The following is a 69391-nucleotide window of genomic DNA, read 5'->3' as shown; positions in this document are numbered from 1 at the left end:
CAGTTCGAGGAGAGCCAGTAGGGTGGGCAAGGCCAAGGGGAAGCCGATAGACCTCCCTCCATCAGGAAGACAGCCAGTCGACAGCTATGTGCCTTGCTGGAAGGACTTCGGGGATTTGAAAGACACAGAGGTGGTGATTCCTACCTCATCCCCACCAACTGGCCTATAGGCTTGTGCAGAAAACACAGCTGGGATAATGACGGTGGATTACCGTCAGCCCATCCATGTGGGAACACCCATTGTACCTGTTCACCTGCTATTGTTTCCTTGCTTGAGACAACTGGTTCCTGTCTGGTAACATCTTTAGAACACGCTGGTAGGCAGCTCTTGACTTGGCCAATGCTCTTTTCTTCATCTTTGTTGGGAAACACCAGCCAAAGCAGTTTTCTTCAAGGTGGAAAGGTAGTCGGGACACCTGCCCTGTCATACCTCCTGAGGACACCAACTTTGCACCCCTCTGTCATCACTTAGTCTGCAGGCACCTCGACCACATTTCCCGTCCACAAGAAATCACACTGGCCCAAAACATTGGTGACATTATCTTCATTGAACTGGTGAGCAAGAAGGAGCGATGACTCCAGACATACTGGAGTCATTTGCATGTCAGATAACAGGATTAAAGCCAGCAAACATTCAGGAACCTTCTTCCTCAGTGAAATTTCTAGGGGCCGAGGGTGTGGGGCACGTTGAGCTGTCCTTTCTAAGCTGGAACACACGACACACTGGTCCACCACCACAACAAAAAAGTGTGACCCCTAGCAGGTGTCTTCAGATTTGGGAGGCAGAGTCATCCTCATTTCAAGGTGCTGCTTAGCCCACAGTTCCCCCCACAGCTGTGGGTGTGAGTCACAGAGGGAAAGGAGGCTTTGTCACGGGTACAGGCTGCGGGCATGAGGCTCCCACCGGGTCTCCTGACCCAGCCAATCCGATGGTGCTGACTTGTCGTGGTCGATAAGGCTGATCATTGGAGACTTCCACAGACACCTGTAGGTGAGTCACAATGTAGACCTGAAGGATTTGGGAGCAAAGCCCTGCCATCATCTGTCTGAGGCGCGACCCATGGTGGAGACTGACTGTTTAACAGTGGCCAGGCTTCTGTTTTGTTGACCATGCCAAAATCCAACTGTCACCGCCATTTCCTAGAAAAAGCTGTCCTTCCCTGTGGGGAACTGTTCCAAGTGTGGGAAATGTGGCTTAACCTCAACTCGGAAAAGCCAGTGGCGAACGAGGTTGGTGGACAGGACCCACGTCCATGGATAGGTTCTCCCATGGGAAATCAGGCCTGCATTGTACCCAGACTGCTATGAGACTTGCTCTTGCTAAAAAACTCCCTCACCCTGAATTGAGGCAGCAAATGTTTACTGAGTATCTTTAACTTCCTAAAGTCTGTGCTAAACCACCCAAGTATGGAGTGTGACCAGTTTCCCCCTTGAGCTGTAACATCCTTGTCTTTGAAGTAATTAGCAGTACTCTGTCCTTTGTTGTCCTTAAAAGGTAATCACCTGTGTTGAACCTGTGCATAGTAAATGAGGACCCTCCTCCATGTAATGTGCTCAGAAAAACAATAAAAGCCTGTCCAGGCAGGGGTCAGCTCTCTCTCTCTTGGGCTCTCTCTAGCGCTCTCGCCCTCTCTCACTTAGACAGTGGCCATGCCACCCCTTTTTCTCCACAGGATTTCTGTAGTCCGTGTGTATTTGTATGTTGCAGCCACAGCACTGGATCCTGCGGGCCGGGATCTGCGTCATCTGGTGCCCAGGAACAGGGACCCAGGGCTACGAGCCACAGTTGTGGTCAAACACACCGACTTGATCAGCCCAGGTAAGGGCCAACGACACCAAGTACTTTTCGGTTAGGTCATAGGGTGTGTTGGATTTCAGAGGAAAAGGGTTTTCTTCCTAGGTCGCCCTCTTTCATGACCGCTTTGCAACTGTACCTTCTTTAGTAAGCAGGAGCCATGTTCTCTCTCCCAAGCATCTGCCGCAATCTCGCGGGCATGGGTGGAACAGTTAGAACCCACAAGGGCACTCACTGCTAGAAGACTCCCGTGGCAGGATAAGCTGGACGTGGACCAGGACAGAACACTAGGTTCCCTGCCAGCCACAAGCAAAAGTCCGCGCAACAAGAGGCCCATTGTAAAAACACTCACAAGCCCACCCCTGCAGCACAACCCCCAACTAGGTCTAGGCTTGGGAGAAAGAGCAAAGACTTTCCCTTTAATCAGCTTTAAAAACAGCAACTAGTTACAAGGATATTTTAAAAGCATCTCAGTAAATTCTTTCAAGCCGCCTCTTGCGGTCCTTTCAATTTTGCCTTTTCGCTCCGTCCACCTGCATAAGGAAAAGCAGATAGGGAATGAGTGTTTCAGTTCGACCAGACTCTGAAGATCGCTTTCCAGAAGAATTTAGTGTTAGTCACAGCTTTTGTATGAGAGCTTTTGGCATTCGCCAAGCTCTGAAGACAAAAGGCACTTCCTCCCCTCCGCCCGAGAAATCGGGTGTTTTCCACGTGAGTCGGAACCTTGCGAGAGTGTCTGGGATCGATTCCCGAGACATGCAGGGGCCTTACAGGGACCTCTAACATCACCTCATCTAACTTCTGGCTCATCCGGGGAAGCGCGATGTAAAGGCTGGTCACCTGGCACTTTGAGCCCCATCCTCGCGCTTCTAAACGCATGGGGAGGACCCAAGACCCATAAGTGGGGTTAGGGTACTGGGGAAGTCCGGTGCCCCTCCGCCTGACGGTCTTTCACCAACAGCACATTTCAACCCACTACACTCTCCTCACCAGTGAGAAGTGAGATTTAAAGGAGCGGGCAGAGTAAAAAGCAAAACAGACTGGTTTTATAATCGCCGCGTTTGCGGCAGGAGGAATTTCAGAAAAGGTTCTTTTATTTCTTAAAAATTTTTCTTTAAATGTTTCTATGAATCCTCTACCATGGGGAACAGGCTCTCTAAGGAACAGGAGCAATGTTTTCGGCTAATTCAGTAGCTTTTTAACGCTGCTGAATGTCTCCCAGATAAGGGATCTTTACATTTGGAATATGGGGAAAAGCAGGGCACAGCAGCCTTAATAGTTGGGAAAAGCTTGGACAAAAAGAGGAAAGGGCCCTTGCGCACCATCTAGGCCCTTTCCGCAGTTCGCTCCAGCTGCAGTGGGCAACACGCCCCACCCTGTGAGCTCATCCAGGCGTGGGTGTGTTCAGGCTCACAGCACAGCCTGGTGCCGGAGAGTGCACGCTCCAAGCACAAGGGGGCCAGGTTTTTCCACCAAGTATGGGCGGGGGTCCCCTTAGTCTCGTTTCCCTGCGCCCAGCGCCTGCACGATCTCGACCTGCCGGGCTGCTCCGGGGTGGCGGTTCCCCACAGCACCCAGCCTCCTAAGGCGCCTAGCGGCAGACTGCAGGTCTCCAAGGGGAGGGCACAGCGTGCTTAGTTTTGAAAAAGGGATTTCTATAAGGTTTACATTTCTATAACTGGAATGGTAACTTTCTCAGACCTGGAAAGGTGTGTAGTCTCTTAAATGTTTTGCTCCAAACGGGAAAGTAGGACGAATTCAGCCTTACTTCCTCACCGCACCACTTAATTCGGGGGTAGGAACCTCACTCTGGGGGACGGAGGTGAAAGCGGTCACACTCCCTTCTTAGGTGGGTTAGCACCGACTTTGGAGATTGAAGCCGCTGGGTCCCAGTTTGCCGCCTGGTAGCAAGGTGGGGGGTTTCAGCCAAAGCCAGGCTCTCTGCCGCCCAGGCAGAGCACAGGCATGACTCCTCACGGGAGAAGCCGTCCCTGGGCCTGTGTCCCCCGCGCCCGGTCCAGATCCACCCAGCGTGTAACAGTGGCAGGGCCCCCGTCCCGGCATCAGGCCCCTAGTTCTTCCCTGGGCCCTCTGCCTCTGCGGGGGTGGGAGTCCTGCTGTGCGGTGTGTGCCACGGGAAAACACGCGGTCCTCTGTGTGGCAGGGCGAGCATCCAGTGGCGCAGACACACCCCAGGGACCCTGGGAAGCTGGCCTGATATGGCAAGGGTGGGGCACGTGGCCCGCAGGGAGGCTTCTGCCCTGGGCCTGCACGGCCCCTCCTCTCTGCCCGCAACCGGCCAGCGCGCCTCGGACAAAAGCCATCTCCTGGGCGCCTCCCCCCTGTTCTTTCATCCCTAAGGGGGGACCCCCTTACGGATGGAAGAACAGGGGGATCTTCGCAGTGGGGAGGACGGGACCGAGGGGTCTGCGGGTTTCCCGCAACTTAGGCCAGTTTCTCGCAGCCGGTCCCCAGCGGCACGAGCCCCAGGGAGGCGCAGGGCCGCTTATCGCACGACCCAGGTGTCCTGCGGGGGTCAACGGAAGGCGTGGGCACTCTGCAGACCACACAGAATGCCTGGGCCCTGAAAACCCCTCAGGAAAGCCCGAACGGTGGACGCAGGGCTCCTGGGGCAACCCGGGGCTCCTGCCAAGGGGCCTGGCCCTGCTCGCCCGGGCCCAGCTTCTGTGCAGGTGAATGCCTTCTGCATACCAAGGACAGGAGAAGCCAATTCCCTCACGGAGAAGGGGGCGCCAGCTCTGGGGGCCGAAGGTGGAAGGGGTCACGGTTAGCACAGACTTTGGAGATTGAAGCCGCTGGGTCCCAGTGTGCCGCCTCGTGGCAAGCTGGGGAGTTTCAGCCAGAGCCAGGCTCTCTGCCTCCCAGGCGGAGCACAGGCCTGACTCCCCACGGGAGAAGCCGTCCCTGGGCCTGTGTCCCCCGCGCCCGGTCCAGATCCACCAGGCGTGGAACAGTGGCCGGGCCCCCGTCCTGGCATCAGGCCCTGAGTTCTTCCCTGGGCCCTCTGCCCCTTTGGGTGTGGGAGATCTGCTTGGAATCGTGGGCCAGGGGAAAATGCACGGTCCTCTGTGTGGCAAGGCCATCGTCCAGTTGAACGGACACAACCCCAGGGACTCTGTGAAGGTGGCCTGATATCTCAAGGGTCGGGCTCGTGGCCCCGACTGAGGCTTGTGTTGTCGGGGCCTTCCCCTAGCCTGCCCGGCCCCTCCTCTTTGCCCGCAGCCAGCCAGTCAACCGGGCCTCCAACAAAAGCCATCTCCTGGGGGCCTCCCCCCTGTTCTTCCATCCGTAAGGGGAGATCCCCTTACGGATGGAAGTACAGGGGGATCTTCGCAGTGGGGAGGACATGACGGAGGGGTCTGAGGGTTTTCCCCAACTTAGGCCAGTGACTCGCACCCCGGCCCCAGGGGTCCGAGCCCCTTGTAGGGAAGGGTCGCTTTTCGCCGGATGCAGGTGTCCTGCGGGGGTCAACGGACGGCGTGGGCACTCTCTATTCGAGGGAAGGCGCCTGGGCCCTTAGAGAGCCCCTGGGAAAGCCCAAGTCCTTGCCGCACCGTCTTCTGTGGCCTGTCCGGGCTCCTGCCTTGGGGCCTGGTCCTGCTCTCCAGGGCCCTGGTTCACCTCAGGTGAATGCCTTTTATGGACACCAAGGACAGGAGGCCACTGACTCCTTCACAGGGAAGTGTGTTCGAGCTCTGGGGAACTGAGTTTGAAGTGGTCACACTGCCTTCTTGGGCGGTTTTGCACAGACTTCAGAGAGTTGAATCCGCCCGGTCAAAGTTTGCCACCTCTTGGCAGCGTGGGGGAGTTTGAGCCAAAGGGAGACTCTTAGCCCCCGAGGCGGAGCACAAGCCTGGCTCCCCACGAGAGAACCCATGTGTGGGTGTGGGCCCCACCTAGTGGAACCTGCTGCACCTGATGCAGAACAGGGTATGCAAATCTCTCTGCCCCATTTTCCCTAGTAGCCACTGGTCTCATAACTTCCCTACCCCTTACCTGGCTCTCCACAAGCTGGTATGGCTTGATGAATGGCCCCTTAAAGGAAAGTGATTTGAGCAGACCTGTCTTTTAGTTAAACAACAATTACTAGCAGGTCATATTGACCCCTCTAACGGCCCTTGGATACACCTATTTTTGTTGTACCAAAGAGATCTGGCAAATGGACGCTTATTCATGATCTAAGAGAAATCAGTGAAACCCTCCAGCCTGTGGGCCCTCTACAGCCTGGAGTCCCCAATCCAGCTTGCATTCCAAAGGATTGGCCACTTTTAGTTTTTGACCTAAAGGATTGTTTCTTTACAATCCCTTTAGCAGAAAAGGATCTGGAGCATTTTCCCTCCCAGTCATTAACAATTCTCAGCCTTTGCAGCGGTTTCAATGGAGAGTTCTGCCCCAGGGAATGCTTAACAGCCCAACTATCTGCCAGCATTTCCTTCATACAACCATTCAGCCAATAGATCAATTCCCTGACTCAATTATCCATCATTATATGGATGACATCCTGATCGCAGCTCCTTCACAAAATATTTTAGCAAAAACTGCTTCCTTTCTTAGAAGTTCTGTAGCCTCTGCTGGGCTAGTAATTGCTCCAGAAAAAAATCCAGCATTCAGAACCTTGGAAATATTTAGGCTATATCCTTTTTAATAGGACAATTCGGCCTCAAGTCCTTCAAATTGATCCACCCAAGGATTTAACTCTTAATCGCCTCCAACAACTCCTGGGAGCAATCAACTGGGTGCGACCCAGCTTTGGAATACCTACCCAATAGTTAACTCATTTATTTAATGCCCTTAAAGGGGACCCAGATCTTAATTCCCCCAGAAAATTGTCCTCTGAGTCCCTATAAGAATTAGATACAATAAATAAGCATATTGAACACAGACAACTGACCAGAATTAACTCACAGTTTCCTGTCTGGCTTTTGTGATTCTCAACCTTAGGCACCCCAATGGGTCTTATTGGACAGCTGTCGCCCCACTTAGCTATGATAGAGTGGATTTTTCTGTCTCATCAACCACAACACATTATTACCACCTGTGTAACTGCGTTGTGCCATCTTATTATAAAGGGGCGTGAGCGAACACAGCAGCTATTTGGATATGATCCTGCCTTTATTCACGTCCCCTTAACTCAAGTCTATTTACAACATTTGGCAACTCAATCTTTAGAGTTTCAGTGTGCCATAGCTGACTCTGTAGGGGGACTAGAAATTAACCTGCCCTCAGATAGATTGCTTCAAAACATTCCATTCCTTCAAATAAGGCTAGCAGAAAAGGTCAGCCCAACACCAATAACTGGGGCGAGAACTGTGTTTCTCCACGGGTCCGGAAAACCCGGACGGGCTGCTATTGCCTGGCAAGAAGGCAAAAACTGGAAAAATTTTGTATCCTCAGGACATTCCTCTACCCAAAGGGTCGAGCTTTTTGCTGCAATCATGGCCTTGTGGCAATGGCCCCAGGAACCTTTGAATATAGTCAGTGACTCGGGATATACTCTTTATACTATTCTACATCTAGATCAGCCATTAATTAAGACTTCTATTGACCCCAAGCCACTTATTTTTGACCCTACAGTCCCTCCTTGACAAGTGAGAACACCCCCTCTTCATTACTCATATTCGATCCCATTCAGGTATGCCTGGCCCCCTGGTGGATAGTAACAATAGGGCAGATGCTTTAGTTAAGTGTCCTTCCTGCCTTCCAGCAAGCAGCAGCCTCTCATCAGTTTCTTCATCAGAACAGCCAGGCACTTTGACATTCCTCGCTCCCAAGCCAAGCAAATTACTAAAGAATGTCCTGATTGCCGAGCCCTTAGCAAGACACCCCCATCTACAGGAGTCAGTCCTTGAGGACTAGGCTCTCAGATGATTTGGCAAATGGATGTACCTCATTATGCTCCCTTTGGGAAATTCAACTATGTTCATATTTCTATCGATACTTATTCTGGTGCCCTACATGCATCTGCTTTAACAGCAGAATCTGCTAAAAATATACCAGCCCATTGGCTTGAGGCCTTTAGTCATTTAGGACGGTCTCAGCAAATTAAAAACTGATAATGGCCCTGGATGCCTTGCCCATTCCACTCAGGTCTTTCTTCAGCGTTGGAATATCCAACATAGAACAGGAACACCTTACAATCCAACCGGTCAGGCAGTCGTACAACAGGCTCATCATACTTTTAAATATCTTCTTAAAAAACAAAAAAGGGGGAGTCATTTGACTATGTTAGCCATGTTTAACTATAATTTTCTAAATTGTGATGATAATTTAAAGTCACCCATAGACAAACACCTTGGGCAGAACAGGCCTGCAGTCCCACACCCCTTGGTCTTATAGAAAGACCTGTTAGGGGACGGAAAATGGGAAGGCCCAGTTGCACTATTAACTTGGGGAAGAGGGTATGCTTGTTTTTTCTCTCCAGAAGGACCTTGGAGCTGCATCGAAGAGGATGAAGCCATATGAGAAAAGGCTTCCCTGGCAGCGACCCACCTCCACCCCATTGGACTCCTCCGATCCAGGATTCTCCAAGCTGTACATCACCCACCCTGGAATGATAGTCAACCTCACCAAGAGGGACTTTTTCTACCAATTTAAACTGCGGCTAGAATTGCATCAGCAGCTGCAGGACATTCAGTGCTTGACTAAGCAAGAGATTTTCCAAACCCTCCATGACAATCTTGACTGGCTAAACCCAAAAAACTTGTTTGATGGGCTTAATCTGAGAATGTGGGTCTTTGGAGCCACTGGTTGCTTACTGATTATAATAATGCTCTGTGTACTTCGCTGCATTTACAAATTATTTTCCCAGGGCTCTGTGGGATCTATAGCGGTCCTAACTAAAAACAAGGGGGGAGATGTGGGGAACTGTTCCAAGCGTGGGAAATGTGGCCCAGACCCCACTCAGAAAAGCCAGTGGGGAGCGAGGTTGGCAGGCAGGACCCACGTCCATGGATAGGTTCTCCAGTGGGGAAATCAGGTCTGCATTGTACTTTGACTGCTATGAGACTTGCTCTTGCTAAAACTCCCTCACCCTGAATTGAGGCAGCAAATTTTACTGAGTATCTTTAACTTCCTAAAGTCTGTGCTAAACCACCCAAGTATGGAGTGTGACCAGTTTCCCCCTTGAGCTGTAACATCCTTGTCTTTGAAGTAATTAGCAGTATTCTGTCCTTTGTTGTCCTTAAAAGGTAATCACCTGTGTTGAACCTGTGCATAGTAAATGAGGACCATCCTCCATGTAATGTGCCCAGAAAAACAATAAAAGCCTGTCCAGGCAGGGGTCAGCTCTCTCTCTTGGGCTCTCTCTAGCCCTCTCGCCCTCTCTTACTTAGAGAGTGGCCATGCCATCCTTTTTTCTCCACAGGATTTCTGTAGTCCGTGTGTATTTGTATATTGCAGCCACAACACCGGATCCTGCGGGCCGGGATCTGTGTCACTTCCCCCACTCAGCTCTGTGGGGGCGGGACCAGTGACCTGTGTTTGGGTGCATATTTCTGGCCCCCCTCTTTCCCACAGGTCCAGGCATTTGATGCTATGACACTTCCACACGGTGACAGACAGGCAATCTGTATTATCAATCGAGATCCTGAGGATTAAAAACCCTCCATTTTGTTCTCTTTCAAGACTGTTCTGGCCATTTCTATGTGAAGTTTTGATTCACGTTGACAATTATTTTTGGTCAAATAAGAGAACTTTACTTGGGTCATATTTAAAGCATAAATGAATTAGGGAAACTCGACATAACAATAGTAAGGGTTCCAATCTGTAAATATCATGGACTGTTTAATCTTCAAAAATTTTTCAGTAGTATTTTACAATTTCCAGTGTAGAGATCTTATGAATATTTTGTCAAATTTATTTCTTAATATTTTAAGATTTTTTAAAATTTTTATTGTTATTCAGCAAATGAGTGGATCAAAAAACTATGGTATATTTACACAATGGAATTCTATGCAGCAGAGAGAAAGAAGGAGCTTATACCCTTTGCAACAGCTTGGATGGAACTGGAGAGCATTATGCTAAGTGAAATAAGCCAGATGATGAGGGACAAATACCATATGATCTTACCTTTAACTGGAATATTTTAAGATTTAAAAAAAAATCCTTATAAAGGATAGTGTTCTTTTTCATTTTTAATTTTCTAAATATTTTTCTCTAATATAAAAGAACTGTTTTTATGTATTAGTTCTAGAAGCTCTATTTTTGTGGAAATCTTAAATTTTCCTAAATTATAAAATTGTATTTTACTCTTTTCTTAAAATTGTCATTCCTTATTTTCTGGTAACTCTCTTAAATTTTATTGGATCTGATATTATCATAACCACTCAATTTTCACACATATCTTCATATAGGAGACCGTTCTGCATAGCATGGGCCCAGCCCCCACTCAGAAAGGCCAGTGGGGAGCGAGGTCCAACACACAGGACCCATGCCCACAGATAGGTTCTCCCGTGGGGAATCAGGCCAGCATTGTACCTAGGCCACTATAAGGCTTGCTTTTGCTAAAACTCCCCCACCCTGAACTGAGTCAGCAAACGTTTACTTCATATTTTTAGAGTAACTTCCTAAAATCTATGCTAAACCTCCCAAAGATGGGTGTAACCAGTTCAACCATTTTTCCCCTTGCATTGGCAAATATCCTTCCTCTTTTATGTAATTAGCAACACCCTCTCCTTTGTTTTCTGTAACCACCTAAAGCGAACCTGTGCATAGTAAATGAGGACCATCCTCAATGTAATGGGCCCAGAAAAACAATAAAAGCTTGTCCAGGCAGAGGTTGGAGCACTCTTCTCTTGAGAGAGTGGCCAAGGCACTCCGAGGTGCTCTCCCCTTGAGAGAGTGGCCGTGCCGTCCCTTTTCCTCCACAGGACTTGATAGTCCATGTGAATTTGTCTCATCTCAGCCACAACACACAGATCCCATGGGCCGGTATCCTCATCAAGTTCATACAACGTTTATATTTTTCTACGTTTTGTTTTCAACATGCGTTTTCACACTTAAATTATTCGTTTGGAAAACATGCTTATCCAACACTACTTTACCTTGTTTTTCATTGACCTAGTTAATTTTAATTTAATATCAATAACTAATATTGATGATTTATACCATTTACCAATCACTTCTAATCTGTCCCAGCTATTTGTTTGTATTCCTTAGAATCCTTCCCTGAATTATTCTACATTAGTCTCATGCTTTTAGCATTTCATTTTATATAATTTTTTGGTTATTATTTATCAATTTTCAGTAGATTATCTAGATCTTATATATATATCCTTCACCTATCACAGACCCAACAGATAATGTATTTTTTGCTACATCATGTAAAATGTCAGAACCTTGCCAACATATATTTTCTCCTATATTTTTTCCTATATTGTTTTTCTTACACATTGGTTTTAAACTCTACATTGTGTTTTAACATATTTAAAGATAGAAATATATATAGTCTTCATTCACTTTTTGTTCTTTCTTAGAAACGCATACCTCTATTCTTAAACTCTGTAAGTCTTTACAAATTATATGGGTTTTTTTCCAGTAGATTCTTTAACTTATATTTCACAGTCATTTAAAAGTGACATTTTTCTTACTTATTTTAGCATATTGTTTGTCTTTAGGTTTGTATTTTTGATAGCCTTTTTCCTGAATACAGTTCATATTTTCTACTTCTTTGCATGTCTGCTCATGTGTTATTCGATACTGAGCATCATCAGTAACACATTGTAGAGATCATAGATTCTGATATTTGCCTCTGAAGGACAGATTTTTCATTCAGTAGAAAGTTCCATGGTAACTATTTTCCATTTTCTGTATAATATGATGGTTTGCTATCTGAGAAAAACTTTCTGGCTGGGACAATCTGTCAAAATCAAAGACAGTCAAGGTACCAGCCAGGATCATGTCTTTCATTTGAAAACTAACCAGTCGTGAGTCACATCTCTTCTATCTGGTCCCTGCATTCTAGGAGGCCATAATGTAACAGGGTGCAGCCAAGGGGACCCCAACAGGGATTTGTAATGGGGTCCAGAACTCAGGGTGTCCAGGAAATATTTTTAAAATATGGGGTGTCCTCACCCCGGCAGGTCTGAACTGGGGGATGGGACACATGGAGCAGGGTCATTGAGAGGTGTTTTGCATAGCAACAGTTTTGCAAATAACTTCAGGCGTAGTCATTTAACATACTATAAGCTTTAACTGGTTTCATGGATATGTTAAATAGCTGTAGCCATGCTTTGAACCAGGGGGATGGGAGTGACTTCCATCCAGGATGTAACTGGGAGGCAACTCCCCCTGGTTACAGTGCCTGTGTGAGAGCTTGGAGATGATTGGTTCCACGCCATGGGGCCATGCCTGCCCAGACTCACTATGGCAGCCCAGAAAAGCTTGGAAAATACAGGAATGCTGGCAGGTGTAACTGATTGTGGGCAGAGTCGGAGATGGGGCTGCACGGGAAGATTGGTGCTGGGATTTAAACCCAGGAATGGCAGCTGTGCTGGAGGGTTGGGACCAAGCAGCATTGGGGTGCTCCCTTTTGCCATGTGGCTTAGGAAGCAGGAAAGACCTTGCAGGGAAGGAGAGGGGTGGAAAGGACTCTTGCTGGTGGGCCGTGAGAAGGTGCCACATGGGTTTGGATTGAGAACTGGAGATCGCAGCGGTGACACAGCTGATGGTGCCGGGAACTGAAGGGCCGCCTGAGGCACAGACTTCTATTTCTTTTCCTGCAGTACCCCAGACTGGGCAGAGGGAGAAGGAAGGACTGTGTGCATTTGTGGGTATTCTAAGGGACTTTAGTATTTTAATGAAGACATTAAGGGATTACTCTATGTCTGTATAACTTTTTAAGTAAATAATTCCTTTCCTTTTCACCAATCTCTGGCATTGAAAGACACTTTTCCCTGGCAGAGGGCAAGGCAAACCTAGTACGAGGGAGACCCCTGGAACACAAAGGGGGGGTCCATTCGGTAATAGTATATCATTCGCCCCCCCCAGGTCTGTTCTGTATCAATAATCCTATAACTTATTCATCCCGGTGCCAAGTGCCAGGAACCAGAGGCCACCTTACGGCCCAAAGCCAGCCAGCGTTATTCACACTGGCCTATCCAAATCTGTGCTCTCCGCCCACCTTGCTCTCCAGAGCAAATCCCGGTAAAATCAGTAGCCTAACCCTTCCCTTCATCCCTACCTTCTCCTCTCAGTCTCTAGGACTTGTGGGTGTAATAAACTTTGTTTTCTCCTTACTGGAGCTCTGTCCTCTCTTACACAAAATACAAGTTACATTCTTAGTGGAACACTATTATCCTGTGAAGTCTTGGTTTTAAGTTTTTTTCAAGCTTGGTCTATTTTAATGTTGACTTAAGTCAAGTATATAATTCTTAGTCAACTTCTAGGGCATAGTATTTTTTTTTACCCTCACCCAAGAACATGCTTATAGATTTTAGAGAGGGGGGAAGAGAGGGAGAAAAACACTGATGTGAGAGACAAAGATTGATCAGTTGCTTCCCATACACCTGACTAGGGATCAAACCTGCAACCTAGGGATGTGCCCTGACCAGGGATCAAACCCACAATCTTTTGGTGGTGTTCCCATTAACGGAGCCACCCGGCTAGGGCGAACGTTGTAAATCTTAAAATATCTGGTCATAGAACAATTTACCTGATGCTAAGTGAACATAGCAACTGAATTTTTTTTCTCGTAAGTTATTTTGAAAACATACAAAAGCAAATTAAAGTCCCCATCATATTGAACTTCTGTCTGATAACTAGTCTCCAAATTATAAGTAAGCCAACATATATTAGCCAAACTATTTCTCAATTTGGGTTAGACCTGACACTTCCCATTTTCTCCATTTTTTTTTTCTCCAAAGGAATCACGCTGACTTGCCATGAATTCAGGTTCAGTGCATAATGTTCTCCAGTGTTTTGATCTTTCTGTGTCCTGAACAGAGAGATATCGATGAATTCTTAACTTCTTTTGAAAAATTAAAGCATCTCAGCGCAGAACCTGAGCAGCACCGTTCTAAGCTTTGGAGCACCCGGGGCGACCACCGCATTAGCCATTCTTTGATCTTTGACCTCATGTCCCTGTGCTACAAAGATGCCAAGTCACTTAAGCAAGCTTTGCTTCATATTCACTAATGATTAAGAAATTATTTCATCACAAAGTTCTCTGAAAAGCAGAGTGGTCACTCTTGTACCATTATCCTCAGCACCTCACACAGCTTATGGAGGTGATAATTTGGGGTAACAGCCAGCCAGTCTGTTGGCCGGATGCGCTTCTTTGCCCAGCGACCCCTCCACCTGCTCTCGCCTCGCTCCCTCTCCAGGTGACTTTTTCAGACCTTTTCTGGTTTCTTCAGTCCCTTAACTTCTCTCCCCACATATCCTTCCTCATTCTCAACAGATGGCTTCTCCCTTCACAGAGGAAACAGAAGCTGTAAGTCATGAATCACTGTGTTCTGGCCCCAATCCCAGTCCCTCCTCTCAACCACAAACGAGTCTTTCTCTCCTTGGGCCTTAAGTCCCATCTCTTTCCACTCGACCCATTTGCAATCCATCTGCGATCCATTTGCAAACACCCTCTGTATCTTCCACCTGTCCTTCTTGACCCCTTCCCATTTCATTTGAAGATGCTCAGTTTATTTTCCTGCTTTATGCAAAAAGACCTCCTTTATTCCTGTCTCCCGTGCCAGGCTACCTACCTCTGTCCCTTCACCCTGATACTCTCATGACAAACTCAAGACACCCATGTCTCTGTTTCTTTGTGCCTTATAATTTTATTCCTCAACCCGCTCCAGTCTCAATGGCCAGGTGATGATGCTGTTGTTTAAAGGCGATGGGGAATGTGGGCAGTCTCACCTGGACCAGCTCCTCCTGCCTTATCAGGTCCCTCGTTATATTGACAGCTTCCCTACCACCAGGCACTAAACCTCAGAGCCTCTCAGAGCCCCAACCTGGGCCTACTTCTAACCTCTGTGCTGCCTTGTTCTAACAGACGTCTTCTAACCGATGACTCCGCATTATTTTCATCAACTTCCTAATTTAAAAGGAAATTTAAATTTCAGTTCCCATTCAATATTATTTTGTGCTAGCTACAGATGTACAGCATAGTGGTTAGACGATCACGCATTTTACAAAGCGTCCCCCGATATTTCCAGTACCCGCCTGGCAGTGTCCGTGTGGTCATCCCAATATCACTGACTATGTTTCCTACTCTGCACTTTACTTCCCCACGACCATTTTGTAACTTCCAATCTGTACTTCTGAATCGCTTCACCTTTTTCACCCAGGCCCCAAACAGAGTTCTTCTCTGATTGCCCAGCTTATATGGCTCCCATGGCTTGGATTCTCCGGGAAGCAGGCTGTGAAATGGAAATCAGCAGCCAAGAGGGTGTTTAGGGACTACTTTTGGAATCCACCCCTGTGGAAGGGAAATCAGGCTGGACAAGCTGAACTGCAAACAAGTTTCTGATGGTGGCATCTGCTAACTTTATGGAGAGCCCCAAAGCTGGGATGACCCTTTAGAGTTAGTCTAAGTTGGGGTGAGGGGCCTTTTCCTTAAAACTGCTGCTGACCACTCACCAATTCAGGCCCCCCTGAAGGAGTTAGGACCCCCTCGGGAGCTGATCAGTTTGAACTCCCAGACACTGCGGGAGGAAGTCGTTTCTGAAAGGAATCTTAGTGATGCATCACAGCATCAACCATGAGAATCAACTGCTCCTGCAATCTTGTTGCTTGGCAACTACATTTTTGACACAAACATCTGCATCTGCTTGCCATTCGGTCACAGTGCTTCCTCCTCCAATGCATCCTGTCCCACTGAGACAGCCCCCTGTCCACTTGGTCAAGCCAGAGACCTAGCGGGCCTTCTGAAGGCCTTTCTCTGGCTCCCTCGCTCCTACTCCATGTCTAATCCATTAGCTTCCCAAAGACTTCACGTCCTAAATCTCTCTTCCTTCCACCTCCCGTGTGAGTGACCATGGGAGCTGGCTCAGATGAAGACATCACTGTCCCAAGTTCTTTTCCATGGCCTCTGTCAGATCAGTCTCCTGTCATTACTGTCACCCGTGTCTCTACAAAAACCACTCTAGCCTCTCATTCAATCAGTGACTGTCAAAAGTCTCTTCTTCTTCATCGAAGAAAATATTCTCATACAAGGTAGCGTGCCTTATCATTAGGGTATTTGTTATTTTTTGACTTGAAGATTGAATTAAAAATAATGGGAGTAAATGGACAGTAGAAGACAAATATTTTGATGCGTCAACACTATAACAGAAGACAAACTAGAAATCAAAAGACTTGTTCTGGTTTTTATTTCCAGGTGAAGAAAATGTTCATCATAAATGATTTAGATTCAAACCTGCAGATAAGTAAAAACTTAGAGGTTTCTAGTCCAATATTTTTCTCCTAAAAATTATGTTTCTCAAATGATTTTATAATGTGTTGAAATATGATTCTTCTTGCTGCCGTTCAATTTATGTCTTTAAGGGTTCTTGATGATAAAACAGTGAACTGGATGGGGGACAGAGGGAAGAGAGAGAGAGAGATTTTTGAAATAAAGCATCATTGCTGTTTAAATATTTATTACAGTCTTAGCCCTTTGATATTTCATATAATTAGTTGTTATTTTTGACTAGGTCCTTCTAAAGCATAAAACCACACTTGAAACAATTAGGCCACCAATTCCTTTTTATAAACTTAATATCATTTACTATATCAGTACTGTTTCTTTATTCCATTTTTCTAAGTTATTTACTTATTTTTCTCTTAAAAATTAGAAATCCAAGATGCACTAAAACATTTAAATAACATATAACATTTTTCTATTTTGAGTTTTACCACAATTAAAAATAAAAAAGTTTACACACATTATTTTATTGTATTATTTTAATATTTTTAAAAGAAAACAGGTTATTTTACATTTATGAAGAAGTTGAAAATACATTTTTTAAATTTTCATATGAGGAAACTCCGGTAAGTGATGTTAAATTTGCATGTAGAAATTTGTTCCTGATAATAAATACCATAATTTTAATCATTGTTATTAACACGCTCATCAATCAGTAGAAAGGTTTGTATAACTGTGTTTCTAATCTTTATTAATTATTCATTAACTTATGCTGGGAAGTGAGAGAAAATGTGATTTTCTAGCTCAGAACACATAGGTTAATTCTTCCACGTTCAAATATTGCACGCACAAATTGATTTATTTACCAAATTGCCAAAGTGCCGTGTGTATCACATAGCACACAATGCTTTGAGTTCAGACAGCTCAGAAAGCTTGTTGCATTAATTAACGCTTCTAGGAGCTTGCTTGGTTTAAAAAAAAAATTATTATTTTTCTTCATAATGACCATAAAGTGCAAGTGTCGTACAACCTCATATTTCTGAAATTTACAACACGATGACTCTGTCAATGAACGGCATGACCAAAACCAGATACCGTTACCTTTCCCTTTGAACACATCTGGGATATCTCAGCTGCCCTCTGTCACAAAGCACTCTCAGTTCGGACCCCGTAGCAGATAACTCGGGCAGAAAACTGTCTCCTTGGCAAACAAACTCCACATACTCGCCATGGATAATAAATGGCCTGTTATCAAAAGCCCATTTCAGGAGTAAGTTGTTATGTTCCATTTCAACGAATGATAACCTGCAGGGCTCTGAAAAAGAAAAGGAAAGAATGGATCTCGTTACATGTTGGCACTACCAGGGAGTACTGTGTTCCCTCCTCGTGAGAACCTTAAAATCTCAGGACATGAGCAGGACAGGTAAGTTAGACAGTTAATGTTCATGTCAGGAAACCTATTCAGAGCTCTCGGAAAACCCGCCGCCACTTTTCTCTCTGCTCCTCCAGGATGGGCCTTGCTGATAAGACAGTGACATGCCTCATCTTTCTAGATGGAGGTGGCCGCTCCTACCTGTGTTTCTACATCGCAGTCATCTTTATATTACACAGAACCAATCACACCGAGTACTAAGCACTCACATATTTATCCTGACCACTACGGCTCATTGATCTCACCAGCCCACACCCCACCACTACCGACCTGATGGATGGTGTGTACCTAACAAGAATTGGTCTGAGCAAGCCGGGCTATAATTATTTATGATCTAGAGCAGCGGTTTTCAGCCTTTTTTTTTAATCTCATGGCACGCATGAACTGATTACTAAAATTCTGTAGCCCAGCAAAATATGTGTTATATATTTTGCTAATCTGATTAAAAAAGTAAGTGTAATTTTGATTCATTCACACGGATGGCCGTTGTCGATTTGGCTGTTGTCATTTTTTTATTGGACAACTTAAGGGAAAAGAGGGGAGCAGCCCGGACTAAACAGTCAGGTATTGCGCGTTCTAGAAACTCACGTGGTGCACTGGTTGAAAATCGCCAAGGCAAGAATAGGCGTCAGTGACTAAGTGAGCTCTCTAACAAAACAATACAAATGTAGGACGTTAAGCATTCTACTAGTGCTGGAGCAACTCAAAGAGAATCGAAAGTGAAAGAAGGTCATTTTATTTTATTACATAGAGACGTAAACAGTAGCACATACCTAAACACGAGGGTGGCGCGGTCCACACCCCTTCCAAACAATAGGACTCTTTAGACCCTTGTAGGAAATAGTGCTGGAAACACCTGTATTCCACCGAGGAGCCGTTTTCGTAGGGTTCGAATTTTAAACGAACAATGACTCCATTTGCAATAAATGGAGGAGGTGCACACATTCCTTTAGATTCTGCAAAAATACGTGCAAGGAGATGCCACAATCAGTGTCCAGCGCTCTTGTGATTGCTACAGAAAGACAATGAAATATTTCATGGAAAATCACGTAGAAGCCGGCTCTCAAATAAGTTTTAAATATCAGGAGCATTTCTGCACTGACTTCATAGTATAAAGTTTACTGTTGCCGTCAGAATCTCGCATTATACTATTTAAATACACATGTAAAGTTAGCCAAGACTTGGCCATTGTGACTTTATTTTTCGCTCTCTACCTGGCTGAAAGTGAAATGTAGGCAATTCCTCCTGAAGCCACCCTTTATGTATTCTCTCCCATTTTTTCTTCTGACAAGTCAGAGTTTTAGGTCCAAGGAGCGCACGGAATCTGTCACTCCACACCAAGCCCTCTTCTGAGAGAACGCTCCCCAGCAAGCCCCGGGGTGAGCGATGTTTCAGAGTTCTTGGTCGCTCTAGTGAGCGCGATGGATCCCCCTTTAGTCTGGTGGCATTTATCCAACTTCTTGACTTCTCCCTTTGTAATCCTGACTGACTGAAACTAAATGAGGTCAGCATAGTCTCCCTAATTAAGTGTATGGGTACACTGGAAGTCGATCAGACCATTCCCCATTTTATGGATTCAAAGGTGATGGTGGCAAATTGCTTTGGGTCTTATACTTGGAACCCAAGGGGCGACAGTGACCCCTTGAAAAACCATAGACGGCACTGCTGTTTTACCTTTTCTCACACATAAAGGGTACTCCACCTGCCCCCTGTTGCACTGCACGGACAGTGCAGAAAGCGGGGTGAGTGGAGACAGATCGAATCCCTCTTTGCACACAAAATCTATGAAGTCTCCATGTAAGACCTTCCCGGCGTACTTCCACTTCACCTCTACGTTGTTTCTCTCCATGTCCCCCTCGCTCACGGTGCACGGCTCTGCAAGACACAGTGCTCTTTTCAGTCCTGCACCCCTCTGGCAACTGTGAAAGTCATACCATCCCAAAAGAGAGGCGAGGACTGGCACCAACGGCGACATTGGATATTCAGCATTGATCACGATTCGACCTCCGCCAACATGCACAAAATGAAGCGTTTACTTTTTCTTACTGTCAGTTGGGTTTATGCACTTCCTATTGTCTTCATGATCCCCTAAACGGTAATGACTGACTTTGTTTTTTGTAATTTAAAAAAATGTTTGCAGGACAGTTGCCTCCAATATTACATTAGTTTCAGGAGTACAGCATAGTGATTAGACATTGAGGTACCTTATGAAGTGGCCACCTGCTAAGTCTAGTAACCATCTGACACCCTACGTGGTTATTGCAATATCATATTCCCTTGCTTTTGTAGTCTACAGAGCTGATGTTGTGAATTGAGTGACAACTTTAACTTAGAGGAAATTTATAGTTACTATAAGCAAAAGTACAAGGCACCAATTGCAACCGTAGAGACCAGTCACGTTACTTTGAAACGTCACCCTGACTAGCAAGTTATAAAATGAGGCAAAACTCTTAAGCTGAAAGTCACAGGTGAATGTTATTTCCTTGAAGTTATCTCAAAAGTCAGGTACTTATTTAGATGGCTGCCCCAGTTTTCCACTGGAAACATTTCCCTGAGCTATACCACGTCCCAGTGCCAAATGTATTGGGAGTAACTACAAAAACGTTTTTAATTCCTCAACAAAGTATAAAAAGGGTGACCGACCATTCAAGCAAAGGAGTGGTAGCAAAGAAACTAATACCAATATGCTGTACTGAAGAATGCATTAGAGCCCTGGCTGGTGTGGCTCAGTGGATTAAGTGCTGTCTGCAAACCAAAGGATTGCAGGTTCAATTCCAGGTCAGGGCACATGCCTGGGTCTCTGGCCAGGTCCCCGACTGGGGGCATGTGAAAAGCAACACATTGTCATTTCTCTCTTTCTCCCTCCCTAGATTGATTACGGTCTCTCCAAGTGACATCCTGAGTACCATACAAGCAGAGACCTTGAGTTCTATACGAATAGGACATTTCAATTAGGAGAAAGGTAACCTAAAAAGTGCAAGTCACCAAAATGTAAATACACTTAATGCTGCTGAAATGCACCCTCAAAAGTGGTTAAAATAATAAAGTTTCTTGTTTATATTTTACCACAATTTTTAAAAGTAGCTGGGTAAGAAATAATATAGTCCTAGACACTAAGCAATTGGAGATTTTCTGCTTAAGGAAATGATAAGGGAAAACATGTGAAAAAAATTTACACAAAATTATGTCCATGCTACAAAACATTGTATGAAAATCACATAAAAATGCGAACATAATGGTAAAAGAAAATCAACATGTTCTAAGAGAAATACGTTCTAGGGCTGTGATGGACAGCATGGTGACTATAGTTCACAGTATCGCTCGCATACAGGACAGTTACCACGTGAGTAGATATTAAATGCTCTCATCCAAAATAACAACAGCCCTGGCCAGTGTGGCTCAGTGGACTGAGTACCAGCCTGCAAATGAAAGGGTCGCTGGTTTGATTCCCAGTCAGGGCACCTGCCGGGGTTGCAGGCCAGGTGTCGGGGCGGGGGGGCGGGCACACGAGAGGCAACCACACACTGATTTTTCTCTCCCTCTTTTTCTTCTTCCCTTCCCCTTTCTCTAAAAATAAATAAATAAAATCTTTTTTAAAATAACGACAAAAAATGGTAATTAGCTGGGGTGAGGACTACGTAAAGTCACCTGGCTGTGGTCCTTTCACAAGGCTCTGTAAGTGTATCAAATCTTCACACCTGTACACCTTCCTCTGATGCAAGGTTATACGTCAGTTGTCTCCGTAAAGCTGGGGAAAGCTTTTGAAGAACATTCAATGCGTTCTCGGTCTTACCTAAGCAAACAGGCGGGGCTGACCATTGGCCGTGCTGACAGTGAGACCTTTCTTCCCCCTTCAGTAGGTAGTACTGGTGGCATTTGTACTCCACCGAGGAGCCCGCCGCGTAGTTCACCAGTAACCCATCGACAACAGCCCCGTTCACGATGTCCGGTGGAGGCTTACACGTCTCACTGTTTGCTGATACAAAAGGTTATTTGAAAATTCCCGTGAATGCGATGATATAATACAGTTCCCCATACAACAGTGCTCCAATGTGTGAACCATCTAATTCAGACAACTGATTTCTAAGTTCACCAGAAACCAGAGATGTTATTCTGCTCCACTAGTTTTCAAATGTACTAAGCAAGACCAAGCAGCAAATGTTTTGCCCTAGGTTGAAGATGAATATTTTTCACTTTTCTGGCTTGTGAAAGAATCGCGATGTAGATATTCTTACAATGTGTGGAAGGATAAGCAGCGCTCTTCAACCTGAGGATCAGGGGCGAGTCTCAATATGTCCCTGGTCATCGTCCATGTTCATTTTCTCCTCATTTCCCTTCGTCTCAGGTGGCAGTCAACCCAGGGATCAAAATTTCCATTTCTCTTTGTCTTTCGGGTCTTCCACTAACTCTGCTAATTTCTCTACCGTCTCTAGTAGCTTTTCTTGTATGCAATAGACGCCCTTGGTGCGTGTGTTTGTAGAGGCCTCTCCAGGACCCAATGGAGAAACAAGAGGAAGAGTGGAAGGGGAGCACCCAGCAATGGTGGCGCACCCAGGTTGTGCCCTTCGGTAAAACAGAAGACCAGGGACCCGTCTCAGAGGGCAGAGGCTTGGAAGCGCCAGATGCGGAAGTACTATCAGCAGGACTGGCCCAGGGTCAGGAGCAGAGCCCTCTGCCCTGGCAGGGGTGTCCCATCCGAGCCCGCAGGCCACATGCAGCCCAGGATGGCTATGAATGTCGCCCAACACAAAATCATGAATTTACTTAAAATCTTTTTTTTGCTCATCAGTTTTCGTTAGTGTTTATATATTTAATGTGTGGCCCAAGACAACTCTTCTTCTTCCAGTGTGGCCCAGAGATGCCCGAAGGTTGGATACCCAACATCAGACACAGAGGGAGAGGAAGTAGATGGAGGTCATGGCCAGTCCCTCAATCCTTCATGTCCTTGCTGATTTCCCTAACGAAGCACATCAGCACTAATGTGCTGTCATTTAAATCTCCTAGGTGGCAGATAGGAGCGTCTAGCCATAATGTACATTCAAAATTGTTGTTTTTTTTTTAAGTTTCCCAATCCCTTACGCTGGCTTCCATTCTACCCATAGACACACACAAAATCCCAGCAGTTTCTAACTCTTCTCTGTCGGGGTCTCTGCCATTCGGCTGTGGATGAAATAAAGAGAATGGGGATTCTTACAAAATCAGCTATGGATGCTCGGGAGCACACGTACCAACACACTCAGGGGGGCGCGTCCAGGTCCCGTGTTTACAGATTATTTCCTTTGGCCCGTGGAGGTCATAACCACTTTGACAGCCGTATGTCACTCTGTCCCCATTGTAATAAATCCCAGACTGGAGGATTGCTGCGCCATTCTCAACCACGGGTGGCTCCTCACAAGCTGCCTTCTCCTTCACTTCTGAAAAGGCACAATGTCGAGAGAAGAGGCCCCTTAGCGCCGCAGGCCGGTGTCACTTTGGGGAGAGCTTAGGGGAGGTGTTGCTAACCAACGCATTTTGGAGGCTCCGTCCAGGTCCCGTTGTCACAGCGAATCTCTTCGGGTCCCTGAATCTCAAAGTTCAGTTCACATTCTACCCGAACTGCTTCTCCGTGGCGATACGTTGTTGAGTAGGTGGGAATCTTGGAGTTCAGAGGCAGCGGTGGAGGAGGGCATCGGTTTCTTCTTCCTGAGGGAAAAATGCCCACATTTTTAGCCATCTAATTACCAAAAACAGCAATGCTCAAGATTTGCTAGGCATGCTGTTGTGCCAAGTGCCATAGGAGCGAGGGCAGAGAGACTCCAGCCTCACGCCGTGATCTCCAGTGTTGAGTTCCCTGTGGCACACCCGTCCCCGTGAGCAGGAGGGGAGACTGGCTTCGAACCCGCAGAATACAGCGTAGATGATGGGATGAGTGGATGTGTTATGGATACAAGATGTGCGGCGTAACAGTATAAAGTCCTTCTTGCTGAGCAAAGCAAGCTGCCTCACCACCATGAGGTTCTGGGAGGCCAGGGCGGAGGGAGCGCTGCCTGCACGCGCAGCCAGAAGAGACGGGACACCCTGCGTTCAGCAGCCCGCAAAGCCCTGGGTGCCCCCCCCCCTCCCCGCAACCCCGTGAGCGTGGAGGTCTGTTTTTCTCCAATGAAGCCTCAAATGAGATGCCGCACCCCCCACCCCCTACACCTGACTGCCGCTCTGTTAGACACGGAGACGGAGAAGCCAGCTGAGCTGTGGCCAGAATCCTGACCCCCCGCAATTGTCCGAGGACCCAAGGGTGCGGTGTAAGCTGCTAAGGTTGTGACGATGTGGCTTTGCGCCAATAGAAACCTGTAAAACTGCAAGCATTTTACATCCACAGTCTTGTCTAGCCCTGAAATAACCTTACTAAGGGGGGACTATAGCCCCTCCCATATTCCAAAATGATTAAAACTTATAAAGCAAGCAAATTATTAGTAAATGAAGGATCTATTCTTGAACCTGTGTCTCTCTGAATTAAAACCTATCCTTAAATTTATAAAATACTGACTCTATTAATTCCCTACGGCTGTTGCGGCAAATTACCACAACACAGTGGCTTACAATAACACATTTATTTTTTAATAGTTTTAGAAGCCAAAGTCCAGACTCAGTTTCAAGGGGCTAAAACTGAGTGTCAGGAGAGATTCGTTCTTCCTGGAGGCTTTAGGAGAGGCTGGGCGTCTTGGCCCTTTGGAGCTTCTGGAGGTCACCTGCATGCCTGGCTCATGACCCCTCTCTCCTGTGACTCCAGCCTCTGGCTCCGTTGTTCCTCTGCTCCCTCCGTTTGAATGTCTTTTGGGGATGGGGCTGGTAGGGCAGGGAGGCACTAGCCAGGCTATGACTGTGCCCTCTCCCTCTACCCACCAGTGGCCAGAGACACTGCAAGCACACCTTGGCACGCTGACTGATTTGGGTGGCAGTGTGCCTTCACATCAGGAAATGCGTGGCCAACCAAGACAGCTCCCCGCAAGGCTGCCAGCTTGGGTAATCAGATCTAGTACTTCCCAGTTAGGAAAACGTATTCATTATAATCAGAGGTTTAAAATTTACAAAAGGGGCTTCTTTAAAAAATGAGTTTAAACTTCATATCCGTTCTACAATCTAATACGAAACTTAGATATCTTTAGATTAACTGGATTAAAGTTTTCTGGAAATAGCACTGTTGTAAAAGACAGTATTTTTTTTTTAAAATAGCACTACGGACAAGAATTGGATACCATCAAAGGCATTTTTTTCATAGAAGTAGAGCCGGTTAGGTTATGTGTGGTGACAGGTGGGTACTAGAAATATCGGGGAACCCACTCTATAAAGTGTATGATTGTCTTACCACTATGCTGTACCCTAGAAATGAATGCAGAGTAATATTAAATGCAAACATTAATTGAAAATATAATTTGAAGTTAGGGGAGAAAAGGCATACAACTGTAATTGAATAACAATAAAAATTTTTTTAAAAAAGAAAATATAATTTGACCTTAACAAATGAAGTATAGAAGTATTTTTTTAAAAAGAGGAAAAATACAGGATATTTTATTTGTATGTGTGAAATTTTAAAAGTTACCTTCACATACAGGAGATTCTGGGTACCAGCCAAAGTTATAGCACTGAATTAAATCAGGGCCACTGAGGTAATAATTTTCATTACAGAAAAACTGGACTACATCTCCTTCTTCATAGGCTTGCTTGACAGGATGAAAATAACCATTTTCTATTGATCTTAAAGAAGAGCAGTTTAATTCTAAAAATAAAAAAGACAAGTGAAAACACAAAGGCGTGTTATTTTTCTTGCTAGAACACAATTCACACACCACTTACATGTCATATCCAGAATAGAAATTACTAAATTCACCATATATTATTATATAAAATAAACGCTTGTCAATTTATATATTTATTAAAATATCATTAGGCTGATTTAAATTTAATTATTTGAGCTAAAACTTTGTTTTCCTATGAGACAGGTTTTGAGGATCAAAACCTACTGTCAACGTAATTAAAAGCAGAAGCAAAAAAAAAAGAAGAAGAAAATTGAACATAATTAGTACCACAACTTATACACACATCTGCCTGAAAGGACATTTTCAGAGCAAGAGGGAGTGTTCCGACAAGAACCTACTGGTACATCTTGGTGGGAGGGACCACCCATACGGGCGACACTCCGCCTCCTCCGTGGCCCCTCCCCCGGCGGTGAAGTAGCCGGGGTCACACTGGTACCGCACTGTGTCCTTGAGTCGGAACGTTTTCTGCGTCGTGGAGTAATTCCCATGGTGCAAGTCGGGAGCCAGGCACGTCTCTAACAGAAAGTACAGGTGTTTATGTTTTGGACTTCGTCACTGAACTTGGAATAGCCAAAACAAATCCCCCAATGAATTGTCACTGAATCTGAGGACAACGTGGCGGAATCAACCCTTGCAGAAAATGGAATGGAGTCCAAGTTCGCGTTGCCTCTCTGTTCCCTTTTTTTCTCACTCACCTTGGGTGGTAGCCCCACCGTCTTCTATTCTTGTAATTCGAGCCTAGTGTGTTTGACCAAAAGCCAAGTTCAACAGAAGGCTCAACAATTTTTGATCACACGCCATTTGTGGATTCGTATAATTTAAACAACTAACAGCACGCTGTCAAAGTGTGCACATTCAAGTTATTGCACTATTTTAAGTATATCTGAGATTAGTCTACAGTATAAAATAATGTACGTGGTCTCGGTGTCTTCTCTAGAAGAGGAAATAGTAATTTATATATGTTGCAAGACACGGGTTTGCGAAGGTGTTTTCCTTTTATTCCACTTCAATTTTTTTTTTGAGATTTTATTTACTTATTTTTTAGAGAGAGGGGAAAGGAGGATAGAGGGAGAGAAACATCAATGTGTGGTTGATTCTCATCATTTATTTTTTTTAACTTTTTAAGATTTTATTTATTTATTTTTAGAGAGATAGGAAGGGAGGGAAAAAGAGAGGGAGAGAAACAAGAAAGCAGGAGATCCGTGGATCGACTGCCTCTCAAGCTCCCCCAAATGGGGACTTGGCCCACAACCCAGGAACATTCCCTCACTGGGAATCGTACCAGCGACCTTTTGGCTCGCAGGCTGAAACTCTATCCACTGAGCCACACCAGCCAGGGCTCCACTTGAGCTTTTTTTTACTATTAGTATAAAGTGAGGACAGCTGGATTAGGTGCGTTGTGGGAGTTGAGAACCTTGCATAAAGGAAACACCTGGCATTTGAGAAAAACAATAGGATAACCTCCTACAGTGGCAGACATAATGAAAATCCGATTATGTTCGATGAAAACCATCCACCAATATGCGAAAGTAGTAGCCACATAAGCTCTTCTTGTCAGGATGGAGGTGATGGTTAAGCACTTACCCTGTTCCTTCCTACAGGCCGGCGGAGAAGACCATCCCTCCGCAACACATCGCACAACTTCTTCGTCCTGGCCCCCCGGGGTTTTGTATCCCGAGCTACAGCGGTAACGCATGGTCTCTTGAACTGTGTACAACAGTTTTGCCTCAGAGATGTGACCATTTATCAGGTCAGGCTTCGTGCATTTTTCTATGGGAAAAATAGTTCTTTGCTTAACTTCGTGAAATTAATTTTGTCTTCTACTCAGTCACAAAATGGAGGCAAAAGTTTAAAATTACCCTTGGAATTTTTTTTATTTTTATTTTTTTATCAGGTTAGGGTTTTATTTCAATTTTTTTATATTTTTTTATTTTTATTCAGTTACAATTGTCTGCATTTTCTCCCCATCCCTCCACCCCACCCCAGCCAGTCCCACCTCCCTCCCCCACCTCTACCCTCCCCCTTGATTTTGTCCTCGTGTCCTTTATAGTAGCTCCTACAGACCCCTCTCCCCACTATCCCCTCCCCACTCCCCTCTGGCTATTGTTACATTGTTCTTAATTTCAATGTCTCTGGTTATTCTATGCAGCAGAGAGAAAGAAGGAGCTTATACCCTTTGCAATGGCATGGATGGAACTGGAGAGCATTATGCTAAGCAAAATAAGCCAGGCGGTGAGGGACAAATACCATATGATCTCACCCTTAACTGGAACATAATCAACAAAAGAAAAAAGCAAACAAAATATACCCTTGGAATTTTAAGGAGAAAAATGTTCACTCTACAATCCTTGATTCCATTTAACTTTGGAAATAACGTGCATGTTCTGCATCGAATTTATTTAAAAACTGATTCAGTGTGACAGTATCATTCTTTAGTTCTTACGGTCATTCCCCCCCTCCCCCGTCTACTTTTAGAAACTATATCCAGAGCGAAGGGCTGGATATATTAATGGCAAACGAAAAGGAATTTTTTTGGATTTACTTCCCACTCTTTTAAGCCCACTGTGTTTGAGGATTTTTAACACCATTAACAAGAGCACGTTCCTACTTCATGGAGCCTTGACAAATTCCTCACAGGTCAGCACTTGTCTGGCTTCGCATCAGTACTTCAAGTAACTCAATTGCATCTCCGCTCCTTGCAATGTGATCAATACCAATTTCAGTAATTACTTGCATTTTCTTCACAGGGAATTATTAGCAAATTAAAAAGTAACATTTTAAGGACAAACATTATTTCAGAGTATGCCTTCATTTGGGGGGGGGAGGGGGAAAGACAGTGGGCCAGTCCTTTCGCTCTCACCTACCAAAAGGACTCACCCTCGGACTGGCCCCCTATATGCACGACCGAATGGACTACAGCCAGGCAGGTGGACACGGGGCGGGGACTTACTGAAGCACCAGGGCTCCGGGGACCAGCCCTGGGCTGTGCACACCGTTTTCTCCTCTTGCTTCCCCGAGAGCGTTGTGTGACCCGCCAAGCAGGAAAATGACAATTTTTGGTTTACACTCATTGGAAAGTAGTAACTTTCAAAAGTATAGTAATATAAGGCAATCCTCCCATTTTTCACACGAGGAAGACCACAGGGCTTCTCTGAAATGAGAAAAGAATCAAGCTGGAAAATGAAGAACGGATCTAGGACCATGAACTTGGTGGCCAAGCAACAAGACATGCACTTCAAAGCGTTTGCAGACACGGTGGCTAGTACTTATTTTTATGACCTCAATTTTGAAGCAGTCCTGTGACAACCCTTTCCAGTCGGACTTACCCTGCAAGCAGCTCCAACCCCCCGACAAACAGTCAGATGGAAACTGGGCAGGCCGCTTCCTGGGGAGGCGAGCCCTAGCTTCATAAAGCAGTGCTTTCCTAGAAATATCACCCAAGCCACATGTCATTTGAGGGTTGCTAGTAGCCACATTAACAAAAGGGACAGTCGGAGTTAATTTTAATAATAGGTTTTATTTGCTCCCATGTGTTAAAAATAGTTTTCATTGCTTTTTTCCTGACTAAGTCTGTGTGGCCGTGAGTCTTGACAGAGAGAGCGCGCCCCAGTCTGGACCAGCCACACCTCAACAGCCATGAGTGGCCCTGGCCAGCATACCGGGCAGCAGAGGTTAGGACAGGTGAAGTTCCACTTCAGATACATAAACCTGGGATCGGAGAGGGAACATGAGCTCATGGTCTCTGTCTTCGGGCGGCTTAGTTTTTTTGTTTGTGCAAAAGGACACTTTAACCGTATAATAATTAGAACATGCTGGAATATTGCAATGTTTTCATGATACATCTAACAGAAGATTATATCAGCTGGCTTTTCTATCCTGATTTAGACAAAAAATAAAACCAAAGGAAAACATTCATGCCAATGTGATCTTATTGTGCAATTAAACGTATAAAAATAGGATGTGTTCTGTTTATTTTGCTTACATATAAAATTAAAATATTGCAGACCTTCTTTTTGATAGAAAATGTGTAGTAAACTCTTCAACTGAAAGCAACTATAATCTGTTCGGATAGTTTATTTCAACAAATTCCCTCCAGGGTTTACTTTAGAAAAGTCCAATCGCTGGGCTTACCCTCTTTGCCTTCTCAGACTGTCTGACGTGGAATTACCTGCCGGGTTTCTTGTCTCTGCAGCCTACTAACACTGTCAGCTTGTCACTGCACCAACCCCACACTAGGCCGTTGGGCAATAAAGATTTCCTACTGATATGGAGTCGACAGCAACTGGTTAGTCTAAACCGTCCGCGTTCACCACTGCTGTCCCACGGAATTGTTAATAGAGTCCCTTCCCCTTTCAAGCGTGTCCTTGTTTGCAACACCAGGAAAGGGTCCCCCTGCTAATCACTACTTACTGACTTCAGTGAGAGAATAAGTTAGGATGAAAATCAGCTTCAAGAGCCAAAAATCCTTCTGCTGCTTTATGGTTCTTCCTTTTCCAAATCCCACATGAAGCTCTCACTTCCTGGACAGAGAATTAGGTTTGTCCAAGCTTTGCAGTACTAGGAATGGGTCATAATATGGCATGCTAATGGAGGGTGGCATGCTACTCCAAATGGCCGCACTGTGAGACCGAATCCCCTTTAAAATATTTAGATCTTGTTCTCCTGTGCCCTAAGTCCTAGAGACACCAAGGGTGTTGGGTCTTCTTCCACTTTTCTAAGTTATGTTGCTATAAGAATAGTTCACTAGTTTTTTTCCCCAAAGGAACACAATCTATCTAAATATTATAACAAATTATATTTATAAGAAGTATGTTTTTTATAAAATTGATACAGAAAAATGAAAGTCTATAATAAAAGCTCAATTTAAATGAATATTAGAATTTCCTTGGATAATTTTGAGAGGATAAAGAGTATGAAAAATTAATTTTACCTTCTGCATAGAGTTCTCCTGAGATGGTTAATATGATAATAAAAGCGAAGTCTTTCGACCTCATCTTCAGTGGTGCGCTTAACAAAGATTTTTAACAATTTGAAAGCCCTGGGGACTCCTTATTAAGTACATAATACTTCTCTGCAAGAAAAAGTTAATTATTTACAACATCCGTCTAAGTCTTTGGGAAGCAAGCCTAATCGTTCAGCTAAAATATTTTCGAATAATACTAAAACAACGGAACTAAGTTCATTGACGATACTTTTCATGCCAGAATTCACCGAGACCGTGATAACCAATAAAGGCGACAAGAGCAGCAGCACAAATAATTAACTCAGGCTAACAAACTGGGTAAATTTTCACCTGGATTCCCTACGAGAAGTCCAGAGTAAAGTTCACTGCTGATTTCTCTACCGCCTTTGATCAAATGGAAAGGAGAACTTAGGGACAGGAGAGAGTGAACAGCTGTTAAAATATGGCGTTGTCTCGGCCACACTGATTTCAGAGAAAAATGACCTCAATCATCTTAAGCAATGAGAGAACAATGTTATTGACCGTAACCGCGAATTCCAGAGAGTTTGCGTTTCACAGCGGCAGGTGCGCTGCGTTATCAGTGTCCTGGGTGCCCACCAGGCACCAAAGTCACGTTCATTCACCTCTTGTGTAGAGAGAAGTGAACAGCTGGATGAAAATGGCTGCCCCTGGCAGCCTGATGCCTTCTGATGGGTTTTAATTTAAGCCACAAAATAATAATGCTGTCGGGGGGAGAGCTAGCATGATTTCCATTCTGTAACTTTTTGCAAAGCACAGCCCATTCGGAGAAAAGTGCTCATACCATAAGGTCACAGGTCAGTGGGTTCTCACACCGAACCTTCAGTGAAACCAGCACCCAGAACAGGAGACAGAAGGAAGACAGCCCAGCGTTTTCCCGCAGGCCCCCTCCAGTGGCCACCCTGGAACACCGTCCTGCCTTCTGACGGCATAGATGGGTTTCACTGGTTTATCTACACAAACAGAACTGTACCGCATTTTCTTTCTGTCTGGCACCTTTTGTTGAACCTTTTGTCTGTGAGATCCATCCATTTCTTGGGCTGTGGTAGACTGTTCCCTCTCTGCGTGGTGTTTCGTTCTGTTCCTACACCACAAGTTACCTATTTATGTGACTCTTCACGGACACTCAGGTGACTTCCTGTGTAGGGAAATAGTATGGCCTCTGCCCATTTTCAATGATTTTTTTTAAATTTAAAAATTGTCGATCACCTCCACCAGAGAGACAGGGCAGGCGGCAAGATCGCCGCAGTGCGTAAGGGCTACAAGGACCATGAGAGAGGGGAAGAGCAGCCCCCAGTGGATTTAAGGCTTAGAACCAGCAGACACCAGCTGGAGCCAACAGGTGGCTAACCTCACCCTGCAGGAACCCCTAGCCCAGCGATGGCCAACCCTGTCCATCTCGTGGGGCCCGTAAACTGGTGACCGAATTCTACAGCACACCAAAAAACTATATTTTTGCTGATTTGACAGAAAATAGGTGTAATTTTGATTAATTCACCAAAAAATAATAATAATAGTAATTATCTACCCTTTGTGCTCCGAAGTGACTTTTAAAAAGCAGGTGCCTGTCCTTGTATATAAGGATTCATGGTGCCAAGAATTAACGAATCAGACACAACCTTACTAGGCAACAACACAACGGATAAGATGCAGCTCTGTTCTATGACCTATTTATTTATGGTTCGAGGCAGGGCATTCACACCAGACGGCGGCTGTTGTGCTGGCTGTTGTCATTTTTTAATTTGACAGTCTAAGGGAAAAGAGATCAGTGCCCCTGACTGAATAGTCAGGTGTTGCACCTTTTACAAATTCTTGCAGCGCACTGGTTGAAAATCACTGCCCATGCCTCATCTCACACTCATCGTACTACATAAGCATCCTAAACAACATCCCTTCCCCACGCCCCTGTGATAGGAAACAGAAGCCCATGTAAGGACTTCTGTTTCTGTTGCCCTTATAAGGACACAGCAGGGCCAATGGGGCTCTTCTGAGAAGTCTCCACCCCTTTCCTGGAAAACTCCTGAGCACTCTTCCCCTTAGTGAATGACTGAATGCCCCGCCCCTCAGTTAAATGAGCCTCAAAAAGAAGGGAATCCCTCTAAGGAGGGGCTGCCTGCCCGTGGAGGAGCCCCCTCTCTGTCCTACTGCTTCATGGATGAACTCTCTTTTTCTTTAAACTCTCTGCTGGTTAGTTTTTGAATTCTTTCCTGTCCGAAGCCAAGAACCCACAGTGGACTATGGACCTTCAGGTCCCACGACCCAGAATGCTTGTATCACCTGGAATCTACTATGAACACCTCACACTTTGAAATCACGTATTGAGCCACCTCTCCATCCACCTGTTTGGATGCTTTTTAAAGTAAATTGCAGTTATCTGCACATGCCCCTCTAAATGATTAAGCAAACCTATCACTTGAATTCACTGTTTTTTACAGATTATTCTTTGGATATCAAATGCACAAAGAAATGCACAGCTTCTTTTAAGTTTTTTTTTTAATTTACTTATTTTTACAGAGAGGGGAAGGGAAGGAGAAAGAGGAGGAGAGAAACATCAATGCGTGGTTGCCTCTTGCACGCCCCCTACTGGGGACCTGGCCCTCAAGCCAGGCATGTGCCCTGCCTGGGACTCGAACCCTCAACCCTTTGGTTCGTAGGCCCATGCACAATCCACTGAGCCACCAGCCAGGGCAGAAATGCACAGCTTTTTCAGCATACCTTCTATGAGTCTTGAACAACGCACGCAGCCGTAGACCTCAACCCCTACTAATTACTGTCGACGCAGAAAATTCCGTGTGCTCCCTCCCAGGCATAACCCTTCTCTTCACTCCCCTCCGGGCACCCAGGGTTCCAGTTTCTGCACGAATCACATCACCTGTCCATTCTAGGACCTCATAAACGAGGAAATACACAAACGCTCGCTTGTCTGAGTCTTCTTTCATTCAGCTCAACGTTTGGGACTTATCCATGTTGTGAGCACAAGTACTTCACCCATCTTATTGCTCCAGTATTTTCAAAACCATGCAGTGACCTTGGAGAGTGCTGAGGCTGAAGAGGCTTGTCAGAGGTCACAAAACTGGTAAATATTAGAGCCAGGGTTCAAAGAAAGTCGTTTTTTAAAAAGTGAAACATATAAAGAGGCATCAAAATTAAATATCTACCTTTTTCATCAATTCAAGGTTACCACCATTCACTAATTTTAGTAAATATAGAATGTATATTGCATCTAGAAATCTAATGAAATGAGCAAGTATATTTAACTTTTCAAAAATTACGTCTGGAAAAACATTTTCTTTCAGGTAAGAACAAGGATAAGCAACACAATTTTTAAGTGTTGATTTTTTTTTTTTAAATCAACCTGCTTACCTGGTACAAAGGTCAAAGGGCATAAAGTAAAAAGTTGCTGTCACTCACTTGTCTCCCGGCCACCCCGTCCCACTCCCTAGAAGGCAAATAATGCCCTCAGCACCTTTGCACTTTCTCAGAGCCGTCCCAGACACACACAAGCAAATTCTAAACGATTGCCTTTCTAAGTAACAGAACATACTGCAGATGGCTCCACAGCGGTAGGAAAACGGTTCCTCCTTTCCCGATCAGCAACGTCTTCCAGTATATGGACATATGATTTAAGTCAAGTTCATGACCGCTGGATAGTAAAGACGCTAAAATGGCTGCAACGTCTAGCCCTGCGCCTGTCTTCTTGCATGCGTGGATATCAAGTAGAATAAGCCCCAGAGTTTAATGTGCATTTATAGTACAGATAAATCCTGCTAAGCTTTTGCAGTGGGACTGATACCAATTAGCTTTCTTAGTAACACAAGGGGATGTTCCCCCACAGTCCTAACATTTCATGGTTGCAATGTGATGAGTACGAATGTCATCTCTGCATAATTTAGATTTCTCATACAAGTGAGATTGAAGAGTTCCACGCGGATTTGAAAGGCATTTTAACTTTATTTTTGTGCATGTTCTAGGTTAATTTTTCTGTTAAACTGTTGGCTTTCTCTTACAGACTTGTAGGAATTTTTTTATATATTCAGGAAAATGTAATGGGTGCGTGATTGTGAGTTGCGTTATTTTTTTCTTGGTGTTCTGCTTACCTTGTAAGTTGGTTACGGTAGATTTTGCAAGTTAATTAATCTTCAAGATTTTTGGATGTGTGCCAGTGAAAATCACTCCACAGTTGTATTTTAACATATCACCTCGTTTCTTATAGTGCTTCTTTGGTTGAATTGTATAATCAATGAATATAAAATAAACCTTTGCGAATGGTGTCACTGAAGTCCACAGCTCCTTTGTCCCCAGAGGTGCCGTGCTGCTCCAATTATTTATGAAATCATTCATTTTTTATCGCCACTGATCTGAACTTCCGCTTTTCTCCTACGCCAGACTCCAGTGTATCTTTCAGGTCTAACGCATAGATTCTGTGTTCAGTACGTACCCTCGTCACGACCTCAGCCCGCCACAGGACATACTCCAGCGTCTAGAAAGTCCCGTCCCCCCTTTTCAATCTTCCTTTTCGGAGATGTCCTGTCTGGTTTTGCCTGCCTATTTCCTGGAATTCTCCTTCTCTACCTACCCCTTTTTCATGGTGCCAAGAATCAATGACTAGTTGAGCCATATAAAATTAAAAGCAGGCTTATCAGGACCCTTAGCTAATAGCAACAAGCAATCCAAAAGATAGTATTTTTTTTAATGAGTGTCTTTAAAATACTATGCTCTCTTTGCTAAGAACAAATATTATAAGTTCTAGAGATAATAAATCTTGAAAAAAAAACCACCCACCCATTGAGAAAAAAATTGACAATTTATAATACAGATGGCACAGTGTGAATTTTTTCCTCTCGAGATGAAGCCAAAATATGGCATAAATATATAACAAGCTGAATTAGGGATATATAGGTAAAAATTTCCAAGAATGGAAAAGCATGGGTTTTATTTGCAAAAATCATAGCTCTGCAATATTATTCATTTGTAGATTTAAACTAAATTTAAGATGACACAGTGAGCAGAAGGACATCTAGTGGAAATTTGGGTTATTACAGTTAAGAAGACAGATAAGTTGAAACTCACCTAACTTCACTATCAAAAAACTCACCTAAAATAAAACTAGCTTCCAGTTAACTTGGAATTCTTCTTTAATATCATGTGATCACTGCAGCCAATGGCTTCTTCTACAGTAAAGGGCTTAACTTCCCACCCAGCCGTGCCAGCCACCAGCACACACACAGACGCACAGCCTTTTAGCTTTTAGGGAGGCTTAGAATCCTGATGTGGGTTTAGCACATAAAATTAGGAGAAATATTCTCCACACCAAAATAGGCTATTATGGCCCTGGCTGGTGTGGCTCAGTGGATTTGTAACAGGGTACAGCCAGCGGTCCCCCAAAAAGGGATTTGTAATGGGGTCCAGAACTCAGGGTGTCCAAAATTATTAAAAATATGGGATGTCCTCACCCTTGCAGGTCTGAACTGGGGGATGGGACACATGGAGCAGGGCCATTGAGAGTTGTTTTGCATAGCAAGTTTTGCAGCTAACCTCTGGCATGGTCACTTAACATATCTATAAGTTGTAACTGGTTTCACGGGTATGTTAAATAGCCAGTCATGCTTTGAGCCAGCGGGATGGGAGTGACTTCCACCCAGGAGGTAACTGGGAGGCAACTCCCCCTGGTTACAGTGCCTGTGTGAGAGCTTGGAGATGATTGGCTCCATGCCTCGGGGCCACGCCCGCCCAGACTCACTATGGCAGCCCAGAAAAGCTGGGAAAATACTGGAACGCTGGCAGGTGTAGCCGATTGTGGGAGGAGTCGGAGATGGGGCTGCAGAGGAAGATTGGCGCTGGGATTTAAACCCAGGCTTGGCAGCCATGCTAGAAGGAACCACACAGCTTTTGGCGGGAAAGGGAGAGCAGCTTGGCTTTGGGGCTCCCTTTGCCACGCAGCTTAGGAAGCCAGAAAGCAAGATGTAGCAGCAATGCAGAGCTCTCTCTCTCAGCAGTTTAGAAGAATGCAGGAGAGACGCTGCGGGAAGGAAAGGGGTGAAAGGACTCTTACTGGTGGGCCATGAGGAGGTGCCACGCGGGTCTGGATTAAGAACTGGAGGTCCTGGCGACACAGCTGACGGTGCCGGGAACCGCGGGAGGCCTGCTAGCTGAGCACGGATTACTGGGAAGAACTGGGGGCTACCTGAGCCACGGACTTCCATTTCTTTTCTTGAGATACAGTACCCCGGACTGGGCAAAGGTGGGAAGGTAGGATTGTGTGCATTTATGGGTGTTTTAAGGGACTTTTTAGGATTTTAATGAAGACATGAAGTCATTACTCTTAAGTCTGTTTAACTTTTGAATAAATAATTCTTTTTCACCAATCTCCGACGTTGAGAGCTATAATTCCCCAGCGGCAGACAAGGCGAACCCAGTACAGGGGGACCCCGGGAGAAGGGGTGTCCATTCAGTAATAGTATTTTGTCCCCCACCCCCGGGGTCTGCTCTGTAAGACTGAGTGCCAGCCTACAAACCAAAGGGTTGCCGGTTTGATTCCAACAGGGCACAGGCCTGGGTTGCGAGCTAGGTTCCCAGCAGAGGGCGCACGAGAGCCAACCACACCTTGATGTTTCTCTCCCCGCCCTTCCCCTCTCGAAAAACAAATGAAATCTTTAAAAAATAAATAAAAATGGGCTATTATGTAAAGTTTTGAGACTTTTAAGGCTGAATTTCAACAGCAAAACTTCGAGCAGCTGGAAGTCATCTTCTCGCACGTGCAGCTTCGTAGGAACACGTCCTGTGCAAATGTTAACTGGTGACATCCACCTGGAGGAAACTAATGCGAACAAGAATTTACGCTGGTTGTTGACATCTTAGCAGCATAACTACAGTAAACAGACTGTGCTAAAATTGTGTTAAATGAAAGAGGAAAACAAAGCCCTTCGGAGAATCAATTTTTTTAAAGTGTTTGGAAAATATTATCAAATCAACAGAAGAAAAAAGCAAATAAAATATAACCAGAGGCATTGAAGTTAAGAACAATCTAACAATAGCCAGTGGGGAGTGGGGAGGGGACAGTGAGGAGAGGGGATTACAGGAACTACTATAAAGGACACATGACAAAATCAAGGGGGAGGGTGGGGGGGGGAGGTGGGTTCAGCTGGGGTGTGGTGGAGGGATGGGGAGAAAAGGCACACAACTGTAATTGAATAACAATAAAAATTTAAAAAAAAGAGTTCCTAAAACACTTTATTGGAAGGAAAAAAAAGACAGCAATACCAAAATTTATCCAGTTTAATTTCAATACACTTTTTAATACACCAATATGACTTTTCAATCTTTTCTAACCAAACTGCAGCAATTTCAGACTAGGTAGGTATAATCCTTATCCTAAAAAATTATTAAATGAAGCAGTTACATGATCTATTTTTAGCTACTCCTGATTTTATGCTACAAATTGTTACGGCTTCCGTTCATTTATGGACAGACTTTAGGATCCCACCAGATTTCAAACAGCCACCGGAATCAGGCTTCCGTGCTGGAAGCACCCAGTTCCAGTGCTGATAACCATGACCCAGAAGTACAGAAAATCAGTTCGTTTCTACACGGCATCATCTCAGGGCCACAGGCACATGACCAGACAACAAGTTTCCATTGTACTGGATGCCGTGAGCTTCCCCAGTCACCAGGAAACCCCGATGGGTTCGAAGGGAGGGTCTGCAGTGCTCGGTCTCCCTGGGGGCTCGCTGCCTGTCGGACGGTCCAGTCGGTCACAGAAACAGATGGCGATGTTGTCGGTCAGCCTTTCTGGGAGTATTTTATCCTCTTAGTGCTTGTGAGTTGGCAGAATCTTAATTTCCAACCTTCGTGTCAGAAAAACACCTCAATTTATCTACAAGACAGAGCTAACAAATGATTCCATTGCCTTTAGGAATAGGACGGTGTTCAAACTAACATGTTTTAAGATAACGGACATAAATGTTTTAATCATTTTAGGAACATTTGTTTTTTGCAGGCATAAAGCTACTAATAAAAGAAACAATGACCTATGTAAACAGTTTATTTGGTACATATATTTTTAAATTTTAACACGAAAACCGGTTTTAGAAATTCTACAAAAAAAAGCCAGAACACTTCACACTCGGGCCCAGCTCTCGCGGGTCTTCCGCTGCACACAGGAAAGGTCTGCGTCTACCGATTCACTCGCACGGAATGCCGAGCGTGTCCATCACCATCCGAATGGCTTGCAGGGGGTTTGTGATTTCTCCCACGTTGTCCCGTCTCAAAACCCAGTCCGGTTTAAGCCTGCGAAAAGAATAAAGGCCTTGCACTATTGAAGCTCTTCTCTCGGAAGAGCCTTCACCCTTGGGCCTAAACTAAGACCTGGCTGCTCCTGAGCCCTGACATCAGGCTCAGACATTACTAAGGCCATCCTCCCAACAGGTCACCGTGGCCCCTGTGACCGACCAACCGTAGGCCACTTAGCTCCCCCGCTGCTGCTGCTGCTGGCCATTCACCAAGCCCGGTGCTCTGTTCTTTGTGAACACGGTTCTTGGTCTTCTCGGGCTCCTGTCACCATTCTCAGCAGTTTAACAACCTCACTTGTCACTGTGCTCCTTCCCTTCTGTCCCACCTCAAGCAGCCCCTGCTCACACCATCAAGGACATGCGGTCATCAGAAGGGGTGCAACCCCAACATCTGCACGGAGCCTCCCGCCCCCCACCACCGCTGAGCCTCACCTCTACCACACCAAGTCCTCCACCCACGTGCGTCCCTGCGCCATCAACCTTTAGACAGCTCCCTGGTCCCCTCCTGGTTCAGCTCGGGCCCAGCAACCCACCCCTTTTGCTAACACCACTGACTAACCCCTCTCTCCTACCGGGCCAACTGGAAAGTCCCCTTCGGGCTTCGGGTTGAACCGACACCTGCCTCCTCCATTCCTGTGTGGCTGCACGCTGCGGAGGGAAACCGCAGAGCCCTGCTGACCAAGCGTGCGCCCATCACTGCGAGAGCAGAGGGGTCTTGAAACCGCCCGGCCGCTCCACACCCTGCCTGGCCTGCTTCTGCGCTGACGTTCAGAGTTCAGAGTCCTGTCCTCCCCTGAGAAAACGGCAGGCCCAAGGGGAGCGCCCACGCACTGCGCACAAACCCCACCACTACCATCTTCTGGTCCTGCCTGTTGCAAACACAGAGGCCTATCAGCTGGGGAGGGGTCAAGGCCAGTGTGGAATGTCCACACCAGGGCAGACTCTGAGGACACGGGGTGGCGCTCTCACCCAGCAGCATGAAGCCAAATAAAAGACCCAGCCACAAAGGTGACATACTGTCTCATTCCCTTTATGTGACGACGTAGAAAAGGCAAAACTAAAGGCCCTGAAATCACTCGAGTGGCTGCTGCAAGGACACAGGGGACCCTGGTGTGAAAGAAATAGTTCACCTCGGTGGCAGAGGCCTCGCCACTCGATACGGTTGCAGAAACTCATCTGCGTTGCACACCCACGTAAAGGGCGTATTTACACTGTGGTGAGTTACACCTACGGGACCTGACTGCCAAAAGAAAGAAACCCAGTCACATGCTAATAACGGTTTTTAAAACGTGATCACTCTTCCATTTCACCAAGTCCTTCAAAGGCAACCCTACGTAGAAACGGCCTCCACGGATCAACCTTCGACCCAGCAGATGCGTCACCAGGCTGCAAGGCCTGCGTCCAGGCCCCTAGTGGCCGCTGTACCATTATGAGGACGAGTGACGGAAGCTGACCGCATGCCACCCGGTGAGGAGGAAAGGGCCCAGAGCGGCTTCCCTGGCACTGGGCAACCAACGACATATCCCTTCGGTGCCACTGAAAACTCAGGACTCTCCGTACTGCGTTGGCCACACCCACCTGCACCTGTCCCACATCAGCGGCAAGCCCACCCTGCCAGTCCCTGGCATCTCCCGCTCCACCTAACCGACCCCTCGGCAGCATCCACCCCCTGATGGGGAGTCCTCGGAATGTCTTCCTGCCGATTAGCCAGTCCCCGCAGCTGGTGGCTGGCTCTGCCCCCATCTGACCTCTGGGGGAAATGGGGTCACCTTGAGATTCTGCTGGGGACTTTCATTTCTATGAATTCTCTTCCCCCGAGGTGACTTCTGAACATGCTGACCCCCTAAAGCACATCCTAGGCTGATTCTTCCGCCCAGAGCCACAGATCCGACTCTCCACACGGACAGTCCTTGCTTCGTTATCCATGGAGATTCTCTCCCTTAGATTCAGCAGCTTCTCTTCCTGTTCATCTGCTGTTTCTCCATCGTCAAACGCCACACGTGGTTTGTGGCTGTTTCTCAACAGATGTCTGCTGCACGCAGGAATGAACAGCAACACAAACCCACAGAGCACGTCTCCCGCTTACCTTGAAACTATTCTGGTTCTTACAGGTGTTTCGGGAATGAAGGGCATGCTTAGAGAAGCATTCTTATTTTGTTTGTGAGGTATTCTTTCAGTGTTTACCCTATGTTTACGAGCTGTGAGTTTGTAGATGCTATAAACACAGTCAACAACTTTGGACCTATTCCGGACATCCTGAAAAAGAAGACACATTGATTGAAACTAGTAAGAGGTAAACTTTACATTCCGTCTATGCTACCAAAATCAATCCTAATAAATAAGCGCTGTGCAGTAAACCTGTGAGCTTTTAACAATCAAAAACCAAGCTCCCAAAGTTCAGAAGTTAGACTGGTTCGAATTATAAACTCATCTGTAAGACAATTATAAGGAAGGCACATATTCAAAAATTGTACACTTAATACCGAATAGAAAGGCGAGTATTAGAGCCAACGCCCATTATGCTCAGTTGCCAAGCTAGTGAATCTACCTCCTCAGAGTTGCCAGGGATGCGGCCCTCGGCCAGGCACAGCCTGTTGCCTGGACCACTGCATCCCGACGCGTGCCTCTCCGCTCCACAGCCCCCCACATCCAGTGTGTTCCCCCCGAATGCATCCCACAGTCGGTAGCCACATTGACGTGAAAACACAAACCAATAAACCAAAGGAGTAGGACTTACGGAGGCTCGGCTTGTTGCCTTCAGTAAGACGGCTAACAAACAGCAAGTTTTGGTGAAAATGGTTCTGCTCTTGTCCGCAACTTTGTCGCCAGGCTTTTCTCGGTACATCTGCAAAAGCTCCAGCAGCGTGTCCACACAAGCCTCCACGTCGTAGACTGCTGGCGTCGTCTTCTCGTACTTGAAGGGAACACAATGACATTGGAGGTTACGGTAATCATATGTATTCTTAGGAACAACCTGGCCAAAAAACCCAAAATTCTTAGAGCCAAATTTTTTGGATCGTCCGCAGCAAGTGCAAAAAAGACCCAATGAAAGGACTTTTTGGCGTTACTACCAATTCTGAATCCATCTCACAGGCATATCTGCATTGTAACTTGTCTCTTCCCTACTTTAAACGTCCACACAATGTGAGTCAAACCCCAAACCTCTGAGAGTGAAACCCTGAGGCCAGCAGAGACAAGCCTGCAGTGAGCACCTCCCGGGATACAGACCCCTGTCTGCGCTGGGTCGCCGCAGGGCGAGGCGGTGACAGAGGCCCGTCTGGGGGCTTGCCCGCCGCAGCTGCTGCGAGGAAGTGCACTGCACGGTGGTCAGTCTGGAACACGTTTCGTGCCTCAGCTGCTAATGGCGCCACTGCACTCATTTTGCAACATGCACGGTAAGAAACAATGCTGGTGACAGGGAGACAGAAGTGACAGCAAAGCCAGAGGGACACTTAACGCTTGTTTGGCACCTGTCACGTCCTGACTCCTTTAATCCTCCCCATGGCCCTGAGGCAGGGACGTCACCACACCCACCGCACAGATACAGCAGGCCGTGTGCAGAGAGCTGGGGTTCACACTCGGGCGGTTGGTACCAGGGTTTGGGGTCCTAACCCCCCTCCTCCCTAACAGAGTACACAGAGTACAGGGCGAAGAGCTCGGAGTTGTGGCTGAGGGGCTGGGTGGGGACGGCGAGCCTGTCTCCTCGCTGCCGTCGGCTGCGTGCACTAGAGTTTAGTGCTGCGACACTGTCCAGACCCCAGACGTCAGTGCCGGCAGGCAGAGCACCCCAGGGTGACAGCGGCACAGCCACACCTCTGTCGCGTTTTGCGGGACGTGCACGCAGGGAGTTCCCCTACGTTGACGCAGTGCAGTGGGGAAGAGCCCCAGTCCAGCGACAGACAGACAGGGGTCCAAGAGCAGCTCCACGGCTCGACACACTTGAGCCCCCAGCTAAGGGACTTATGTAAAAATTGTTCCTTCTCATTAAAATGGGAATGATGCTATGAAGTGCCTTAATGGTAGTTCTCAATAATAAGTCTTCAATCAATGCTACTAATCACTGTTAATAATACTATAAGACAGAAGAAATAAAACCATATAATGTTAGTGTTTCCTCAGTGTCATGCTAAACAGATTAAACACCTTTCCCCCGAGACTCCTGCACATAAAGGAATTTTAACTTGGGACCTGAGTCCTAGGGATGAGCAAACAGAAACCTGGTTTGCTGAGCCAGACTTCCAGACCCGTGAAGGCTCCACGGCCAGAGCAGAAACCTACCTTGGCCACATTTAGCAGGACCTGCACGGCGTAGCTGATGACGTCCATGCAAGGGACGCTGCGGTTACAGCTCCGGATGAGGACGAACACCTTCGAGACGGCCCCGCTCTGGGCCATGCTCTCACAGCAGAGCGGGGACAGCCGGGTGACCACCTCTGAAAGGGAAGACAGAGCCGTAAGCTCGCGGAGACAACACGAGCCTGCGCGAGCACGCTGGCGCCGAGCACGCTTCATGCAGTCTGCTGAACGCGCATCAGCCACGTCCCACAGGCATGGTGGGGACACGGCGACTAACCCAGGTGCTTCAGAGCCTCGAGAACAGCCGACAGGTGCCTGTATGTCAGCAGGTAGTGAAGGGCAAAGGCGGCTCTCCGGTACAGTTTGTTTTCTTCTCGAATCTCCCCGCTAATCATCTGGAGACTTCTGCGCACAGCTTTAATTGTGGCGCAGTCGTTCTTCTTCCTCCAGGAGTAGCCCCTCCACAGTGCCTGCAAGACCAAACGCCGCGCGTGAGAGACCGCAGCCCGCGAAGCTTGGGACTTCTGTCCACGTTTGTGTCCACAAAGTAACTGAGTTCACTGACCGCGTGTCATGTGAGCAGGCACTTTGCAACTGAAACCTCATTTCAGCTTCTAAGAACCAGCTACACCAATTTTTCTAAGAAGAAATACACCCATATTCCTGTATACAAAGTGAAGTTCACTTCTTGACCAAAGACATTTAACCTCTATTCAAACTGCTGATATACTTTTCACCTCTCAAACATAAATTTCCTCCAGGAAATCTGAAAAAATTAAAAAGGGGTGTAGCAATGAAGTTGTGGTAGCTTGGTATTTGTGACGTAATCTACTGGCCACTCTCAGGTTTTTAAAATGCGTGTGACTGTTCTCAAATGTCAGGTTTCCTATAAATGAACTGCCAACCCAAGTCCGGAACTAAGCGCACAACAGTGTCAGTCACCTGCATCTTAACGACCCCGGTCCTGAGCCTCTCCTGCTCTCTGCGGAGGAGGAAGCGGCGCACGGCTTTCTGGATCACCGACGCGGCCCGGTGCTGCCGCCTCTGGTGCTCTTGAACCTCACGGTTTATGTTTATGACGCTGTGACATATCTGCATCAGCCTCCTCAGCTGTAGTCTGGTTCGAAACCACCTCTGTTTGAACACATGAAGATTTTACTTTAGTTTTTAAAAAGCTAATACACATTCACACACATACCTCATGAAACAGACAGCTCATTTCTGAAAAAACACCAAAACCGCCTGTCAGCCCTCCTCAGGGCATCACTCCCCGGCCCCCACCACGAAGCATCCGGGCCGGGCTGGGCCGGTCTGATTTAACCCCCGACAGCCCTTTATCCCACAAGCTCTCATGCTGCACACATCATTCTGCAATATATGTCTTCATTTGATATTTTATATGTAAATATGTTAACTTATACAAACGGGGTTCATATCCAGAACATCTAAAGAACTCTAATAAATATGGAAAGTAAGGACACCCAACATAAAATGGGCAAAGTATACATTAAAAAAACACATTTAAAAAAGCACACCACACATACATAGGAATGTACACCCAGAACAAGACTGAGATGTAATTTGCCATTCATGAAACGGGAAACATCGGAAAACCTCCTCCTGCCAGGGGGTGGCTGGGTGTAGAGAAGCCGGTTCCGCAGGCTCCGCTAGCAGGCGCGTCAATGAGCACGGCTGCTCCAGAGAGTGAGTCGCGGCTTTACCCCTGCGTCGTAGAACAGCACCCTCTTCCCAGCCCATCCAATCACCTGAACAGCCTGGCGGCAAAAGGCTGCATGTTATGCGACCTTAGCAGGATGTACTTGGAAATTACTTACTAAATATCCAAAATTCGTAACAAAGTTGTACCCCACAGTTTCCCTGCAAAGGAGCAGCTAACCTGAATGCAGATGACCGAATTAAGGTGACTTTTGGCATTCTTCAGGGCCAGGTGACGTCTATACGCTCTCTGGATTCTGAGAGCGCACAGGTGGTGATACGCAGCCGCTGTGAAGTGAAGCAGCCTACTGTTGGCTCTCTGTTCTGATATCTAAAGGAGGAAAAACAGTAAGAAACAGACATTTGACTCAAGACAACCAATCGACGTTTATTTCTGTATAAGCTCAATATCAAATAACAAATTAATAATTAAATTCTAAATATTAAGACGGTCTACATTGAAGTAGTTAAATACCTGCATTTTTAAGGCGCTCTCTTTAATTTTCTGAAACCTCCGTTTCTGTAGAAATCCTCTTGCTCTAGCTTGAATAATGGTAACACAGCTCCTGATGTGCAAATACGCTTGTCTCTGATGTTTTGCACACACACAGGCTCGCAGGCGAGTCTGCAAGACCACCGCTGCCCTCCTCAACAGCAAGAACTGTCTTCTGGCCCGCAGTGCCCGGAAGGACCGCTGCAGAGTGACCACAGCCCTTCTCTGCTGGACAAACCTTCTTCGACATGCAGCCATTCGCAGGAAGGACTGAATTCGCAGGGCAGCCCACAATTCCAAGTCCAAGGTTCCTGTGGTCATCGTCCGAAAAGCATCGGGAACGGTCATCACAGCCCTGCTTTGAGAGTGACCTGCTGTGGCCCAAGAACCGGCAACCAGAGGAGCTTCAGAGCATGTGGGAGGCCCAGCCACCAAGCTCCGGGCAGCTTCCTGTCCAGTCTCAGCCGCGCCACAGCGGGAGGCAGGTCGGTCAGCGGTGGCTGCCATCTCTTCCTTACAGGTGTTTTCCAGGTCAAGCCTAGCCTCTGTGCTCATAAATGCAGCCTGAGCAGCCAGTGCAGATGTCTGGACTGCTGAAGACTGCCTCCTGTCTGCTGCCACTCTGACAGGCGGCCTGCAGTGACTCTGCTCGGTAGCAGCTGTGCCTCCCTGTGCTGGGCGAGCAGCATGGGCCCTGTGCATGCTGCAGGAGGACTGAATGGGTGGGGCTGCCAGGTGCCCACCCCAGCTGCGCCCCTTCTCCCGAACACCTCCGTGAGAAGCCTGGAGGCGGAGGGCTGCCTGGATATGCACCGCAGAGATCGCTCTGTATCTCCTCTGGACAAAAACCACAGCCGCTCTCAAGCGGAGATAATGCTTCCTCACTCGGAAGGCTCTGAAGTGCTTCTGAACAGTGGTGGCAGCCAGATATTGCTCCTGACCCTGCTTCCCCACGGCCGAGTCTGGGGAACCCGCCCGGACACCAGCTCCTGCTTCCGCCAGTGCGCTGGGTTCAAGAGCCTTCTTTTTATTTGCCCTGTATTTCTCTTGCATCACTTTTGTAGCCCACTGCACCTTGCAGTAGAAAACATACTGTCTGTGCATCCGGTATGTGCTTTGTATTAGGACAGCAGCTCTGTGCATTTCCTGTAAAAGCTGTCTTGCTCTCCACCCCCGGTAGGCGGCCTGAATGACCACAGCAGAGTGCCTCTGGCGGACGAGCCTTTCTCTCTGCAGCTTTGCGGCTCTGCACGCCTGGTAACGCCGCTGCATCCGGACCGCAGCTTGTCTTAAGGCCTGGTAGCTCATCCGCGCTCTGTGCATTCGGAACGTGGCCTGGATGACAGTGGCGGCCCCGTGCATCTCTTGCAGCTCTTTCCTTACTACCCAGCCTCTGAACGATGACTGGATTGTGGTCACTGCCTCCTGTAACCGTAGAAACTCTAAGTGATGCTTTGCGCGAACTTTGGCACGGTATTTTCTCTGGACCCAAACAGCAGCTTTCCGGAGAGAGAGGAACCTCCTTCTTGTCCTTAGAGCCCTAAATCTCCTCTGAATGAGAGCGGCAGCTGAGTGCATAGCTTTGACATGCCTCCTGGCTCTCGTCCCCCTGAAAACAGCCTGAATGCGGATCGTGGCAAGCCTTAACTGGTTATACCTTTGAAATTGCTCGTTCCCTGCCTTCAGAGCCCGGTACTTGCGCTGCACTGTTTTCGTGGCCACCTTTACCCTCCTGAAGCGCGCCTGCTCCCTGTGCCTTCTGTAGCTCGACTGGATGACCACCGCGGCAGTGTGCATCTTTCTGAGAGTCCGCCGAACTCTCGCTCCCCGAAAACCTGCCTGGAGAATGTCAATAGCTTTCAATATTGCCAAGTACTGTGCACGCTGAGTTTTACCTAGACAATAGGCCCTGTATTGGACTTGAATGACCACAGCTGCTGCTCTCACTTTATCATATCTCATTTTCGACAGGTGCATTCGAAACATGGCTTTAATGAAGGTGGCTGCCATGTGCATACGTCGAATATGTCTCCTGACTCTCATACCCCTATAAATGGCTTGGATTCTGGTTGCTGCCTTCTTTAAATGAAGATATTCCTTGCGTTGGCAGTTTGCAATTTTGATGTTGCGGTACCACCTCTGAATGGCGACAGCTGCAGCCCTGCAGACAGCCTGGCGCTTCCTGGCTCTGTAGGCTCTGTATCCGGCCTGTATGGTGGCCGCAGCTTTGCTGTGCTCCTCTGCTCTTTTCCTTCTCTCCCGCATCCTGCGGTAAGCCGACTGCAACACCAGGACGGCTGCCTTGGTCTTCAAATAGGAAAGCCGCTGCCTCCTGCCCCAGCAGCAGGCCCGGTACCACGTCTGAATCAGACGGGCAGCCTTTCTCAGGGCGACCCACCTCCTGCGCTGCACATGCATCCTGTAGCAGGACTGGATGAGCACTGTGCACTCGTGTCGCCTCTGGATCTGCCTCCGCGCTGCTCGGCCCCTCCACGCCGCCTGCAGCGTCAACGCGGCCTGCCGCAGCCGCACGTGCTCCCTGCGCTGCGCCCGGCCGGCGGCCTGTGCTCTGCGATGCCGCTGGAGGACCAGCGCTGCGGCTTTTAGCTGTCGAAACCACCGCTGGGCCCGGGCCCTTCTAAAGGCAGCCTGAACAGCCAGGGCTGCCCGGCGTTCCCTGCTGATCTGCTCCCGAACTTGCCAGCCCCGGTAAGCGGCCTGCAGGGTGAGTACCGCGGCCCGCGTCTTTAGAAACTGAGTCCGGAGATCACGGGCAGCGCGGATGGCCCTGTACCACCTCTGAATTTGGACGATGAACAGAAGCACACGCCGGTACTTCGTTCGCTCCCTGTGGCCCCGGAGGGCACTCTGGATCGTCAGCGCAGCCAGGGTCCACCGGCGCAGGAGCTGGCGCACACGGTGGCCTCTGAAAGCCGCCTGCAGGCAGGTGGCGGCTCTCTGCTCGCGCAGCGCCTCCTGCTTCTGGAGCCAGGCTCGGTGCGCATGGTAACACCTCTGGATGACAAGCGCCGCCTGGCGCATCCTCAGGTAGCTCCGCCGCACCATCCTCATCCTGAAGTGGGCCTGCAGTGAAGTGGCCGCTGCCCTCTGCAGCCTCACCTGCCGCCGCACCAGGTGCCCGCGAGCCCAGGCCTGCAGCCTGATACAGCCCTCCAGCACCTGCCTGAGCTCCTTTCTCCGGCGTGTGGCCTTTTGCAGGAACCGGTACCTCTGCTGGACAAACAGCGCGGCCGCCCTTAACTGCAGATACTGTTTACGAGCCTGTTGCATCCTGACAATTGACTGTAACTTCACTGTGGCGTGTTTCAGGCTCAGGAAATGTTTTCTGCAGACGTGAGCTCGATAACACGTCTGAATCCTCACGACACAGGTGAGGGCGTGATGAACCATCTTCCTGGCTCGCCTCGCCCTGCATGCAGCCTGCAGGACAATCACAGCGGAGCGCGTCCTCTGGTAGGACGCAAGGACTGTCCGGGCTGCAACGTTCGCTCGGAAACGAGTCTGAATGACGAGGGCAGCTTTCTGCATGTTCTTGTACTTCTGTAACTGCTGATGCTTTCTTACATGTGCCTGCAACGTGACGACCATTTTCCTAAGGGCCAGGAACCGCAGCCTCTCCCGTCTCATTTTCCAGTAAGACTGGAGCACACAAGCAGCCCAGTTCTGTCTGCGCAGGCGCTGGCCAAGCGCCACCCTGAACGCAGCCTGGATGCGGACGGCTGCGGCCCGTTTCTGCAGGTAGCGGGCGCGCACCGCCTTTGCCTCCAGGTGTGCGCGCCAGCGGGTCTGGATAGTCTGGGTGGCCTCCCTTTTCCTTTTATATAACTTCTGGGCTTGAAAGCGCCGAAATCCGGTCTGAATGGTAAGAACACAAGATCTAGTATGAGAGTATCTCCGTCGGTCTCTGTGCATTCTATACCACGACTGTATGACGGTTGCAGATTCTTCTTCTTTAGCTCGCTTCCTGGCCTGCCGCTCTCTAAAGGCCCTCTGCAGTGTGATCGTGGCTTTCACCTGCGATCGCATCTTGCTGCGCTGCCACCTTCGGAACACAGCCTGGATCACACGGCAGGACGACCTGAGCTTCTGGTACCTCTGCTGGTCCTGTCTTCTTCTCACACAAGCACGCCACTGCCTCTGAATTGTGACGGCCGCCCAAACACACCGTTTATAAGAAGCAACAGTCATTTTCGTTCTTATCCTAGATTGCAGGATGATCGAATAATTTTTCAATTTCAGGAACTTCTTTCTAGTGCAATACCTTCTCCAATATTTCTGCAAGAAATAAGAAAGAACACAAAGTAAAAGACATACCTTTGTATACTTAACACATTTGAATGTATAATTTTTAAACATGCTGCTTAAAAATACATTAAGTTAAAAAACAATATATTTTTGAAAAACATATTTGCCTCTTTTGTTTGTAGTTTAGTTTCTACATCGCTACAGCTGCCGCCAATTCAGAAACCCTTGTCTCAGTCCTAATGTTTATATTGCATTTGGATCCCACAGACTTAAGGAATATAAGCACGTTTACATTAGAATAATGTATTAGAAGAGTCGAAATAAAGCTATCATAACATTCTGCTATTAGTTGATTCTGAGTGATCTCCTGGGAGTACATCTCTGTGTCCTATGACCTGTCTGCAGTGACTGCAGACTGCTTGTGGGCAGGACCCTTCCTGTGCTACCACAACACAGGCCTGAGCATGTAAACACAGGACCCTGAGAACTAAGGGAGCCAGGCCACTCCCAGTCATTATTTTCACTAGGGTTAAAATTGCTCCCTTTCTCCACATCCAGAAAGTACAGATACGTGGTTAAAAAGCAGAATTCTGAAGAGACTTGAGAAGAGATAAACGTGTGTCTCTTGAAAATGGCACAGCCTCTTGGGAAGGAAGTTTGGCAGTTTGTCACCAACCGAAGCTCCGTTCACCATGGGATCACTGGCATTTACACTGGGCCAATTTAAACAGCACACGCCTCTCTGATGTGATCAAAACAGAATCTATGGTAACGTCAAAATCTAACAGAGATGCAAGTCACGTCTACCATGTGAAGTAAACATGCTCAATATTTTTTACTAGAAAAATAGCACAGGCCTGCGACGGTCTGAGTATCGGTGGTATTTCCCTTATGTGCCATCAGGTGGGCTAGGCGGGAAATACGCACGTGAACCCCAGAAGAAAAGCTCCCAGGATCCGCAGTGCAGACCCGGAGCGGCACTGGTGGCGTGGGGGGCACCGCGCAGAATGGCAGGCACAGCACACGGCACTGAGGGGAAGCCTGAAGCCCTCTTACAGGGCAGACGGCAGGGGGACCGGGTGCACTGTTTGCGCCCTGAGCGGAGAGCGGGCACTGCGGTCTGTCCAAGCCTTGTGCCGAACACGGCAGTCCCATGGGTAGGAGGGAGGTACTGAATATTCGCTTTTTTTTAATTTTTATGAGAGTTTGAGTCAAACTGATGACATATGCTGGAAGCAAGAACTCAAATGCTCCCTAAATATTTGCTAGAGCTAAGTACCAGATAAAATGTAGCAACCTAAACTACAATAATTTAAAACTTTACCATATCTCACTTTCTTCCTTCCAATGTCATTACAACTTTTTAAATTCAAAATTCCAGCATACTGTACCTGAATAACAAGTGCTGATTTATTCTGAATTTTTTCTAGTTCTGCCTTTCTTAACATCAGCAATTTTCTCTGTTGTAAGAATCTTCGCCAGCATTTTTGAATGACCAGTGCGGCGCTGACCTCCTTTTTCAATTGTCGTTTAGCTAGAAAACGGGTCATAGCTGACTGGATTATTCTGGCAGCTTTGTCTCGCTCCTAAAAAAAAGTTAAACACGCACTTGAGACCCTAAATTACTATTAGTAAGAAAATCACCTGTGAAGTATTAATCGAATTGACCCTGGAAATAAAACACCCCCCAGAACTTACCGCATGTCTGACAGCCCTTCCTGTTCACGTCCCGGAAGGCTCGCCTTGCGAGGGTGGTGGGCTCGGCACAGGGATTAGTACGGAGCCTGACTATTACTTAACCAGGACCAGCTGTCGGAATCCCACAGTCTGGGAACACAGTCAAGCCCGGAAGGAATCAAACTGCCCCTCTTACAAAGGCAAATGGTAGTTCATGGACTGGAACACATACCAGTAGTGACGGCCACACACTGGCTCACTCGCTAGTGAGAAAAAGGCCAGATGAGTCTACACCTAGGCCGAGGAAGTCTGTCCGACAAGATGATGGAGCCCGAACAGCAGGGTCAGCGCCCCGCGCAGCCACTCGACAGTGCACGTCTAGACAGTTAAGACGGCCGATTTCCTATGTGTTCCTTACCGTAACTACACAGAAAATTCAGGTGGAATAACAGTGCCCGCCCAGTGGCTCAGAAAGAATAGGATGCAGTTCAAAAGCAGCACTTGAGTCAAACACTAGGGGCAGGGCTTTCCCGGTCCCCCAGGTGAAGGAAACCAGAAGGGCCCTCCGTGTGAACACCACCTCAGCCTCAAGCACACCAGCAGCAAGCAGCTGTCTGAGACAGGAAGGACCCTCCAGGTGCAAAGCAGATGAATCTGTTACAAACGCCAGCGGTTCATCCCACGCCCGCAGTCACTGCCTCCCTCTCGAGCGACCACACGGCACCATTATTAATCCTACGTGGCTGCTGAGCCACAGGTTACCAACTTATATTTCTTTGGCCCGAATGCAGGTCAAATACAAGAATTTGCCTTGCTTTGGAGTCGGCACTGTCCACTAACAGGCAGAACTAAGAGCTGGAATGTGTCAGGGGACCCTCGGGAAATCCTGCGTCACCCATCAGGTAGCTCTGGCCCCACGGGCTCCTTATCCCTGAGCGCCATTCTGTCTCAACGGAGAGTTCACAGAAATGACTGCCAGGACACAAAGCAAAACGCCGAGCCCAGGCAACGGCAGTCTCGGGGTAACGCCTGTGCTCACTAGCTTGTCATATTCCTCCTAGAACATACAGGACACCTCCAAATCACAAACGGACATGTGCGACCACGTCACAGTGCGATTACCTGACAAAGGAGCGTGGTCCCCTGGAGGAAGGGGAGAGGCTGTGGTCTTTGTGAAATGGGAGCCTCCACTGCTCGGGGAACAGACACAGACCAAGCAAAGAAAGTGCACCAGCAAAGCGGCTAAAAACCTCTGCAGTTAATATCCGACTAACTGGGGGGAAAAAACAATGTGCAGAAAAGAAAGCAGATTCCATCCTTCAAGAAAAAAACCCAAAACATCTGACTGCTGTTGCCTAGAACTCCTGACGCAGGAGGAAGGAACGGAGTGCTGAGTCAGGCACCCCCAGTTGCTGTCACAGATTCACACAGAGGAGAGGTCCTTCCACTTACCCACAGCGGACTGGGCGAAAGGCGGGAGAGGGCGGCAAGACACATCGGATACAGGAAACAGCGGGGATTAGGCAGAGACGGCTGCCCCAACTTAAAGCCACACAATTATCAAGATTTCCAGTGTCAGTACAATGCAAAACCACATCAAGAACCAGTCAGGCGGCAGGCCAAGAACTACGGTCTCAACCCCGCTTTCCTTTCTCAGGCGTACCTGATGGCGTCTCAGGTCTGACTTCAGTCTGTACTTTCTCCACGCCGTCTGGATGAGCCGAGCCGCTCTGGTTTCTCTGCGGAGATCCAAGAGCCTCGCACAGAGAAATGACAGGAAGGTGATAACCACCTACGGGAAACAAAACACGGCTCAGAAGAGCCACACAGAGCAGCCCCGGCCGTCGTCTAAGACACCAGCGCGCCGGCTGCCCCCGCACCTTCTCGTCCGGAATGGTGTTGGACATGTCTGCGTGGTGAAGCATGGCGGGCACGCCGCCGAGGTCTCTGACTGCAGACCTGACCAGCTGGAAGTTCTTCTTCTCGTTCTCCAGGAGTTCTCTGTACACTTCTGGAGTGTTTTCTGTCACGCAAGGAAGAGAGAGGTCAGACGGCTGCGGGCAGACCTCAGACATGGCGAAGCTGAAGCCTGAAACGCTGACCCACAGAGAGGGACCGACCATGACCAAGCGCTCTGAGAGACACATCCAGACAGCTCTCCTCGGACTCAGATGACGAGTTCAAGACCACCGAGCCCGTCTGCGTGCACTCCACAGTCTGAGTGGTCCGCTGACAGATGGCGTCAAAAGGCACGTAGCAAGGATGGTAGTGGTGGATCAGGTAGCACAGCACTCGGCCGTCTGAGAAAGACACCGTGAAATTCTCCACCTGGGGGGAAAGGCCAGGCGAGGGGTCAGCTGCATGTAGAGTGACAGAGACACGAACGGCTCTGCAGTCCACACTCCCTTTTAGTGGCCACGAGCATCACAGTGACCGCTCTCACCACCTCGCAAAACGCCACAGCCACAGCCCAGCTCTCAACTGGCACTCATCAGCGCTCCCAAACACAGAGGCGGGTCACACCCTGCGCCGGCTTGGACCGCGTTCGTCAGAAATTCACGTCCTTCCCAGAGCCCCAGGACGTGACCCATTCAGACAGAGCTCACTGCAGACCCAGTTAATTAGGGGGAGCTCATACTGGAGCAGGGTGGATTTTGAACACAGGTGGCCTCCTTACAAGCAAAGGGGGGAGACACAGAGATGGGCCCACAGAGAGGACGGAGGCCGAGGTGGGGACGCTCATCTGCCAGCCAAGGACAGCCAGCAGTCCCGGGGGTTCAGAGAAAGGCTGGGAACAGAGTCTCCCCAGGGCCTTTGGTGGCCTCTGGCCCTTAAATCAAGCCCAGAAGGCCACCCATATATTTCCCCATTTTTCTAACATCGCTCGGAAGGCGTAACTGCTCACCGCGTGTAGTCATACTCACTCCACATCAGTTTCCACGTTTTATTTCCTTCCAGACACCTTACTCACGTGTGTCAGTGCGACCCGTCCCCACGTGCTCACACTCACAGGAGCATGTCAGGACTCAGCTCAGACTCCGCCCCGCTTGCCCCCCGGCCAGTGGAGAGGCTCTCTACTGCCCCGCTCCGCTGGCAGGTTTACAGGCATTCGCCTTCACCACAAGGTGCCACCCCTCGGTGCCCGGTTCTGTGCACGGGTGTCCTGCTAAGACCCCCGATGAGGGCACTTTTCTTTCTTAGTGACACCTGAAATGACCACAACTCACACAGCGGGTGACACCGGTCTAGGACGACGCCTTCGCTCACTGGAGGAAAAGTGTGCTCACACAGGAATACACCATTATTTAAGAAATGCCAAAAGGGAATTGATGGGGAATTGACTTTCATTGACTTCAACCAAGATTTACTGAAAATCCTGGGCTGAAACGGAGGTGACGGCACTTACTTTCTTGCTGTAGAACGCGCAGACGGCGTTCGCCCACTCCATCAACAGCCCGATGCTCTCGCTGTGCTGGGCGGAGGGTCCCCGCGGCCTGGGGCCCGCCTGTTCACTGCGGGCGGCGTCCCAGCAGCGTGAGAGTGGGGGCACTGTTTTCTTCAGACTCCACGTGTGTCTTAGAAAGTCGATTTCTTCTTTTAACTGATCTAAATTAAGAGAAATATCCACCTGAAACACAAAACAAGAATAAATATCTCCATCATGTAAGAAGTCATATGCCTTTTGATATGCTGTTTTTAAGCCACAGAAGTTACAGTCGTCTACTTTTTAAGGCCAACAAGTCTACATGGAAGTGACAGGCCAGGCAGCGGTTAAGCCCCGGGACCCCAGGCCACACGAGCCTGGGTTCCAATCTCGCCTCCATTTCCTGCCCATGATGTGACCTGTCACTTCAGTCTCCTCACCTGTGTGGTAGTGAAAACACACAGGAGTAGGGGTGGGGGTGGGGGTACTGAAGTTTGAACCAAAATAAATGTAAAGCAATTATCACAGTTCCTGGGACAAAGTAACTTCTAGTAAGTAAAAGTTATTATTGCTGGTCTTTATTCAACAAATGGATAAAAAGTGCCAAATGCACTGAATGCACAATACCTGGAAAGCCAGTGCGATTTTCCAAAGCAGTGCGAGGGTTTTTTCTCTGTGCCTGTCCACGATATCCTTAGACAGGATTGCATTCCCTGCAACGAAAAGACTGCCCGTCAGCACAGGACAGGCGCGCAGGCACTTCGGGGAGCAACAGGTCTGGCGCCGCACGCACCGAGCTCGTCCTGCAGCTGAAGCCCTCGGGCGCGGAGGGCCTGCAGGGCGAGGTCCACATTGTGCATCTTCTGAAGGCGACTTATGGCAGGAACTCGGAGTCTCTTCGAGAGGTCCCAGTTCTGTGTGAGCAGTTCCACGGCTCGCCTGACAGACAGGGGAGGAATTTTCAAACGAAATTGTTAGGTAAAAACGTACATGGAGAGTAAGCTTCATGTAAATATAGTTGTTGCCCACACGAATTCCCCCAGCTCAGAGCCCCAGGTCAGAAAGTCTCTGCAGCCCGACCAACTCTGCCCCTGCGTGGTCAGCAGACACAGCTGTTGCTCACGGTGGGCCCCGGGGGCTGAGGTCCACGAGCAGAGGTGAGAAAGCACAACGGGACACACACACGCACACGGGAACACACCCTAGGCCCACGCAGGCAGGGACGACACTGTGCACAGGCCACAGGGTGTCTGGGCCCAAAACTGACACCGTTTTTCCAACAGTGCTGCAGATATGAGTTCCAGTTTTTCAACCTGAAACTCATTCCATTACATGAAATAGCAAGAGAGGTTGCGTAAACACAGAAAGAGAAGTTTTGCACAAAATTTTAGTCTATTCCTAAGTAAAACAATTCTATTTCTTATACTTACACAAGACGCACCCCGCATTGCAAATCTACAGCCAGATTAGTAACAGCAAAGTCAAACTCATCAAACGGCGTCTGAACGTGGCTGACAGGTAATCCCAATAAGCTGAGGTGGCGGGAAAGGTCACCTTCACCACTCAGAAAGTCTCGTGAAAACGCCAGAAGAAGGTCTTTACTAGTCTACGGAGAAACAAGTCGCAGGTATTATGTTCCAAGAGTATCATGTCGCTTACAAAAAAGGATCCTTTAAATCATTCTGTACATGTAAGCCTTATAAAAATTTGCTCCAATTAATAACACACTTAAAAATCAGCACTGATTTGCTAACACACGAAATTAGGACAGAAACCCCCCCAGAAACTGAGTCCTCGGAAGCAGTCTGCTCGCTCTCAAAGTAGCACACGGGGCGCCAGAAGGGCACTGGGGCCCCGGGTGGGCTCGTGGGCTAAGCCTCCCATTCCTCTCCGGCACCTGAGAAACTAACTTCTTCTAGAGGAAATACATGCAATAAAAGCCGAAGTCTGGAGCGTGAAGTGCACGGCACAAGGTATAAAATGAACACGCACCTTGAACTCGGCGTCTTTACAGAACAGACAGGGGTCGTGATCAATAAGTCTGGAGACTTTAGCATAATCAAGGAAACAAACCAGCAGCAGCAACTTTTTCAGTGTAAACTGAGACAAAGCTTCTTCGTGACCTTAAAGAAAGTACAGAAAAGCATAGCCAGTCCCTGTGTGACAGCCCAGTGTCACCTAAGATGTAATAACCATGTGCAGGTAAAGAAGCTAACGCGGCAAACACAAAACACCCCGTGCCCCCTTGGTGCCTTATGAGACTGGGCTCGTCGAGCACAGCAGTGCTGCGGCCGGTTCCGGTGGTGCGCCCAAGCCAGGCAGGAGCAGGACAGGCACAAGGGCGTCAGGGGCCTTGGCTCATCCCCCTCACCCAGTCCTTCGCGAGCACCTGCGATGGGCAGGCACCTTCCCAGGGGCTACATGCAGCACTGAAACAAAGCAAACAGGACCCCCACTGGCCTACAGCCCATGCAGGGCAACGGTGGGGAGAGACAACAGACAGGCAAAAATAACTGTAGGGGTGGAGGAAACGATGGGGACCGCTGGCGGAGGGGGCCGGGGGGGGGGGGGGGGGGGGGGGGTAGAGGACCCTCTTCACGTTGGTTTCTCTAGCAGGTACACGCACACAGAGACAGGAAGCCTGGAAGAAGCCATTTCTGCGCTCGGGGTGGGGGCAGAACTGCTCACCGTCTCGGTACAGGTGAGGGACAGAGGGGTGTCTATACTCCGTAGCTATATCAGGGTTCCACAGCAGGCGGTTCAGAATAAACACAGCCATCCCCATGACATCGCTGTTGTCTTCCAGAGCTATGAGTTCTCCAAAAACTGTCTGGAAGGAAATTAAAGCTGAAGTCAGGACCGAGTTATCTCTCTGAGAAGCAAAGGGATGCAACGGGAAGGCAGACGGCATCTTCTAAGGCCTGGCAATGTCCCGCCTCGCAAACAACAGGGAAGGGACCAGACGTCTGCCCGGTGCCCTCTTCGAACTGGACGTACACACGTTGTGCATCTTTTAGTGTGCCCAGTATACACACCTCCCAATGAAAAAGTCAAAAGCTTGGGACTAAGATAAATTCTTTAAAATCTGCTGACTGGTAATATTTGTATTTTAATTCTTCTTCCTTTAAGTTAAAGAACTCTCAAATGTACATGTGTTGTTCAAATTAAATTACAACTATCCCACTAAGTATATCCTGAAGATAAAACAGAAACCTAAATATGGTCAATTTTCTAACAGATAAGTTTAAAACCATCTGTAAATCACTTAAGGTAATAATCTGAGAAGTATAGACCTGTTTATAATGAATGACTCACATAAGAAATTAGTTTAACACCATTGTGTTTATTATGACTTTTAAAGCAATTAAAAAAAAACAAAAATCAAATTATTTTCTATAACCTTACACTAGCAAAATGTGGGAAGCATGGGAAAGTATTAACACCTGCCAACATGCACAGTCTGGCCTTGGGTGCTTTCTGAAACTCCTCCGAGGCCACGCCCACTAACAGAACCCTGGGTGGGGGGTTCCACACGTTTTGTTGACAGTCACTCAGCCCCTCTCCCTTCCCTGCACAGGCCCCACGTCCCCGCCAAGGGCCGCAGACTGGGGTGCCTCTCGTGGGGGAAAAGACGCCCTGCCTCCCCCATGTCCGCCCGGCTGCGGTGGTTTGGGCAGCGGGCTGTGGCTGGAGGAGACGCACACCCCGCCGAAGCACAAGGGCCACAAGGGATCTCCAACTCCCCGGCTTGCTCCCTCTGCCACCAAGAGCTCCGTCCCCAGTCGGGAGGCTCCGCGGGGCTGAGGCTCCAGGACGGTTGACAGGTGATGGCTCTCACTGACCTCTCACTGAGAAATAAGAGACTGAACTGAATTTCAATTCAATTAAAGGGAGACTACAGAAATCTTAGCAAGGACACTATCAGCTTATGTGACGTTAATGGGCTCTCTCTAGGCCTCAATTTCTTGATAACTAAAAGCCAGATTATTATAAAGATTCCTTTCAGTCCCAAAGATTGTTCTATTCCAAAACCCGCAATAAACTGAAGAATAGGGTATCCCATGTGACAAAGGTAAAAAGCCTAAAGAAATACAAAAGTATACCAGTAAGAGACAGCGGGTATTTTTAATAAAGGCACATCTTTTTCTAACAGTCAACTACCACTGTGTCTTCCTAATTCAGTTAGTTTTAACGTTCTAAGCTTTGTTGAGCTATGCACCATGGGAGAACCTTGAGTTCTGATGGCCCTTTCACGAGCAGTGCCCCAGATGGTCACGGTGACACTGGCCCGGTGTCACCCGCAGCCTGACCAGTCCCTGTTCCGCTGAGCTCCTGTCCCATCCGTGACGTGGGCAAACAAGCATGCACCTCAGCAGGTTTTAGAGGTTCAGTTAGGAAATGCCTCTTAACAGGCCTCCTTCGGCATGTGTGAAGGCTCATAAGGAGCTTACTATACTTGACATTGTATCTAGCACCGATTTTATATATATATATATATACATAAGACACTAACGAAAAATTACTATAAAATTAACTGGCAATAATACATTGGCATGGTCTACTTACATAATGAACATTTATTAAAGGACGATCATTTTAAACTGAAAGATCAATTAGGCTGACCAAGTGACTCCATAAGTGAAACCATATTTATTAAAAATGAAGCCTTTTGCTAACTGCTGAAAGGAGCACTTACCTCTAGGCCGATCCGTAGCCACAAAGGGTTGTATGACAGCAGCCAGCTCAGAACCTTCTGCCGTTCTCCTGCAACGCAGGGGAAAAGCAGGAAAAATCAGGCCACAGTAAACAAAATTTCATGGACAGAAATCAGGGGGAACAAAAGGATCATCATCTATATGAAGGAAGTTAATCTATGTAAACTGTACTTCCACTCAAACAGATAAGACGATATTTAAATATGTGACACCGTACGCTGCAAAGCCTTTAACTCTAAAATACAAAACCTCTGTGTTTGTAAAGAAATAGTCATAGTATCTGTATAATCTTCTTACCCACATCTTTCCAGAGGTGTCTGTCTTTGCGAACGACCAGCCGCCCAGCTTCAGTTTCAATCTCCAGCTTTTTGATGGCTTTCACCATTTGTTCGGAAGTAAACAAGCGGCACGCAGCTCGACGCAATCTGTTCAGCCGGCACCGGGCCGTGTATGCTCTGAGCGACATCTCGTCTCTCGTGGGAGCTCTGGCAACGCTTAGTTTATGCCGACTCTCCACCCCCAAGAGCAGAGCAGCAGCGTTTACTGGGCAACAACAAGAGAAAGATGGCGCTGGTTAAGCGGTATTTGTACGCATCCTCAAATCCAGTGATGAGTACCATCTGAGATGGCCAGAACAGAACCCACTCCCTGCCTCTGCGTCCCTTGCTCTCCGCCTCTCCATCTCAGAACAAGGCGTTGCCACTCGCTCGGCACCTGAGGCCAATCTATCACCTCAGCCTGTGGCTTCTACCTGGGAAAGGTGTCCCCATCCAGCCACTTCTCACAGTCTCAGCCACCACTGCCCCACTCACACATCATCATCTCAAACCCAGACCGGGGAGCCAGCCTCCTGACAGGCTTCTCCGCCTCCACCCTCTTTAAAAATCAAAAAGGGAAGCTCTAGAGGAATGTGATTTGTTAAATCGATTAAGTTTTAAAATGCAGTTGGAATTTCTATCAAGCACATTTCCACTGGAGAAGAGAAGTAAAGTAACAGGCTGTTTACTTGCAATGAAAGGGCGTGACCTTAGAGACCGTGAGCCCTTCCAGGGTATGCAGGGGCTTTTCCTTATCTTAAGCTGTTGAATTGATCCCTATAATTTCTAAGCAGGGCTTAGCTTCATTCCCTTTCAGGAGAAAACCCTTCAAATGTTTGTGGACAGCGTGTCCCCATCGTTCCTACACGAGGCTTCCCCAGGACGAGCACTGAGGTGTTTGCAAACTGCCCTACGGCAAGGGGGTTCGGAGAGCTCGCGGTGCCCTCGCGTGCCGCCAATGTCTGAACTGAGGTGCTAGGGTGTCTGAACTAAAGCGGGAAAAAAGAAGAAGCGGGTGGAGATAATACGCCTGAGTGAAGAGGCCACACAACACAAATTTCTTCTCCGAGACAGGACGCCTGACCGGCGTAGTTAACTCTGCACCAACTTCCTTAGCTGCCACACGTCACCGTAACTGGGACTGGATCAGCACTGAATCATTCTCCTGGGGACTGCTCTGGCTGATGTGTAAGAGTGAAAAGTAAGAAGAAACGTAAAGTCCGGTATGTTCAGTCCAGAATTCCCTAAACATTCTCAGCAACACAACTTTTAGCAGTGATGTCAATAAATCGGTGAACCATGCCATTAACTATAATAAAATATGTGCAGTTAAAAAGGAAAAACCCATGTTAAGCCCCAGCTGCCCAAACAAGGGCATTATTCAACTTAAACATGAATGTGAGGCCTACCTTCAGAGACGCTGGTCTTCACAGTGAGGTCGTCGGGAGTCAGTATGAAGTTCAGCCACCACGTGAACCCCTGCTGCTGCTTCTCCTTCCAGCGCTCATCGTAAAACATGTTCCTCGCAGCGAACGGCATCGGGTGTCTAGGAATGTCTAATGGCACAGCCAGGTTACTGCGTAAGAACCTCTTCCCTTTAAATTGTTATACAACGTAGAGCAAAAGACCACTTTTACCAGCAGAGGCTCTCAGTAACACCCCCTTTCCCAGTACTTGCTGGAAAGAGTGGGAAGCATTTTGGGGCACGAAATGTAAACAAAGTAAAAAGGGATCCAGCAAACAAGAAAAAGGACTCATGGACTCGGGAACAGTTGGTGATTGCGGGGGGTCAGGGGTGGGTGGAGGTGGATGAGGGTATAAGGGGGGTAAATGGTAGTGGGAAAAAAATACCATAAAAAGCCAAACTGATTTTTTTAAACAAAACAAACAAAAAGAAAAAAGGGAAAGTAAGGCAGCACCTCCTGGTTATTTAAAAATCCCAAGTCCCAGAGAGTTTCATGCAAGTCTGAGAACACAGTCTAACTGCTCCGTGAATACAGACTTTGACAGTTCTTCAAGGCTTTTGTTCAACAAAAATCCCGGTTTGCTTCCGCCTGAAATACAATCACTGCTCATTCAGTGTCGGATTTTCCAAGACGGTAAAGACCATGGACACTTGCCTGTTTTCAATGGCTTTATGAAGGTCAGGCTAGACTGTGCCACAGGAACAACGCGTTTTGTCCGTCTGTTTGATTTAGAATTAGGAGTTTTGTATGCTAAGGAATCTAAAATAAATTATAAAGCAGAATAACAGCATTACAAAATGAAATAAATTCCTTGAATGAACTGTTTTAAAGTTAAAATTGGGGTTCCTACAATCACATCCACTCAGCAAAAACACTAAGCACCAGGCATGACGCTGTGCCTCGGTGGGCCCATCAAACCTACAGGGGAAGGTCCAGACGCCCAGCCCCTCGGGAAACGGGAAGAACAGTGGAGTGAAGGGGTCAAGACCAGAGGCGCAGAGCTGACAGGAAGCTATGCAGTGGCTGAATGGCCATGGTGGGAACTTAAGTAAAACAGAGGCAGGAGACAAACTAGAGCATTATTGTAATAGCACAACTGACAGTCTCCATAAGGAAGGAGGCAAAGGAGGTGCTGGAGGGTTCAGGAGAAAAGAAGGCAAGGGGGAGAGAGTCTGTAGCAAAGTGATCAAGTCAATAAACCAGGAAAATACACCCAGCAAGGGTTAAGGGCTTCCTTGAGGTTAGAGGTCATGACTTCAAAGGCCAGCCAGCAGAGTTCAGGCACAGAGTAAGCAGAGTTGGAGTGAGCCTGGAGTTTTTAGACACGCACAGCGAGGGTGAGAGAGGTGAATGAGGTGCTCCTAATGAATGATGGGGTCCAGGCTGCGTAAGGAAGGAAGCGGGGCCACGTGGGACGTGGGGCGGACGTGGTGGCTGGTGGCAATGGCGGTGGATCAGAGGACTGAGGGTGATAGAAGGGGACAATGCCGGAGTTAGGTTTCCAGATAAAATGCCAAAATCAGAGGGATGGTGAGTAGAGATGGATGCTTTCAGAAAAGCGTGGCTCAAGTAGGTTGGAACTCAAAGGCCAGGATGTTGGAAGGACCTTCTGCCGGGTTTTAAAGTCCCTCAGGAACAGTGACAGTATTACAGCGTAGAGAAGGTACCAAGAGCCAGGTTTCCCTGTAACCCCAAGGGCTATGGCTAGCAGAGCACGTGAAAGGAGCTGTTTCCGCGCTTTCTGCTTTCTTTTCTTGGTTGTTAAGGAAGGAAGGAGAACTACAGTCTGGAAAAGGTGGGAGAAGGAAGGTGGAGGAGGGCGGCGCCGTGAAAGCTGTGCTCGCAGTAACCAGAGGAGGAGGACCCAGAAGAGAGAGGCACTACCGACACCCGCTGCCTCCGGAGGGTGTGGGTTTACGCAGCTGGAGACACGCAGACCGAGGACACGCAGACCGAGGACACGCAGACCGAGGTGCAAATGCGGATCCGTTCAAAGAGAAATGAGATACAAAGATCCGTGTGTAATACTTCCTAGGAGTCTTAGGATTCTTTTAAATTATCTCTTAACTACCGAGCTACCGAGCGGGCCTGGACCGGGGCTGTCACACGAGGTAGTTTGCACTGGAAAGGCATGATGGGATTAGTCCTGGCTGTTTTCGGGCGCTAAGGCTGTGAGTGTGGGGGAGAACAATGAGGTTTCCCCCAAAGGCATGCCAGCCTCTGGGGCCCACCACCCTCCTAATTAGTGGCAGAGGCAGAATAATGTCTCTGGGAGCACAGGCACGCGGAGGCCTCTCCTGCATTGCCTCGGACGGTATTAAGGGGGCCAGGCACTTACCTGGGCCTTCCAACCTGGGCCCTGACTAAGGAGCAGAAGGTGACGCAAGTGAAGGACTTCCCTGGGTGAGTGTCTCAAACACTCAGTAATGAAGGTAAGTATTTGAATGCAATAATTTTTAGAAATCAAAAGTCACAACAAACAAAACATCAAAACTTCTATCAGAACAAGATCACAACTATTCCAGAGCCCAGCCCCACACTCCACAGGTCCTCCCACTAAGCAAATGGGTAACTGAAGAGTGTACGTTAATTCAAGCTTCTCAGCAGCAAATTTATGAACCAAAGGAAACAGGAAATATGCCCTTTATAAGGAAACTGTCACTGAAGTTTTACAGACGACTCACCAGTTTTCTTCTTCAGGCTCAGTTTCTCTCTGTTGCTGATATGTTTTGAGACGGGTGTTATCACCTTTCTTGTCTTTCTAGCAGCTGATGTTTTAGACTCCCCGGGAGAAAAATGGATTCTTTTGATCGCTTGTGCTTCGGTGTGTTCTGTCACTGTGACCAGCACACGTGCCTCCTCCTCGTTCCCCTCGCTCTTTCTTTTACGAGCAGCTGAAGCTGCCTTTGAGGGAGGATTTATCACTTCTTTGCAACTCCTAGCGTTACTTACTATTGAATCTATAACTGGGAGATAAGAATGAAAAATATCTTTCTCTTCTACATTATCGGTTATTTTTTCACGTTCACCTTCTACACTGCGGAGACACCTTCTTGCCTTTGGTTGGCTAGTCTCGGTTTTGTTTTCTCTGGTACCAGTGGGCTTCAATTTAGTAACAGTCGCAGAAAGGATTGGGCGTCTCTTAAGCTGTGTGTTGTGGCTATAACCAGAAATATTCTGAACTGCAGAAAATTGAGGCTGATTGTGTTTTGTAAAGCTGTCACAATTTGGTTTCATTTCTGAAGATTTAGGTTCTTCAAAAGTAGCTTCTGGAGAGTTTGAACCCTGGCATTCAGGAACACATAGTAAAACTTCATTGTTTCTCTGCACTTGAGGAGACTCTGAGGCCTGAGAATTTTCGTTTAGTAATGGTGATAATTTACATGTTTGTTGAGATATATATCTATATGTTATATTGTCTTTTACAAATTGACTTGGGGATAGAATTGGATTCACTGATTCTGATTCTACCTCCTGACTTAGTCCATAATTATCCTTTAGGAAAGAATCTGGACTTAGAATTGTCTGATAAACTTCATGTACAGTTTTTGATTCCAAATGCACGGGCCTTGAATTACCTTTCGGAAATGTATCTGATGAAATACATGTCACTAATTTTAGTTCATTAGTAGCTGCATGGCTGTTCTTTAGAAAAGAATCTGGACTTAGGAAACTTCCATGGCTTTGTGTAATGTTCAACGTTAAAGAACAGTTTGGGGTGAGAATAAGTTTACTATCCTCTTCAATTTGGCCATTATTATTTATGGAGTTAAAGGAAGTTTCAGTTAGGACTTTCTCATTAAAATCTTTGGAAGTGTTGGCATCTTCTAATTTCCATAGCTCCCCATTTTCAGGTGCATGAAGAGATGTGTAGGTGGTGGACCGACGCACACAAAGGGGCAAGCAAGTCTCCCCACGGCATCCTTTAAGAGTGGGACTGATCGGTGAGATGGGTATTTTATTCTCTTCAAGGATCAAAGAATTGTTTTCTGTTGGAGAACAGCCCTCTTTCCTGCCCAGATTTTCACGAGCCTGTAGTGGGCTCCTAACTCTGTCAACTTTCTGGGAAACACTAAACGTTTTATTAACATTTTGAATATTTGAAATCCTCTTCTTATGATTTGAAGAGGCCAAAACTTTCTTCTTATTAATGGTATCCCAAAGACTCCTCTGTAAAAATAAGCAAAAATACAAATTAAGTTGATGGCTATTGAATATTGCCTTTACTAAGAAATTTTATATATGTTGCTCACTTCAAGAGTGTTAGCAAAATAATTTTTACATAGTATCTTCTTAGAGTATATCACAGAATAATGAAAACTTATTACCTTTTTCTTTTTTGGCTCTTCTGCATTCCCTAATAATATAACTTCATGCTTCACAATGCCATTTACATGGAATGTCAGAATCTCTCTTACTCGGCCTTCTTTTATTGGTGTCCAGTTAACAGAAATAACAATTTTTTCCTTAGGCTGTAATCAAAAGAAAATTGTAAAATTACTGTAACAGTAGATGGTGCATAATAACGGAAACATATTATATACAACTTAGACTACGGTATAGGACGAACAATTGTTAGTCACCAACATTCGATACCATAATAACATTTAAGTCAAATAACTTCCCTAACCTATCTCATTTTATTATCAGGAAAAAAGCTACTAGTAATAACAAGGTTCACAACAAAATAAAATTGTACTAAAATCTTCATTGTAAATAAAGCAACCGAACAGTCTCCATATCATTTTTAGTTATCAGTGGTTTTTTAAATTTTAATCACATATCTCTAGTTTTTTACAGTATGTATAGTGCTTCCAGTTCAACTAGAAAAGAATTTTCATTATGAAGACTTTCATCAAAAAACTATAAAGAGAATCTACTAAATTCCTTTCACCCACAAATTTCTGTAACCACACCATCGTGAGTACCAGTATTTATGAAGTACTTACGTTGCAGGCCCAGTCTCAGGGGTCTTCTAAAACACCCCCCACCCCGTCCGCACGTGCCTGCGTGCCTGGGACGCAGCCCCGCAATTGTCACATTTGCCAGACCACAGGGACACAGCAACCAAGGGCCAGAAAGCTTTACGTATTTAAGTGAGACTGTGCGTCACCAGAGCCCAGGCAGTCTTTCTCCAGAGTTCAGGCTTTGACGGCTACACCCCACAGCCCGAAACCCTTACAGGACAGAACAAACTCTGTGTCTGCGCTTCTCCTAAGGGGTGGGGGGCGGGGGAGAGACAAATTTTGATTTAAAGGGGAAACTATCAAACATCAAAAACAGCTGGTTTTAGAAAATAAGAACAGTGAATTCTTACTCTACAAAATAGTGAATTCTAAATAAACAAACCAAAAAACTTTTCTCGTTCCACATAGCAAAAGGAATGATTGTGCCCTGGAGAGACATTGGGAGGAGGGGACCACTGTTGAAGCTCAGGTAGGTGACCTGGGCTTAGACCTGAGCGAGCTCAGAGCCCTTGGTCGCCGGCCTCAAAGCGGTGACACTCAGCTTTATCTTCACACTTTCACAGGTTCTTCCAAGTGGAAAGGCCAGCGGTCAAGAGAAGCAGTGACCTGCTCTGGTTCTGGTGACAAAGACAAAAACACTGGCCAATGCTGTGCAGAGGAGCCACCGGGGAAATTCTTGGAAACAACGTTGATAAAATTAAACCGTGAAAACTACACGAAAGCAACACCGCACATGCTAGTGGACAATAACCCGAAAGCAGTGCTTCTGTGTCTCCGGTAGACATTCCGCCCAAACAAAGCTCCCTATCTCAGCAGAACAAGCAGTGCCCCTGAGTCTCTGTGGGCTCAGTTTCCCCCACACCCTTGGTCACTAAAATGCATTTAAGATGATTGACAGGAGGCAATAAAAAGATGACCCAATCAGGGTACGCCTCCGGGCATCATTAAAAACACACAGACAGACAGACAGATAAAGGGTGTGTATAAAAATCGCGGTCTATTCATTTAGAACTACAGGAGTCCCACGACGCCTAAGTCTACGAAAACGCTTTTGGAATAGGCTTCTGAGATGCTCCGAAGGATGCTCTGCGCACGCGCGCTGGCGAGCGGTCCCGGCCCACCCTTGCCTACCGGAGCCCACAGACTCCGGCCGGACCCGGACGTCCCCAGGGTGGACGAAAGAACCTGGCTTCATCCTCTGAGGTCCCTCCCCCGTGTCTATAGTTTGCCCTCCGGGCCGCATCTCCCCGCGTTCCCACCCCCGGCAGGGTGGCGGGGTGACAGGGAGACGCGATCTTGCCCGGCCCGCGCACACCCACCTGCAGATCGAAGACGCGCGGCCAGACCTCGAATCCCTGCGCGGCGGCGGGACAGCGCGGCAGCGTCACGGCAGCCGCCTCGGCGTTGGGGTTGAGCAGAGCCAGCGGCAGCACCTTCGAGGCGCCCAGGCGCACGTCCCCGAAGCACAGGAACGGCCTGGGGCAGAAGTGGCTGAGGGTCAGGACCGGCGGGGACCCCCGCAGTCCCGCTGGTGACTTCCGCTCCAGGGGACTTGCGTCCGAGCAGCCTCGCCGCGTCGCCATGGCAGCCTGACAGCCGCAGGCCGCTCCGCAGGGAAATCACCTCTCCTTCTCTCGCAGTCGTCGGCACCCCAGAAAAAACGAAACGATCCCCACAAATTCGCCAAAACAAGGACGACACAGCTATGGCCTCTGCCTCAACTTAAACTTCCCTCCTCCACCAATGGGCACGCGCGGCACCGCCCCACGCCCTCACCGAACCAATCTGCGAGCAGTCGCGCCGCCGAACCTCCTCAAGGACCAATCAGTGAGCAGCAGCGCCAGGCCAATGAGACGGCAGCGCTTCATTTAAATGATTGCTCGGCCGCCTGTGGCTGTCTGCGGAGTCGAAAACCGAGGCGGGATCTTTGCGACACTCGTAGCTTAGAATTGAAATCCGCCTTTTGGATTTGAAAAGAGGTGTGGAGGGGAAGAGTGTAACACCCTTTCCACAGCGAAGGCGGCCGTCCTTGCGGTTGCCAGGGGCAGCCTTAGGTAAAACCGCGAAGGAGGCAAATAATGGCTTCAACCCTCCTCCCTTCCAATGTACCCCGCCCAGAATTATATTCCTTAGCTCTCCTTCCGCGGTTCCTGGGCCGAATGCGCGAAAAATAAGACAATTAAATGTATAGTTCGTGTGAACGTGATTATTTTAGTAAGTGACCACAGCAGGGGGCAGTAAGTTTGCATGCTCGTTCTTTTTCCTTGTATTGGGGTGACATTGGTTAATAATATACAGGTTTCAAGGGCACAATTTTATGATACATCATCGGTACATTGCATTGTGTTTGCTGGCTCTTAACTAGGGATCCTGGGAGCAAAACTAGATGCAACCTGGGATTCACAATAATTCATAACTGATGGTGTTGACAGGCAGTCCCTGGACAAATAACTCCTTGGTCTTATTTTAATTGTCCGTTCCTACTAATAATGACTGTAGCCCTTGCCATGTGTACCTCAAGCCTGAGAGGCGGCACCCATGGCCTGTATTTTACAGATGAGCCTTGGGGCGGGGAAGAGGCAGAGCCAGGATCCGTGCACACGCGGTTCTGCTCTCACCTCGCCCTCCCTGTAGACCACCCCTCCGCTAAACACAGCAGGAAACTTTAAAACTACACGTGATGTGGGTACACAACATACGTAGGGGGAATAGAGTCCGAGTGGGAAAACAATGAGGAAGGTGAGATAGGAAATTATATTCACTGACACTCAATGTGGCCTGAAGTCAAATCCCGTTAGGGAGGGTTTTTTTTTTAATCCATTGACACTGATGTACAATGAGAATGCTACTATGTGGTTTCTTTAAGAAAAAAATGTTAATATGAATTATAACTTTCAAAAACAATTTATATTATTTCATACTGTGAATATTATTTGCCAAATTAATATTGCAAATACAAGCCCTCAAAAGCTTCAATCACAGACATATTTGTCTCAGTTCAACAAAGTGTAGTGCATTTTGTTTCCGAGTCACTATTAGTATTTAAATTTATATTAATTAGCCACTTAAAACCATTAAACCGTTTAATGGTTAATACATTCAATACGCACAATACTTCAGGATAGTGTCTAGCTTATGAGAAATAATCTGCACAGAAATGTGCCCCAGGCGCCTGGGCGTTCCACTTGTTCGGTCTTTGTGCCCGCCACGCAGACTTCTGCACCCCACGCTGTGAAAGTGTGCTCAACAAAACCCAGATGTGCTTTCTTAGGACCAAAAGACTTTATATTTATTTTAAATATCAAAATAACAGAAAGTACTAGTTCGATATACAATACACTTCCTAGTCTCCACAGAGAACGAATTTTTCTATAAAGACATTGGTACTTAAGAAACATGAGACA

At 47.3% G+C, this 69391-nt stretch overlaps 2 protein-coding genes across 3 annotated transcripts; both read right to left on the bottom strand.

Annotated features, from left to right (window-relative positions):
- Window positions 1-16105: 16105 nt before the first annotated feature.
- On the bottom strand, window positions 16106-30453 carry LOC112318924 (coagulation factor XIII B chain). 2 transcript variants are annotated; one of them, XM_024576164.4, is made up of 12 exons: window positions 30312-30453; window positions 28332-28532; window positions 26966-27151; window positions 25720-25896; window positions 25165-25341; window positions 23091-23270; window positions 22817-23002; window positions 21382-21564; window positions 19263-19463; window positions 18362-18544; window positions 17258-17471; window positions 16106-16320 (listed from the first exon to the last, which is right to left on the bottom strand). In XM_024576164.4, the coding sequence occupies exons 1-12, from the start codon at window positions 30373-30375 to the stop codon at window positions 16284-16286; spliced, it is 1989 nt and encodes a 662-aa protein (XP_024431932.2). In that variant the 5' UTR covers window positions 30376-30453; the 3' UTR covers window positions 16106-16283. The 2 variants fall into 2 exon arrangements, with proteins under 2 accessions (XP_024431932.2, XP_045040461.2); XM_045184526.3 differs by lacking the exon at window positions 19263-19463.
- Window positions 30454-37574: 7121 nt separating this feature from the next.
- On the bottom strand, window positions 37575-67803 carry ASPM (assembly factor for spindle microtubules). Its single transcript, XM_024575990.3, has 25 exons — window positions 67307-67803; window positions 65349-65492; window positions 63705-65190; window positions 61675-61779; window positions 60964-61110; window positions 59535-59780; window positions 59219-59286; window positions 57211-57352; window positions 56515-56645; window positions 55953-56128; window positions 55316-55461; window positions 55150-55235; window positions 54505-54726; window positions 53219-53426; window positions 52979-53121; window positions 52762-52890; window positions 50813-51007; window positions 45138-49451; window positions 44844-44993; window positions 43889-44080; window positions 43224-43416; window positions 42929-43083; window positions 41388-41564; window positions 40737-40906; window positions 37575-38648 (listed from the first exon to the last, which is right to left on the bottom strand). Exons 1-25 carry the CDS (start codon window positions 67568-67570, stop codon window positions 38543-38545), a joined length of 9495 nt encoding a protein of 3164 aa, XP_024431758.2. The 5' UTR covers window positions 67571-67803; the 3' UTR covers window positions 37575-38542.
- Between the last annotated feature and the right edge of the window lie 1588 nt (window positions 67804-69391).

The sequence above is a fragment of the Desmodus rotundus genome, chromosome 10 (genome assembly GCF_022682495.2).
Source record: "Desmodus rotundus isolate HL8 chromosome 10, HLdesRot8A.1, whole genome shotgun sequence".
Lineage (NCBI taxonomy): Eukaryota > Metazoa > Chordata > Mammalia > Chiroptera > Phyllostomidae > Desmodus > Desmodus rotundus.
The sequence above is the reverse complement of the archived record's forward strand: the minus strand, read 5'-3'. Positions and strand labels throughout refer to the sequence as shown.

Excerpts from the sequence above, each read along its gene's own strand:
- ASPM (XM_024575990.3), bottom strand. The coding sequence starts at position 67,570 with ATGGCGACGCGGCGAGGCTGCTCGGACGCAAGTCCCCTGGAGCGGAAG. Across the intron at positions 53,427-54,504 it reads GCGCGTTCTACAGCAAGAAA|GTGGAGAATTTCACGGTGTC; the intron begins GTAAGTGCCGTC and ends CTTTCCCCCCAG. Across the intron at positions 53,122-53,218 it reads TCTCAGAGCGCTTGGTCATG|AAAACACTCCAGAAGTGTAC; the intron begins GTCGGTCCCTCT and ends CTTGCGTGACAG.
- LOC112318924 (XM_024576164.4), bottom strand. The coding sequence starts at position 30,375 with ATGAGGTCGAAAGACTTCGCTTTTATTATCATATTAACCATCTCAGGA. Across the intron at positions 23,271-25,164 it reads AGAATCTCCTGTATGTGAAG|GAAGAAGAAACCGATGCCCT; the intron begins GTAACTTTTAAA and ends TTTTTCCCTCAG. Across the intron at positions 17,472-18,361 it reads CGCGCCACCCTCGTGTTTAG|AGCCCTGCAGGTTATCATTC; the intron begins GTATGTGCTACT and ends TTTCTTTTTCAG.